The 72,089-nt window shown below is 40.5% G+C and overlaps 1 protein-coding gene across 1 annotated transcript; it reads left to right on the plus strand.

Moving 5' to 3' along the window:
• Positions 1 to 31,182: 31,182 nt before the first annotated feature.
• Positions 31,183 to 53,680, plus strand: lmcd1.L (LIM and cysteine-rich domains 1 L homeolog). The gene is made up of 6 exons (XM_018259020.2): positions 31,183 to 31,285; positions 45,488 to 45,576; positions 47,580 to 47,835; positions 48,545 to 48,853; positions 49,647 to 49,862; positions 50,423 to 53,680. The coding sequence occupies exons 1-6, from the start codon at positions 31,259 to 31,261 to the stop codon at positions 50,582 to 50,584; spliced, it is 1,059 nt and encodes a 352-aa protein (XP_018114509.1). The 5' UTR covers positions 31,183 to 31,258; the 3' UTR covers positions 50,585 to 53,680.
• The last annotated feature ends 18,409 nt before the right edge of the window (positions 53,681 to 72,089 follow it).

Consider the following 72,089-nt stretch of genomic DNA (forward strand, 5'->3'; position numbering starts at 1 on the left):
CCAAACCCTTAAATTTCTAACCCCAACACTGACAAAAATGCTCCCAACACTAATAACGACGACACTGACAGCTAATAAACCCTTACCCTAACCCCACTAGTACTGCAAATAAACTCAATTTAAGGCAATTTGGGTATCCTATAACAATAATTCATGAGGGATAATAGATGTTACTAGTTACAGTATAAAAAACTGCTACCTCGTTGGAAAATACAAAAGGTATGGGGCCCATCTCAGCAAAGAGTGAAATTATACTCAACTTAATCATTATCTCACGGACTACCACATACTCAAAGTACATTGCAATTACCCTGGTGGAGAAAGGTCCTTGTCAATAGGGATGTAGCGAACCGCCGATAATGTGTTCGCGAACGGCGTTCGCGAACACCGGCAAAAATTGCGAACAGTTCGCGAACTTCGAACATCCGAAAATCGTTCGATTCGAACGATCGAAGGATTTTAATCGTTCGATCGAACGATTTTCGTTCGAATCGAACGAAAATCGTTCGATTTTAGCGATTGAATGGTCGAATGGTCGAACGATTTTGACGCGAACGCCTATTGGCGAACGTCGCACGACGTTCGCGAACTTGCGGCGGACGCGAACAGCCGATGTTCGCGCGAACAAGTTCGCCGGCGAACAGTCCGCGACATCCCTACTTGTCAATAGCATTTGTCTATGAAGCTATAGCAGATGACAGAACCAAGCACCCAATCTGTAAAGCATGGGAGAGCAATTAAGAGGCCAACACTAACTGGAAAGAAATTACCCAACGCAAATAAGCACAGCATCTAACATACAGGAAAGCAACTATAAACTCCACACTAAATGGTACTAAAATGATGTTTCCTAACTACCCAGACCTGTGCTAGAGAGGAAAGAAACAGCAATTAGACATAAATGGCTCTACTGCAAGTTCCTGTGGCAATTATTGGGACAGAATTCTGAGAACTGTGAACGCTGTTTGTAAAAACAGTATTGATAAAGATGCCTCTGCTATAGAGTTTCACTATAATGATACAGGATAATGTGTTCTTGCCTATCCCCTGGCTTCTTCTTACTATAGTCGGCCAAAGCAATTATCCCTAGGAAATGTGGAAAGTACAGACGCCCCTACAATTAAAGAGTAATACAATAAGGTGGAGGAAGTAAGACATAACCATCAAACTCTTTAGAAGCCAAGAAATACTGGAAGTCTTGTCCTTCCCACCACAAAAGTCTTTACTCTCCATATCAGAGTACAAAGACCTGCAGCTATTCTTAAAAGTTCATTTCAGGGTGGAATGTAAAAAACATGGTCATTTGCTCCTGTTTTTTTTACTTTGCCCCTACCCTGCACTTGGTAAATGAGGCCTACTGTCTGAGATGGAAACCATGGCTAGTTTTATAGATATATTCAAACACAGCTTAAGTAATGGCTTGTTTGATTGTACTATTACTCTTTACCATCCAGATGTAGTTATTGTAATTTACTTACTTTAACCAAAATAAGTTAAAATCATATTTCATCACTAAACGATATCTTATTAACTGGTTCACCATTCTATCTATCTGTTTTAATTACCCACTGAAATTAGGTCTAAAAATTATATACAAGAGGGTCTTACTCCTTTCTTTAAACAGAGCCCCCTGACTTGGATGGATTCTGTTCTCAAGCTATTCTTGGTCACTAGTACCCTGGCCTTGAGGGCAGAGTCACCTGCTTGGCTGTTGGAGAAGTTCTTTGTTTTTCTGTGCTGTGCAGTGATATCAATATGGTATCCCACCAGTAACTCCCTTTTTGCAAGTCCTTTGTACAGGGATCTGTCTCTTTGTGAGTTCAGAATCCATGGAACTTGTGTCAAATAAACTTTGTCTTTCACCTCAAGTGATCTCAAGTGATCTCCACAAACCCAATTTTCCTGACAGGGTGGAGGTGATTTCATGATGGTTCCCTGAGTAAAGAAAACCATTGATCAAGTTCATGATGTGCCAATAGTTAAGTAGAATGAGCACCCCTGAATAGTCACCCCTGAATAGTGATGAGTGAATTTGCCCCGTTTCACTTTGCCGATAAAGTCCATGACAAATTCCTGAAATGGACAAAATTTGAAACACATTAAAGTCTATGGGCAACCTTTTCGTCATGGCAACTTTTTTGTAGCAAAATATATTGGAGTTTAAGAGTGACTTATTTTGTTGCAGAGACTTTTTTTGTAGCAAAATATATTCGAGTCTATGAGCGACTTTTTTTCTCACTCCAATTGCATTAAAGTCAATGGGCAGAGTTTCATTGCTAATCTATGCACGGTGCAAAAATGTGCTCATCACTACTCCTGAAGAGATCCTAGCCTCATGACATACCTCATGACTACCCCTGGATCGAGTTACAATATGTTACAATATAAATTAATCTCAGACAGCTTATCAGATAGTTATAGGTCTATGATTTTCAGTGTTTAATGTTTAAATCTAATACTAGCTCTAGCCATACAGAGTAGTGATGTGCAAGCCAGCCTGATATCCGCAGGTTTACCCGCGGCTTGGGCATGTTCGGTCCGATCTCTCTGTACCTTTTGTGGGTCGCAACCGTAGACTGCTGGCTTACGCCTTGGGTGGGGTGGGTCGGTGCCGGTCTATCAATAGAGGGGGGAAGCCGGTGCGGGTGGGAGCAGGTCAGGGGAGTGTGGGTTCAGTTTGCATGCGGATCATGCTTTTCTCGTCCTGCAAATCACTAATACAGAGTGTTCCATATGTTAATTAAGCTATGTGCTCTTAGCATTGAATATACTGTATAATGATATCACTCTGGAGGATGAAAACGTCATGTTCTTCTACCATGTTCTTTCTACCATGCAGAATAGTAATCACATTCAAAACTTCCATGCAATATCTACTATAAATAGGTGATCTCCATTATCTTTATTTAGAGGGAATATTATCTGACACCTGATCATATTAAAATGATGATATTATGCAAACAATGTATTTGATGCCCTTGAACAATCTGGCAGTGATCAAAATGCACTGGTGGGCTACATACATGAGCAGCCAAATTATAGAGCAATGGTCCCCAACCAGTGGTTCACGAGCAGCATGTTGCTCACCAACCCCTTGGATGTTTCACTCAGTGACCTCAAAATATTTTTTAATTCCTGGCTTGGAGGCAAGTTTTGGTTGCATAAAAACAGTTTTAATGCCAGAGTCTCCTGTAGGCTGACAGTCCACATAGAGGCTACCAATTGTCAATCACAGCCCTTATTTGGCACAAGGGATTTTTTTTGTGTTGCTCTTCAACTTTTATTTACATTTGAACGTGGCTCATGGTTAAAAAATGTTGGGGACCCCCGTTCTAGGAGATCCACCTGTATTTATAATAGATGGAAACAAGTACAATGTGTTGAATGGGGTTCTGTATTTTTTTAAGCAAAGACTTGCCCAGATTTTTCCTTCTTATGCACAGAAGTCCAATTTTTCTGCTCATTGCTCTAGGTTCCAAGTTTCTGTATACTGACCTTCATGGTAATCAATTTATTACAGCCCACTCATAATTATCAGCTTTGTGTCACTTATAATGCATAGTTTGTGTTGAAAATGAGTCACACATAGAGGTTCTGATTCAGTTCTGTATTAATAACGGATGCAAGAGTTTCATAGTGTTATCAGATATCGTATCCAGGGTCCATTCCTCCATGCCAGTAAGCTGTGACTGTCCCTCTTTGCAGAGTCAAAAATACATACAGTACAGTACACAATCTGCTCATACATTCATCAGAGAGACATCAAACAAAATAAAGTAATATGTAAAATTGCATATTCTGAGCACAATTTACAGCAGTTTACCTCCACCTGCTGTTAATTTTCAGCTGACTGGACACATTTGGAAGTTAGTGAAAAAGGAAATTCTTGTAAGGTTCCTCTGCTCAAAAAGTTAAGTTAGTGAACAGAGAAATGTCATCAGAAGAACACTGGGAGCAACCATGTATGGCCAGCTGATGAGATTATCACTCAAAGGGTGAATAATACTCGTTATAAACTTGGGGCGTGATATGATGCCATGCATATGTGGTGTACAAAGAAAGTACTTTTTATTAATGTGATTTCTTCAGTAATACTGTTCATAGTTAAGAGCCACTGGTACCCAAGATCCAGTGGGAGAGTGAATGTGTTATAGAACCCATAGTCCTTTTAGATTGTAAACTCTTTTGGTCAGGGCCCTCTTTAGCTATTGTATTGATTACTGGTGGCTATGTATGTAATTCTGTATGTTCTTTGCATAAACCCAGTTATTGTACATTGCTGTGGAATACGTTGGCATGTTACATATTACATGTTTAGTAAACCTATAAAACAAGTTAGTGATGGCAAAACAACAAGTAGGTTATGACATAATATTAATGACCTCACAAGTGCACAGCTACAGTTATACCAACCTGCACTGTTTGTGTTAGTCTACTGGTATGTCATAGCCTACTGGTTGTTTTTCCATCACTGCTTTGTTTTATATTCGCCCATCACTAGCTGCCAGTTCACATAGGACTACCCAATAGCCAATCCCAGCACTTATTTTGCACCACTCAGGAACATTTTCCATGTTTGCGTCGCTCCCCAGCTCTTTTTGTGGCTTACGGTTAAAAAAGTTGGGGGCCCAGCGCTCTATAGAAAAGGATGACTATTTAAATATCCTGGGCATAACAGATTATTTTTTGGGGGGAGAGAGTCCATTAATTTATTTAGCAACAGGTCAGACAAATGGCTTTTTAGTCACACCCCCCTGCCACCATCTTTTTTTTTAATCAACAACAGAGTTTAATTAATATAGAGTTGCCATCTTGCCCTACTATGTCTTTTATTCCCAGTTCTTCCGACGTACAAATACACCCGGGCCCTGCAGTGTGTGGGGCTTTGTGCAGTGAGAGTACTTGATGAAGGAGCTTGGCTTAGATCTCACCTTAATAAAGAAGAATTGGAATTTTTGTGCAGAAGCTATTAAGTGGAGTGTGCCTTGTTCTTATATTTTGTTTAATAGCAAGCGGGCTTTGTGCAGTGATCTACTCTACAACCTCAAACTCTGTACAGCACATCCCATTAGAGAGAACAAATAACTGATCAAGAGTAAAACCATGGACCACATATTAAAAACAACACCGCCCTACATTCCATTCAGAGATGTATGAATAAAAAGCCACATTCACACTACATTCCCAATTACAATTTAAAAAAAGGGGGGAGGGTGGGTCTTTAAAATCATAGAATTGTAGGTAATTTTTACATATTCATGTCTAAATATCCAAATGTTCTTTCCTTCTATGTGCTTGTGAGTATTTTGTTAGGATTAGTGTTCCTATAACAGGCAGATATCAGGGACAGATAAATCTTCTCCTCTCCCAAAAGACAGACATCAGAGACAAATGCATATTCTTCCCTCCTAATACACAAATTCAGGGACACATTTCATCACTTTGTAATAATACACAGACATTATTCCCTTTCATTTCCTTAATACCCAGACATCAGGGACAAGCGCTGTTCACACGTTTCTAGCTGATTTATTAGCGTAGGTTCCTGCAATATGAAGGCCGTTAATAATAATAATGAATGAGTTAATAATTCAGCATTCTGCGAGCAGGTTGCTTGGGATTCGGGGGAGAGCTTCTGCTGGGAGTTTATTGGCCCTGTGTTGCAGGGAAATCAAAGTGTTAAGGCTCTTGGCCCCAGGAAACACTGTTCTAAAGTGGTTATTTTGCTTCTCCATCAGGAAGGAGGAAAGTGATTACGGCTGCAGGGAAATTTTCAGCGGCTGATAAATGAGTTTGTTAGTTTCCTCTGATACCAGAACAACACAGTGCATTTCAGAGTCTGGCAGCAGAATGAAGGGTCGCCTTGCCAGGAAACGTAAGCTACACAATTTCTTGAACACTTTTCAGCCACAAAAAATCCATACCAGGCAAACCACTTCTTCCTCTTTAACTTTAGCTTGTGCAGACCAAAAGTATTACCAACATTCTTTCTTAGGAGCTATCTGAACTGTCAACTGTCAAAGTACTTGAGTCAGTGATGGAACCATACACTAGAGGGCTTCAAAAATATTTTGGGACCCTGTATTTACTGGGACGACCGTACTGTATTCCCATATGTAGAACTTAATAAGTCCCAAAAGCCTAAAGGTGGTCAAGTGACATTGCTGCACCAAAGGCAGTTCTTTTGCTAAAACAGTTACAGTGAGTTGCTTGTAGCAAGCACTTTGAAGGCCATTTGGAGCAAAAATTGGGTTGTTTTGTACTGTCTCTGATATGATGGTGCTTCAATAGTTGAAGAGATTATTGTGATTTGTATAAAGATTTAAAAGTTTTACCACAAAGGCTGCTCAATCCAAAAATCAGGCTGCACTCCGGATAAAAAGATAAATCCTTTATTGCAACTGGTGGGGATCTAACATGGTCTGACGTGTTTCGGGAAATATTCCCTTAATCATAGGCTATGAGTATATTGCCCCGGGGGGTGAGTCTGGAGCGGTTATTACCTTTGACTTTAGTGTACCACAAAGGGATTCTTGAACCAAGAAAGTATGAAAGCCCCAGCATTAGACTATTTTTACTGGAGTTTAAAGTCTAGGCCAGGGTTTCCCAACCTTTTTTACTTGTGAGCCCCATTCAAAAATAAAAAGAGTTGGGGAGCAACACAGGCATGCAAAAACTTCCTGGGGTGCCAAATAAGGACTGATTGGCTATTTGGTAGCCCCTATGTGGACTGTCAGTCTACAGGAGGCTCTGTTTGACAGTACACATGATTTTTATGCAACCAAAACTTGCCTCCAAGCCTGGAATTCAAAAATAAACACCTGGTTTGAGGTCACTGGGAGCAACATCCAAGGGGTTGGTGAGCAACATGTGGCTCGCGAGCTACTGGTTGGAGATCACTGGTCTAGGCCAACATGTCCATACAAAATACCCTGTAGGCATTCCTCTAGTGTCTGTTTTGATACTATATTATGGATGTCTTTAGGAATCCCCAAAAATGGAAAACCGTCAAAGAATTTTCATAAACAATTATCATAAATCTCCATCAATCTGACACAGTGTGGGACTGGCCCTCTCAGGGTCCATCAGAGAACTTGACTTCTAGGGCCTATTCTCATACCAATGGCATCTTATGGAAATAATAAAAACTGACGGCAGTTCTCTTTATCAGGGTCCAATAAAGCCTAGGCCCACCAAGAGATCCTTGGGTATCTAGCAAGACCAGTATGATCATGATAAGGCATCAGGATTTTGGCAGTTCATTTGATTATAGGATCCTCTATGTCAGGGTAAGATTATAAGGAATTGTCTTTAACTTAAATTTTTTAAGTTTTCATAGAGAAGTGACCATGAGAACTATGTTGGTTCATTCGTTCAGTATGAAAATGCTGAAGAATGAGTACATTTAACATGGTTATAAATAATGAGTACATGCACTCCTCTCTATAAAACCTCCCAACATGTCCCTTTAAATAGGGAATTGTAGGCAATACACTTTGCAAATCTTTGCTAAAAACTCTTTACTGTGTTTAAACACATACATGCTTTGATCTGTCACTCCTTCATAAATATTTGGAAATAAATCTCATCCCTCTTAAAATGATTTAGTTTTCTTTACCCAACAACTGTCCTTAGTTATATGAGAAAAAAAACCCAGCCCATGGGGGCCCTGACGACCCAGACCCGATCCTCGCCTGCTCTCTACCATCACTCAGCTACATGCCCTTGTCTGTTGCTCCCTCAGCTGCCCTCCATTCCTGATTGTAGAAAAAGTAAGTTAAAGTGTGCATGGGGATGGGAAAGGGACTGGCAGTGGGTGAGCAAGCGGGCGACAGGGGGACCCAGAGGGGATGTGGGGGCCCCTGGGGTGGCAGCCTCAGTGGACATTGCACAACCCAGTCTGAGCCTGCATGTGTCTTCATTTATATGTTCAGTGTCAGACTGGGATGTCAGGGGCCCACCAGAAAACTTTAGTCCGTACGGCCCACTTTCCAAACTATTAATCCTCCTCTCCTCACTCAACCTCTTTATTTTCCTAGTCTTTTATCTCTACATACTATACTCTATTCTTCCATTATTAAGGTCTTTAAAGAAATAGGGAATGACCATGAAAGAAGCCACATGGTAAGAAGCAAGAGGCCCACTGACACCTGATTCCACCGGGAGTTTTCCTGGTATCCTGGTGGATACTGTATATGTTATTTGTGGCTGTTTGATAAAATTGCAAATTTATACCTGGTTGGTAACCAGTGCTGTCCTACCTGCAGCTGGTTGAAAACAGAAAAGCGCTGAATGGTTGCAATAGGTTACTGCCTAGGAGCAGCTGCCCCGTGTTGATGCATGAGCCCCTTGTGTTCGTAGAAGAAAGAATCAACATAATACTCCTGTTTCAAACTGTGAGACTAGAGAGCGCATTGACTAATCTCACTGCAGATCCAAGAGCCTAAGGGTCCCATAAAACCCATCCACTCACCACTTGCACCCATGGGATTTGCTGTGTGCTGCTCTTTGCTCTCAATTAATTATCTGCCCCTATCTTGTATTTCTGAATGATGTGCAAACTAGAAAGGGCTTCCAAGGGGATGACCACACGAGGCCCACGGTCCGCTCCCCTTGAATGCAGTGCTGCAACTCATGCCACCCCTTAACTTAGGGGTAAGTAGGGAGTATTTAGGGGGTAGGGGCTTACTGTGAACTATTTCAGAACTTTGCACACTGTTTTAACCTTCGCAAACGACCCCTTGGGTCTGACTAGGAGGCGGTTGGATAAACTGTTCTAAATTTTACATTGTAAATACTGAAAGGCACTTAATTTGAACACCAGTTATATATATATATATATATATATATATATATATATATATATATATATATATATATATATATATATATATATATATATATATATATATATATATATATATATATTATTTGGCAATTTACTTCTGTGCAATTCAGACATTCCCACTCCTCGGAGCAGCCTTACCTGTTTGCACACAGCACCCTGTTTAGCTTCCCTGGAAAGAAATAATAGCCCCTGAATAAGAAAACTCCTTTCTTAAGTTAATTACCTCAACCTTTCTCTTTCGCTGATTTGGGCTCATCTATATGCGCGCCAGAGCCAGGGCCTCCCATTTGCCTAATCAGTCCTATTCTGTATGATTTGCATGTAATTAGGCACCCACCTGTGAAGTGACAGCACAATTAATTGCAGGCAAAATGTTTGGTAAAAAAGAATCATTTGTAAATTGGACTTGATGGAATGCTTCTGCCGCATATTGTTTTTTTCAATTTACTGTCATTTTTCTCTCTCCGTTTTTTATTACCCTTGGACAAGCGCATGGCACATTTTATCGGCTGGGTGAGATATTTATAAACCTTTTCTGTTGACCAGCTGCCCCCTGGGCATGCCAAGCTCTTATCTCTATACATTATCCATATATCCATGTGTATATTTATGCCCCTGGACCATGTATTTCACACTGTCTCCAGGAACCTGCCATTGATTTCAGAGTTTATGGCTCTTTCCCCTGGTTGATCCCAGAATAAATCAGCGAGGGCTGCTCGAGTGCAGAACCCACATTAAAAAAGCATACATTTTATTGCCCTTTTCATTCACGAATAAATTGGCTAGCTGAGAAATCCATTAGAAAGAGATATAACGCCGATTCCCCGATAGACCCGGGAACTTAAGCACAAATAGCGTCCCATTTATTCTGGCATTTGCAAACATTTGTTTAACGCTTTCCGCGGTGAGAGCGGAATTAGCCAGCAGTCTGCCCATAGATGGAGGTTTATTCCTAATAGGATTTATCATTAACACCTCTGACAGATGTTTTGCCTTCAATTCTGTCTGGGTTTAAAACATTTTCACAGATATCTGTGCTGTTGCTAGGCAACCTATAAAATTAATGAGACAAAGATACTGTGGGCTTACACTGAAGGTATATTAGCCCGACCTAAAGCTCTTGGTCTAACATATAAGGATATGACTATAGGCGACTATATAAAAGCAAACAGATAATTAATGTGATTAAGAGCAGTTTGTCTCCTGCGCAGCTTCTAAATGGGTTAGGGACAAAACACTTGAAATTGACCCTGAATGGTAATCACCTGGACCCTGTTGTCCAGCAGCCGATCATAGAATTATCTTGGAAGTGTGCCACTGAGCTACTTCTGTGTCCTGTGCATATTAGCAAGTGTCAAAAACGAATGCAAATGAATTTGTGTATTAATGCTATCCGTGCTATTCCGTGTACTTGTGTTGAACTGCTCTGATGAATAGTGCCCACGTGTGCCCATTAACTCTAGGGCTCTCTTGAGTTCCCACAGTGGGATTGGTGGTTATGTATAGGGAAGAAGAACACCAACCTCAGGCACACGAGGAAGGGGTTGGTTCCCGAAAGCTTGTGCTTCAACTTCTGCAATAAAATGAGATAAAGGCATTTGCCAGAATAAGTTGGTGTTCTTCTTCCCTATACAATACCTGGATGGTATTATTGGCCTGGAAGCAGTCTGCGATATGAATGCACCCTATAATAAGTAGTGTGCTGCAAGAGAGATCTGTTGTTGAACTTTAATACTGGATACAGACATTGGTGCAGACAACTGCAGAGGAAGAAGACCCAGGGGGGACAGGGGGCCCAAACACGGAGTCTGCTTCCTCTATAATTAAGAAATTAAAGACGAAGAAATCCCCCTCCCCAGCATTTCTTTTGCAGGGAGTAGAGGGCACTGGTGGGTGGGAGGCTGGGTAAGAGCAGCCGTGCAGGGGGTTCGGGTAAGGGCTCTTATACAGGCGTTTTTTGCTGTGCTCCCTGCGTTCCGCTTTCTTCCATTCAGCCGCAGGGAAGTGCAGGAGTAAATGCACTCAATTATTGTCAAGGAGGCTGTACTCACACATACGCATGTAAGCGCCAAACACAGGTGGAATTCAACATGCTGTGTGCCACCTGTATTTGGCGCTTTCATGCGGAACACAAGTGTAGCAAAACCGACCCCATGTGTAAGAGCCCTAAGAGTGGCGTTGTGCTGGTGCTGGCTTGTTACGCCACTGGATACAGACTTGTGCCAAGCAAAATTCCCCTGTAATTTCTTTATTCACACTGTGCACATTGATTTTCTTTTCTTTTTTTGCCTTTTTTCCCTGTTAATGACATTGGCATCAAGCTTCATTTTTATCGAACAAGCTGGCAAAATATTGGCCAGGTAACAACCATAGCTGGAAGTGATAACACCCCAATTATGAAAATGCAACCTGTGCCTGATTCATGGAAATGGGAAAGGTAATTCGTGTGTGGGGTCTATTTTTTTTAGTAAATTGCACACAATTCCCATGGGTGCGACTAATTGCTCAGCAGCCGTTAGGGCGCTTACACATGAGCGTTTTTACCTGCGCTCCCCTGCGTTCCGTTTTTTGGCGTTCAGCCGCAGGGGAGCGCAGGAATAGACGCATTTCCTTATTTCAAATGGGGCTGTACTCACACAGGCGCGTGTAGGCGCCGAACGCAGGAAAAATGCAGCATGTTGCGTCTCAACCTGCGTTCGGCGCCTACACGCACCTGTGTGAGTACAGCCCCATTTGAAATAATGAAATGCGTCTATTCCTGCGCTCCCCTGCGGCTGAACGCCGAAAAACGGAACGCAGGGGAGCGCAGGTAAAAACGCTCGTGAGTAAGAGCCCTAAGACTACTAGAAAATCATGTAAACATGAAATAAACCCAATAGACTGTCTCTGCTTCCAATAAGGATTAATTATATCTTAGTTGGGATCAAGTACAAGGTATTGTTTTATTTTTACAGTTAAAAAGGAAATCATTTTTTTTAAATTTGGATTATTTAATTATAATGTAGTCTATGGGAGACCTTTCCTTAATCGGAACTTTCTGGATAACGGGCTTCCGGATAACGGATCCCATACCTGTACCTTGTACTTGATCCAAACTAAGATATAATGGAAGCAAAACCAGCCTATTGGGTTTATTAAATATTTAAATGATTTTATAGTAGAATTTATGTATGAAGATCCAAACTATGGAAAGATCCATTATCCAGAAAACCTGTAGTCTTATTTTCCTGGTCATTCAAGTGATTTGCCAAAGATACCCGGTGATCATATAAGCCGAGAGTATGACAATTGCCTATAATATAGCGTAAGCAAAAAGGCTTATGACACATGGAATAATCACAACAAGCAGGGTATATTTCTCCATTTAAACTCCAGCCTTTCCAACATCGCAGGGACGCCTTGTTGTCTGGCCTTAAGCAAAGTATACCAGTTGGCACATGCTGTACTGGTACTGTATATTAGAAAAAGATTTAAAATGGCACAGATAAGAGGTATCCTGAGTTACTGGCACTTTGAGACATCCAGCCACTAAGAATATTCTCATAGATACTGAAGAAATTCATTCACACTAACACACGTTACTGCAGCGCCACTTAGTGGCTAAAGTGAAAACAGCCCACTGGCCACTGGGTGATTATTCATTCCCTGGGCTTACTGGGTTGTAGTGTCAGCGCTAAAATATGCTGTCCAATTACCGGAGCCTTGTGTTTTACTACCTGTTTTTTCAGAAACAGCATAAAAAAGTATTTCAAGTATCTATTACTTTGCTGTGAGCTAAGTGGAGCCTAAGCAAATGCAGATGAGTTTGGTGTGTTTGTTACAGCCATTCCAAACATATTCATTATGTAGTTACGGGATATAAAGAGAATATATACTATGGCTGGGCATTATATGCAGCTCAGTTTGGCCTGAAGCAAATGTGTGTTATAAATCTATGTTCACATATTCATAAATCGAAAGACCTCTCCCATTCTTCATGTGAATAACTGAGTGGTGCTACGGGTGCAGGCTTCTGCGTATTAATCCTGATTTATTATTTTATTTCTAAACCTCAGACGCACAGCGAATGCAAAGAGTTTTGTTTTGAATTATACTGACATCAACAGCACACCTTTGAACATATATATATATATTTATATATATAATATTAGGGATGCACTATTTTGGGATTCAGCTGAATCTTGAATCCTTTGTGAAAGGCCAAATACTGAATTGAAATCCTAATTATAAATGTGCAAATCAGAACCATGAGCTGCTCTTAAAAATGTTTTTACTTCCTTGTTTGTGTGACAAAAAGTCACATTAATTAAACTAAAGCTTAATTTAAGAAGTAGCTAGAAATGTTGTACATTATATTTAGGGCTTCTGATCCAGCCCAAGGCAACCACAGCCCTTTAGCAGTAAAGATCTATGTCTCCAAAGATGCCCCAGTAGCTCCCCATCTTCTTTTCTGCTGATTCACTGCACATGCTCTGTGCTGCTGTCACTTACTGAGCTTAGGGACCCACTCACAATATACAGTACACATAGAATAGAAATGTCACAATATAAGGCTGATTAGTAATTAATACAGATAATTATTAATTTAATGATCAGCAAAGTAGCATCAACTTATATTACAGACCAACCTAATTTTCTGCTGGATAATTAGTGACGAGCCCTAAGCTTAGCTTCTCAACAGCTGCTCAGAGCCCACTGAGCATGTGACTCTTTCCAAGTTGGTTTCAAGTTTGAAGTCCTGGATCATTGAGAAGTTGAAACTTAAGGCTGGTGCAATAAGTTCAGTATATAAAATATGGCATTTTTAGTCGTATTCATTTCTAGGCTTTAGTTCTCCTAAAAGGATTCATTTTGGACAGGCTTGAGGATTCGGACGAATCCGAATCCTGCTGTAAAAAGCCAAATTCTGGCCGAATACCAAACCAAATCCTGGATTCAGTGTATCCTGGGTTGGAACTAGGGGTAGGCAGAGTAGGCACATGCCTAGGGTGCAAAGCTGGGGGGGAGCTGCTCTGTCGCCTACCCGTGTCCAGTCCCGTCTCTCCCAGACTGCCGAGTGTAAATTTCACAAAAATTTACAAGAAAGCCGGTATTTTTTTCCAAAAAAGGTGGCAAACCTAGCAGGGCTAACAATACCGTCGGATCGCGACCGCATCTGTTCGTTGATGTGGTCCCACAAATTCAACCACCCATATTCCATACATTACGATCCGATCATTGGGTCCTAGGGAGCCTATGGAGCAGTCGCCATTCTGAAGATTGTGATAAATAAGTATATGGTATGGGATCTTTTATCCGGAAACCCGACTTATGGGAAGGCCATTTCCCATAGACTCCACTTTAGTTATATAGTTAAAATTTTTAAAAACAATTCTTTTTCTCAGTATTAATAAAACAGTACAGGTATGGGATAATTATCCAGAAACCTGTTATCCAGAAAGTTCCAAATTATGGAACTCCATTTAATGCAAATCATCCAATTTTTTTTTTAATTATTTCCTTTTTTTCTCTGTAATAACAACAGTAGCTTGTACTTGATCCAAACTAAGATATAATTGATCGTTATTGGAAGCAAAACCAGCCTATTGGGTTTATTTAATTTTCACATGTTTTTCTAGTAGACTTAAAGGACAACTATACCCCCAAAATGAATACTTAAGCAACAGATTCAAATTGAATGACATATTAAAGAATCTTACCAAACTGGAATATATATTTACATAAATATTGCCCTTTTACATCTCTTGCCTTGAACCACCATTTCGTGACTCTATCTGTGCTGCCTCAGAGATCACCTGACCAGAAATACTACAACACTAACTGTAACAGGAAGAAGTGAGGAAGCAAAAGGCAGAACTTTGTCTGTTCATTGGCTCATGTGACCTTACATGTGGTTTGTATGTGTGCACAGTGAATCTTACGATCTCAGGGGGCTGTCCTTATTTTTTAAAATGGCAATTTTCTATTTATGATTACCCAATGGCACATACTACTAAAAAAGTATATTATTATGATAATGGTTCATTTACATGAAGCAGGGTTTTACACATGAGCTGTTTTACTCAGTATCTTTTAATAGAGACCTACATTGTTTGGGGGGTATAGTTTTCCTTTAAGTAGACTTAAGGTATAGAGATCCAAATTGAGGAAAGATCCATTATCTGGAAAACCCTAGGTCCCAAGCATGCTGGATAGCAGGTGTCATACTACAGTATATCTTAATTCGGTTCAGTGTAGTGTCAGACTTATCAGCCCTAAGAGGGAGCTTTTTTCTCCCGTGCACTTTTTGGAGAAACTGGATTTAAACACCTTGCTTGGTTTGCATTGCTGGTCATTAAATGTTTATATTATATTTACTCCAGGCTAATTAAGGTAGGTTAGTGTGGTGTTGTTGCAATTCACCTTCTTTGTTTAATGATAATAAATACAGTCCATTTGAACCTCCAATCTATATTTAATGTCAAGTTTATTCAGACACTACATGTTAATTATATCTTAATTTGGATCAAGTACAAGGTACTGTTGAATTTTTACAGATCAGAAAAGCCCAGGTGACGAGCATTCTGGATAACAGGCTCCATACTCGTAAACAGCATTGACTATAGATGGTCCTCACTGCAGTTCTTCCAACAGGCTCCGGGTGGCAGGCTGGCTCCGCACTTTAATGATACATAGTCATAAACAACTTTACCAGAGATCAGAGGCTTCTGACAGTTTATGTGTTTTTCAAGGCTGTGTATCTGGCAATTGAATATGAGTCAAAGTAGATACTGTAAATAGATACCATTATTGGGCCGTGCAGAAGAAATACACAAGAACTATACATAGAGGTACATTTTAGAAAGTCACCCACATACTATATACAATGTTTTTAAGGAACAGTCAGCCCCCGCCTCATACAGATTAGTATTAAAATCAGCATGCTGAACAACATTGTATTTTATTAGATCAGCTGTCTCTGTGTTTAGAGTCAAAAGACCAACTCTTTCATCAGGTCATGCGTCGTATTTGTATGTGCGGGACGTCATCATCTGTTGAAAGTTAAAGAGGCAAATCCCTTTAATTAGTTACCCGTGATTAAGGTTTTTAACAAACGGTGATGTGTCTGCACCAATGGGATTGCAGGAGAGATGTAAAGAACACTGTCAATTAACAAAAATATGAGCTCAGTATTGTAACGTTAAAGGAGAACTAAAGCCTAACTAAAGAAGTAGATTGAAATGTTGTACATTATGTTTTGAGCTTCTGTATCAGCCCAAGGCAATCACAGCCCTTTAGCAGTAAAGATCTGCGTCTCCAAAGATGCCCCAGTAGCTCCCCATCTTCTTTTCTGCTGATTCACTGCACATGCTCTGTGCTGCTGTCACTTACTGAGCTTAGCGACCCACTCACAATATACAGTACACATAGAATAGAAATGTCACAATATAAGGCTGATTAGTAATTAATACAGATAATTACTACATGGCAGCACAGAAACCAGTGCAATTAGCATCAGAATTTAATAATCAGCCCTGTAGCATCAGCTTATATTACAGACCAACCTCATTTTCTGCTGGATAATTAGTGACGACCCCTGAGCTTAGCTTCTCAACAGCTGCTCAGAGCCCACTGAGCATGTGAGTGTCACAGACACTTTCCAAGATGGTGACCCCCCTGTGACAAGTTTGAAGTCCTGGATCATTGCTGCTATTGACAAGCTGAAACTTTAGGCTGGTGCAATAAGTTAAGTATATAAAATATGGCATTCTTAGCCATATTAATTTTTAGGGTTTACTTCTCCTTTAAGGATGGTACAATTTGTTGGTTGGTGCTACCTGTGAGAGACCACCATATGGTACCTAGCATTTTCATTTAGACAGAGCCGGGACAAGTAGTGTTGGTGCTCAAAGCAATACAATTTGGTCCTGTGCCCTCCCAGTCTGCTCACTCTCCACTCACACTCTCCCCCCGCAGCTCCACACTCCTCAGCCAGTCAATTGCACCCCACCCTACAAGCTGACATTCACTCCCTCCTCACTAGTTGCTCATTTAGGAAAAAGTACTACTCTTCTACTTTAATCTCCCCAGGAGCCAGTTTTTCACCCACTTCAAACTTCATTTGTCATTGGTACCAGTGAGAACAGAGAAGATTTACTTCACGACAACAAAAGGTGGCAACCCAACTGCTCACGGACATTTCTAAGTGTCACCTAAGGTCTCAAAGCTTAATACAGGGGCCTTATAGGGGAACTGTAACTAAATGAAAATTTTATATAAGTAGCAATGGGCGAATTTATTTGCCAGACGCGATTTCGCGTCGAATTTGCGTGGTTCACCACCAGCGAATAAATTCATGAAACGCCTGTGAAAATCCACTGGCAAAAATTCACAGGCGTCAAAAAAATTTGACGCTGGCGTGAAAAACGAGACGCTGGCGCCGTTTCGCTAATTTCTCGCTGTTTTGCGAATTTTGCTGGAAATTCGCCCATCACTAAATATAAGCTTCAGCATACTGAAATAAGAAAATTTCTAAATACAATCAATTAAAATTCTTTCCGTTTCTGAAATCATCAAGTTTATATTCACTATTCTTCTCTCAGCATCTGTTTCTCCTCATTCTGTCTTCATGCAGCAGTTGGGTGTCAGATGAATGCTCCAATATATATTATAGGGGGGCTCCTTTTGATTAGAAAATGTATTAGAGCTCACTCTATTAAAATCACCAGTCATCACGTCTCTCTACATGCAGGATTTGTGCAAAAGACAGTTATTTTGTTCGTACTGGAATCAGCTTGAGTTATCTCTAATCTCTATAGTTATCTCTAATACATCAGCTAGGAAAGGAAGCCCCCCTATAAGATGTATTGGATCTAACTGTCAATGAATATCTGACACCCAACTCCTGAATGAAGACAGAATGAAGAGAAACAGATGCAGAGAGAGGAACATAAACTTGATTATTTCAGAAACAATGCAGAATTTTTAATTGATTGTATTCAGTAAGTTTATTACTTTAGTATGAGTAAGCTTATATTACTTTATATTAATTTTCGCGATAGTTCCCCCGTAACTTGGCCATAGATGTGCAGATTTTAGTGATCGTATGTCACAAATATGAAACAAATGTTGTGTCAATGGCCAGCTTTATGCATCCTGGTACAGGTATGTGATCCATTATCCAGAAACCTGTTATCCAGAAAGCTCTGAATTTCAGGAAGGCCATCTCTCATAGACTCCATTATAATTGAATGATTAACATTTTTAAATATGATTTCCATTTTCTCTGTTATAATAACACAGTACTTGTGCTCATTCCCAACTAATACATTCTAGAGGCAAAACAATCCTATTGGGTTTAATTGATATTTAGATCATTTTCTAGTAGACTTAAGGTATGATGATCCAAATTATGGTAAAATCCCTTATCCAGAAAACCCCAGGTCCTGAACATTTTGGATAACAGGTACCTGTATTAGGTGGAATCCAAAGAAGGTTAGCAATGTGTCCTTCTCCTTATATAAACTAGGTACAGTAACTGCTCACACTACCCCTGGATCACTTAGGAAACCTCCCTTCCTTAGTATATAGGTTATAGACTAAATACTTCCTGAGAAGTAGGGGAAGTTAACCCTTTGGGTCCCTGCACTGCTTTTAAAAGCTGAAACTGTCTGAATGTTTAGAGAGCACTTCTGAAACTAAAGGGTACATTTATCAAAGAGTGAAGTTAATAGTGAAGTTCCGCCACTAGAGTGAAATTCCGCCACTTCCCATTCATTTCTATGGGGTTTTTAAAGGCGTATTTATCAAAGGGTGAAATTTCAAATACGCCTTTCAAAATCCCATAGAAATGAATGGAGAGCTGCGGAATTTCACTCTGGTGGCGGAACTTAACTCTTTGATAAATTTACCCCTATGTTGCAAGCCAGCTGATTAACAGACCTGGAGGAAAACTGTCTCCTGTTACAATGGTTTAAAAGTCTGAACCTGAGAAACTAAATGGATAAGCAAATACTGCTTTCATTCAGGAGCCATTCCATTTACACACAACTATAAATTCGTTGAAATGTTTTAATGAATGTCTATTGGAAAGTTGCTTAGAATTATATTTTCTTTCATTGTGCAGGGGGGAAAAAGAAAATCTGTTTTCTATGATGTGCAATTCTCACGTTACAGCGAGCGCGCTCCTTTTACCGACTCTATCTCTGATTGAGGTTTCAAACCCAAGTAATTACATTCCTCCAGTATTAATTAGTTCCAGAATTTGTAGCTACAACCCAGGATTCTGAAGAGCGGCTGCCACTACAAAGGACTTTGCATGTATGGAGGAAGCATCACTTGATGTATCAGTCGTTCCTTTTGATAGAGAATAAATAGTAAAACAGAGAGGAAGAGCGTGCACTTCTTCATGGGGGCGGCTGGGAGTTTTATAGCTGCTTGCATTTTTGGGCTTTCCAACCTTCTGCTTTTTATATTAGGAAATGTGTTGTTTACCCGTACCCCTCCATTTCAGCACAGCATGTATAGGAGGCAATATTTACAATGTTCTGTGCTCTATACACTCAGTGAATGTGGAACAGCCTCAGGTGAATGAGTAGAACACAGCTTGCCAAGGCCAGGCAGATAAAGGGAGTGGAATGTTTTGTTTGGATATTTATCTGTATTCTCTGAATTCCTCGACTATAATTAGAGCACAGGACTGCCAACCCCGGCCCAACGTCATTGCCAAATGTCTCTGTGTACAAGGAAAATCAGGGATAGCATTTTTATTGCTGCTACAATTTCATATAACAACTCCATCTACTTCTGTCTGTTGCAGGGTGGGTAATATGTGTTTATTTCACATTCACCTAATTCAACCTTTTGCTCATTTTCTTGTCTAGTGACTGATCCAGAGGAAGGTGAAATACCCGACCTGAAACTCTCTCAAATTTACTGTAAGGGTCATAGCAGACGAGAAGATTCCATCCCCTGCAGTAGCGACGTATAATTGTGGGCAAAATAAGGAGAGAAGGCGCACACCCTTAAGTTAAACTACGGGGTGTTAATCCATAGGTGACTCCCCATAAGGGTCTCCATAACGAATTGCAAATATAAAAATAATGGATAGCACACCCGATTTGAAAAGCAATTAAATGTATTACAAAAAGAAAAAAATAAGCAAAAATAGTATACAAAAATCAAATAAAAATAATAAGGTGAGCCCAACGCGTTTCGATCTTCCTCAGAGGCACAAAATAAACAAAAAATTGTATAATTGTGGGCGACTGACCTTCTGTATATATGTCCCAGCGACAATAATGTAAATCGCCAGTTGGAAAACATACTTAGTTTTTCTGACTTCGGAAAAACGATTTACGACTTGGGGAAAATGATTTACATTACTGTTGATGGGAACTAATTTTCAGGAGATAAGTGGCCCATATGATTGATTTATCATGGGCGAATAATCTCTTCAACTGCCAGTACCTATTAGTGTGGTATAGATAGACCTGTTCTAAGCAGCTTTTCAGTTGGTCTTCATTTTTTATGTTTGATGGTTTTTGATTATTAGCCTCTCTCTTCTGCCTCTTTCTGGTATGCAACTGTATATATTTATAGTTTCCAGCTACCTCCCAAAAATAAATCAATTCTGAGGTTTAAATGTTATTGTTATATGTGTTGCTTATATGTCTATATTGGGCCTTCTGCTATCCATATTCAGTTCTGTCTTCCAAACTGCAGCTCGGTTGCTAGGGTAATTAAGCCATAGCAACCAGGCAGCTGTTGAAATGTTAAGCCTGACAGCTGCCCAATGAAAAATGTAATGCATTCAAAAACCACAAAAAAAGGAAATGAGTATAGAGAGCAGTTAAAGAAATAGAATGGCAAAATGTAGACAGCAGATAAAGATAGGTATAATATACAGTGTAGATAAAGAAGGAAACTAACAGAGGGGTTTGAATGATATAAAAATAGACTGGCATAGTGTAGAGGGCAAATTAGTATAGGAACTACCAATAGAGGGATGGAGGGCTGGCACTATGGCCAGGAGAGATACATTTGGAGATTTGCACAATGTAGGGGACAGGTACAGATAAAGTGGTATAAGATAGAAGAGGGTATATACATAAGGGACTGGCAAAGTGTACAAAGCAGATGCAGAAAAGGACGGGCAGATATAGAAACTGACAGATTTTGAATTTTACATCAATTTGTTTTACATACATTTTTTGGTTGTTTATTTACCATTTTTTTAAGTACAGTTTAACATGTCTCTGCATACACAGATAATTGTTTATACTCCTCTGTAACCCTGCCTTCACAGTGTCTAATGAGCTTTGTATGAATGACTGTACAAAATGCTTCAATATGCCTTGTTCCCTTAACAACAAAAAATAAAAATGTAAGTTACAAAAAAAGAAAGGAACTGACAGAAGTTAGAGGGCAGATCCAGAAAGGGAATAGCAGAGTGCAGAGGGCATATACAGTATACAAGGGACTGGTAGAGTGCAGAGGGGAGATACACAAGAGACTGGTAGAGTGTAGAGGGGAGATACACAAGGGACTAGTAGAGTGCACAGGGTAGATACACAAGGGACTGGTAGAGTGTAGAGGGTAGATACACAAGGGACTGGTAGAGTGTAGAGGGTAGATACACAAGAGACTGGCAGAGTGCAGAGGGTAGATACACAAGGGACTGGCAGAGTGTAGAGGGGAGATACACAAGGGACTGGCAAAGTGCAGAGGGTAGATACACAAGGGACTGGCAGAGTGTAGAGGGGAGATACACAAGGGACTGGCAAAGTGTAGAGTGTAAATACACAAGAGACTGGCAGAGTGCAGTGGGGAGATACACAAGGGACTGGCAGAATGTAGAGGGGAGATACACAAGGGACTAGTAGAGTGCACAGGGTAGATACACAAGGGACTGGTAGAGTGTAGAGGGTAGATACACAAGGGACTGGTAGAGTGTAGAGGGTAGATACACAAGGGACTGGTAGAGTGCAGAGTGTAAATACACAAGAGACTGGCAGAGTGCAGAGGGTAGATACACAAGGGACTGGCAAAGTGCAGAGGGTAGATACACAAGGGACTGGTAGAGTGTAGAGGGGAGATACACAAGGGACTGGTAGAATGCACAGGGTAGATACACAAGGGACTGGTAGAGTGTAGAGGGGAGATACACAAGGGACTGGTAGAGTGCAGAGTGTAAATACACAAGAGACTGGCAGAGTGCAGAGTGTAAATACACAAGAGACTGGCAGAGTGCAGAGGGTAGATACACAAGGGACTGGTAGAGTGCAGAGTGTAAATACACAAGAGACTGGCAGAGTGCAGAGTGTAAATACACAAGAGACTGGCAGAGTGCAGAGGGTAGATACACAAGGGACTGGTAGAGTGCAGAGTGTAAATACACAAGAGACTGGCAGAGTGCAGAGTGTAAATACACAAGAGACAGGCAGAGTGCAGAGGGTAGATACACAAGGGACTGGCAAAATGTAGAGGGTAGATACACAAGGGACTGGTAGAGTGCACAGGGTAGATACACAAGGGACTGGTAGAGTGTAGAGGGTAGATACACAAGGGACTGGTAGAGTGTAGAGGGTAGATACACAAGGGACTGGTAGAGTGTAGAGGGTAGATACACAAGGGACTGGTAGAGTGTAGATACACAAGGGACTGGTAGAGTGCAGAGGGTAGATACAGAAAGTGATTGGTAGAGTGTAGAGGGCAGATAAGGAAAGGAAGTGATATAATAGAGGGCAGACAGGAAAGGACTGGCAGACGGGCAAAGGAGAGATACACCAGGAGACTGGCACGAGGTAGAGGACAGAGACAGTGACAATAAACACAATAGACAGAATAGAGCAGATAGAGAAAAGGGCTGGCAGAAGACAATGAGAGACACGCACTGATAATCAATGAGCACAATGAGACAAATTAGTAACCCACAGATTGCTCTCTGATGCACCACTGAGCTGCCTCCGGGACTTTACTCATAAATCTACAGCACAGTCGGTGGATCACTGCCCGGCAGTTAACAAAAGCACCACCCCACATCAATCTACAGACAATACAAGTCTATCAGGCAATACATATCTCATTATACAGAGCACTGTACAAGAGTGGGAACCCCACACACAGTCATGTCTGCAGGCAGTTAGTCAGACTCACACTGCATATAAAGTGCACATTCCAAGCCTCATATAAGTGCAAACCCTGGGCAAGCTGTGCAGAGCAGCACCATTACAGAGACATAGTCAGTGCCAGAAACAGGACTCATTTATCAGAAGGAATGAATTTGCTTTGCTAAGCCATGTGAACAAAGAGGTCAAAAATCTGAGGTCAGACATTTTTTAAAACATCTATTTCACCAATTAGGAGCTCTCATTAGGTAATTAGGGGCCTGTATCTCCCACAGGTTTGACATTACGGGGCACATTTACTTAGTTCGAGTGAAGGAATAGAATAAAAAAACTTCGAATTTCGAATGATTTTTTTGGCTACTTCGACCATCGAATTGGCTACTTCGACCTTCATCTACGACTTCGACTCGAACGATTCGAACTAAAAATCGTTAGACTATTCGACCATTCGATAGTCGAATACTGTATCTTTAAAAAAAATCCGACCCCCTACTTTGGCAAGTAAAACCTACCGAGGTGCAATGTTAGCCTATGGGGAAGGTCCCCATAGACTTTCTAAGCTTTTTTTGGTCGTAGAAAAATCGTTCAATCAATGGATTAAAATCCTTGGAATCGTTCGAGCATTTTTCGTTTGATCGAACTAATTGTGGTAAATCCTTTGACTTCGATATTCGAAGTCGAAGGATTTACCTTCGGCAGTCGAATATCGAGGGTTAATTATATACAGTATATATATATATGGGACATGAGACAGGTAATGAATACAGCATCCAATAGGAATCAGCCCTCTAAATGCTGGAGGACCAGCACATGTATGGACAGTAATAAAAGTTATTATAGAGGCCCAGTTACAGCCGGGTCAGCAAGTGCAGTGCTGAGAGTGACTCAGAGGCAAACAGATCAGTTGGCAGTTACAAAAAGACTGACAGTTTAGTCACTGCAGTAACAGTGAGAGGGTGGAAGTAAGGGTGTTAACATAAATACAAAATGAATGAACCCCAGAGCTGCAGAATAGTCGTGATAAGAATTAAACAGCTCCCAAATAATCGGTAAGCTTCAAATGTCTGTATGCAAATGCAGACGTGTTTATTCACCAGATGATCGGATCAACATGTTGCACACATACATGCACACGGATATGTTTATCCACAGTTATACACAGAAAGCTGACAGTTACAAGCAGGACCTCCCCATGGGGAAACAATACAAAGAGAAGCCGTCAGCCGTCTCCAAGTGTGAAGTTTTATTTAAAAAATGTAAAATGTGCAAATGTAAAAATGTTGGAATGAGATTAAATGTGTCTGGCAACCCCAGGTCTCGGTGGCTGTATAACATCCGTGTTGTTGCAGACTGCATTGGTTTGTGTGCAGCCATGTATCCATCCATAACTGTTGCTAATTAGCCATGCAGGGCGTTGATTCAGTGTGGGAAGGGGTTTAAAGGGGTAACAATGGCAGGGTTCACTACTATTTACTACACTAGTCCCTAAACAGTATAAAAAAGATTTTTGCTGTTGTTGAGCCTGGGGCTCATTTAAAAGTTATGCACATGGCAGAATGATTTGCACAGTAAACAAATTTGTCCTCTGTTTGTTTATATTTAAAACCACACGACAGTGAAGTGCTCAATCTCTGTGTTTCATCCCTTGGGATCAGGTGCCAAGCAGTATGTTACCCAACCTGCCGCGGGTCAGGAAAATCATATACACAGTCCAGATAGATTACTGCTGCACACTCACAAAGTGAATCAACTTTAAGGGCAGAGACACAAGGTCAGATTTGGGGAGATTAGTCGCCCAGTGACAAATCTCCTCTTCTTCGGGGCGACTAATCTCAAACTGCCTTTCCGCCGGCTAGAATGAAAATCGCCAGTGGGATGGCACTCGGAGCACTTTGTTTTCCGAAGCCGCCCGAAGTTGCCTCACGAGGACATCTTTTTTGCCATTTTTTATTCTAGCCGGCGGGAAGGCAGGGGAAGGCAGTTTGGGGAGATTAGCTGTGTAATTTTTATTGGTTCAAACGCAGTAGACAAAGAAAGGCAACGTTCATCAAGACTTGATAAAGGGCCTTGTGAGTCCCGAAACGTTGCCTTTCTTTGTCTACTTATTTTGAGCCAATAAAAATTACACTGCTTAAAATTTGATTCACTTTGTCAGTGTGCAGCAGTAATCTGGACTGTGTTTATATTTAAAAAAAAAACTGGACGACTTTGCTGTAAACATTCAAATTATGCAACTTTGGTTGTCAAAGCTATTTTCACTCACACAGACCTTGAACAGTGGCCGCACTCGCACAAACACTCATCTCATTTTCAAGCCATTTGTGATTATTTGTGCACAATGCACATTTCACCACAATTTGGGCACAGCAGTGCAACATTGAAGCATTTAGAAAAAAACACAGCAATAGTACCATTTGCAAATAAACATTCACTACCCAAACTTTATAAATGAGGCCCTTAGGCTACACTTTCCAAAGAGCTTCCCTTCTAGGCTATTCCCATTCTGATGTGCCCGGATGTAGATCCCAGACTGCATGTTTTCTACACCCTGCTGGTTACCAGGGGCAGCAAAAATGGCACTACTGGTAATTTTAAGAGACAATTTTTTTGTTTTCAAACTGAAAATTCAGCTCTTCTAGCACAGAAAATGCAATTGCGCTTCTCTGAGCTAGCATTGCAGACCCCCTCCGGTACCAAAAAGTGAGCTGGGGGGGAGAGGGTGGGTAGCAGCAGAAAGCTGTCTAAGGGTGGCAGAAGGGCCAGCATAGTCACTGGCACCAGTGATGGCATTGGCACGTGCTGAACTGGACACGGCATAGAGAGCTTGAGTACACATGTGCCTGGATCTACACACATGCACCTTGCCTGCCTTCTATCTTCTCACAGTCTCTGGAGCACCATGGACCCACAGCAAATAAAGATTAAAGGTATTCAGAAGATTTGAAAAAAAAGCTGGATGAGCCCCTGATCACACTGGATCCCTAGACTATAGGCTATATAAGATTATGCATTAATCCTCCGTCCTCCTAAGCAGGCCATACGCATAAGGGGAATGTGGTTGCCAAACCAATGGATTTTTGTTTAATCTGGCCATCTATACAAAGCAGGGATCATACCTTGTGTCTGTGGGGACTGGTCGGGCAAGGATCACATCGTTGTGCCAATGCAGTCTTTGCCCGATGGGATTTTAAAACCAAGATAGATATCTGACTCAGTCTAGAGACCCAAGCTTTTATCGGCACAGTCATGTCCAACTTTAGTCCATTACAGTTGCCATTGGACTAGTGATGGGCGAATCTGTCCCGTTTCACTTCGCCGAATAATTAGTGAAATTCGTGAAAAATGAATTGAAGTCAATGGGCGTCAAAACTATTATATAATGCAGAAATTCACAGCGAATCCATGCCTGGCGAATAGATTCGCCCATCACTACAGACGATGAAAAACTTTTTTTTACAATTATGCTCAAAGTTTGTCGATATAGGTGTCACTTGGGTGCAGTGAGGGTTCCTCTTACATTGTGATACTGCGTTGGTGCCAAAGAAAAGGCTTTGGGGCACGGGACTCTAACCAGTACTAAATAGAGTATGTGTTAGTGCTACTGCTGGAGTCCCGTTTAGGGTTGGCTTGCTGATCTGTTACATACCAACAGACAAATGTAAAATAACCATGGATATGACTGGCTAATGAAAGCCAAGAAGCCATTACATATACATAAACAGCATGAGCCGCATGCATGCAGGTTAGGCCAGCTCCATGCACACTGAGCAATATAAACGCTATATTCTTACAGGGGCTGCCAGGTGAATACCCCATTATCACTAATCCAGGATGAAGTGCCTGCCGTGTATAAGTCTCTGTTCCTCTCTCTGCATGGAAGCTGGCACTACATTCTCAATGCTCACTTGTATTCTGCCCCATCTCTTACTAGTTTCTGGTAGACTTGGCTCTGTCCCCTGTGGCTGTAACAGGAGGAGAAGGGTGGGGAAATGTGGCGACAGGCTGAAAGCAGAGAAAGTCAGGGCAGGAGACTGCTGTGCTGTGGACAAAGGGACCAGTGTGTTATTTAACCCTTTTTGGCAAGCGAGTAAAGGTCCCAGGCATATATTTTTAATCTCTTACACCTGGTTGTCCCGTTCTGGGGATGGAGAACAAAATTTATATGAAAAAAAATCTTTTACAGGCAAAACAAGTTGCAGCAAGTGTGTAGTGGGACCAATGTGACACAAAGAACAGGACAATATGTGCAGTAACATGTTATATATATATAGGGTTGCCATCTGGCAGGTGTTATTAATAGGGGAAAAAAGATAAATAAATAGGAAGGCCGGTATTTTTTTCCAGAAAAGTTGGCAACCCTAGTCATATACTTGGCTTGGAGTGGAGACCTACTGTCATTTCTTAGTTAGGTGAGTGTGTCTCTTTAAGGATCACTGCATGCCAGGTTATCACTGAATGAATAGATGATACTGTATATACATTGAAGGGGTTGTTCACCTTTGAATTAAATGTTTTAGTATGATTTTAGAGATTTATATTCTGAGATAAATTGCAATTGGTTTTCATAATTTAATATTTATATTTTTTGAGTTATTTAGCTGTTTATTCAGCAGCTCTCCAGTTTGCAAGTTCTGCAATCTGGTTGCTAGGGGTCCAAATTATGCTAGAAACCATGCACAAATAAAAGACTGGAATTAGTGATGGTCTAATTTATTCGGCAGGTGCGAATTCTCTGCGAATTTGCGTGTTTTGCTGCCGGCAAATGAATCTCAAAAATCTGCGTTTCGTGGGAAATTCGCAACATTCGTGGCGAATCGATACGGGACAAATTTGCCCATCACTAACCGGAATATGAATAGGAGAATATAAAAAGGAGACTGTTTGAATAGACAGATATGTAGTAAAAAAAAACAATGACAATAAATTTATACAATAACTTTACAAAGAGAACAAATCCGGCTCTGAAACTTTGCTTAATCTTAATTAACACGACAAAAGTGCCGGTATAGATTCCAGCTAATTAGTTTAAAAGCTGACTAAAGGTGGCCATAGACACACAGATCGGATCGTACGAATCGAGGATTCGTACGATTTTCGGATCGTGTGTGGCGTGTGCCGACATCTTTCGCCCGGCGGAGATCGGTCGTTTGGTCGATCGGTCAGGTTTGATTTTGACCCGACCGATCCCGCTGGAGCTCATGGCACATCGTAATCTGATCGTTCGGCGATACGGCCGAACAATCACATTACCCCCGATATAGCCATGCCTGTTAATGGCATATCGGGGAAAGATCCGTTCGTTTGGCAACATCGCCAAACGAGCGGATCTTTGCATCTATGGCCACCTTAAACCCTGCTCACCGTAGACATCGGTTGGTCCGGGTGCACAATGCCCCGGACCCCACTCTTGAATATGAACACCGGGTTCTTCAAGTCCGCTGTACAAATAGTTAGACAGTAAAAGCTGAGCTACGAATCTTACCCTGCAGGAATGGTGACCCGGGTGCAGCCAGCCCCGAGTCCAAAGGTCAGGTAGAGGTCTCTGAGGAAGTGTATTGTCACGAAACGCGTCAGACCTCAGACGCTATAGTTGTTTGATTGACTGTATGTCTTAATAAAGAGTTTACCTTTTTTTAAAACATTTGGAGACGAGCGATTCGTGTTGGTGTCCCAGGAGTGCGCGGCCTGCAAATCTTCTACCTGACAATTTATAGCCTTACAGAGCATTTGTTTTTTAGAAGGGGTCAGTGACCCCCATTCGAAAGTTGGAAAGAGCCAGAAGAAGAAGTAAGATAATTCAAAAGATATAAAAAAGAAAACGTTAAGGCCAATTGAAAAGTTGCTTAGAATTGGCCATTCTATAACATACTAAAAATGAACTTAAAGGTGAACCACTCATTTAAATTTCCCTTCCTTCCTATTGATCAACATCATTCTGCAGCACTCCAAGTGACACACTCATGTCTCCTGCACCCTGCTGGCCAGATCAGTGCTACAGATGCAACAATGCATTAGCTATACTCATTGAGACTGTAATGTTATTCTCTCATTCTTCTGATAATATAAATACAGACAGGGGTTTACAGCTTCCATTTGCAGATATTTTCTATGCCAGGTCATGTTACAAAAGGTGCAAATTACAACAGCCACAAGGGGAATAAGTAAACCTGTCCTCAGAGACTGTTGGGTACAGCAATGAAATCACAGCTCAGCAGCAAGTCTGATAGAACCTAAGGATAATGATATTTCTGCCCTTAGTAAAAGGGATTTCAGGTAAGCAGTAATGGGAGAATTTGTCCCTATTTGCTTCGCGGGAAAATTTATAAATTTCTTGGCAAATTCACGAAACAGCGAAAAATTCACATTGAAGTGAATGGGCGTCAAAATTATTTTGATGCGTGTCAATTTCGACGCCCGCGACAATTGTTATACATTTTGAAGCGTGACAATGTTTATGTGCGCAATTATTCTGATGCGCGCCCAAATCTTTTTGACGCGGCAGATTTTGTGAATTTATTCGCCTGCCAGCGCAATGCGGAAATTTGCCTCTAATTAGTGCCTGGCAAATTTATTCGCCCATCTCTACAGGTAAGGGATCTGTTATCCAGAAATCTCCAAATTATGTAAAAGCCGTTTCTCCATTTTATCCAAATAATCCGAATTTTTAAAAAAATGATTTCCTTTTTCTCTGTAATAATGAAACAGTACCTTGTACTTTATCTAAATGAAGATAGGCAATGGGTAGATAGATGATTTTATTTCATTTTTAAATTAGTTTTAAGTAGATTTAAAGTATGAAGATCCAAATTAGGGAAAGATCCATTATCCAGAAAACCCCAGGTCCCAAGAATTCTGGATAACAGGTTTCATGCCTGTATAATGTACAGCAGCAAGGGCTACTTTGAGTTAAAAACAAGAACTCAGTCGGTGTAGAGAATTAACTTTGTAACACCTGAGTGATGTGTAGGGGGTGAGTATATTACTTTCTGCTACATTGTATCAAGAGACAGAACCAGCAGTGCAAAAGATTTCCATTGGAAAGCTGCTAAGAAGGGTTTACATCAATTTTAAACGGCATGTAAAGTCTAAAATAGAATAAGACTAGAAATGCTGTATTTTGTATACTAAATATAAACATGAACTTACTGCACCACAAGCCTAATCAAACAAATAATTTATGCTTTCAATGTTGGCTACAGGGGGTCACCATCTTGTGACTTTGTTAAACATCTTTGCAAGACTAAGACTGTGCACATGCTCAGTGTGGTCTGGGCTGCTTAGGGATCGTCATAAACCAAGCTCCTTGAGTTCTGCATGGCTGGGAAGTAAGGCGGGGGCTCCCCCTGCTGTTCATAAGTATGATTGTTTCCCTGCTTAGCAGTTAGGGACCGTCTGACAATTCCTACCCACAGCAGTAAATGAAGGGAGAATTTCACTGCATACAGTCCGGTTTCTTATAAAAACGATACACATTTTTTAATTAAAGTATATTGGAGATAGGTTTCTTTTTCATTAAAGAAAGTAAAAATTGGATTTTGTTTTTTTGCCTTTACATGCCCTTTAACGTCTAGGTATGTATACTTAGTGGCACAGAGATGAAGCCACGTTCTTCAAATTCGTTTAACTGTTGTGATACAATGTATTGAGCTTTTGGCTTTAGGGCTGTGCAGGGCATTAGCAGTAGTGATGGGTGAATTTGTCCCGCTTCGCCATGAAATTCGCGAATTTCCTGACAATTCCGACACCGGCAATTGTCGGCAATTTCACAAATTTATTTGCCTATTGCGAAACGCGTGAATTCGAGTCTGGCGAATAATCTCTCCCATCACTAATTAGCAGAACACAATAACCTGCTTAAAGCCCTGGAAATGAACTGTAGCCAGACGCATTGCTTCCTGCACAGGTAGCTGGGGATAAAAATGCCAGAGGGATACCCAAAGGCGCCTGCAGTTCCAATTCCTTTAAAGGAAGAAGAGTGAGTGGTCCAGGAAGCAGTGCAGCCCTTGGGTCCAGCTGATGGAGGCAGACAGGGTGAATCAGGCATTCCTGGGCTGCTGCTTTCAGTCTCGCTGGCTGAGCTCACTTATAAAGCCTGGGTGTTCCCTAGTTAACTGAAGAAAAACATGCAGCCCCAGGTCCAATTGGTTGTAAAGTTTTTCTGTGGCCAGGGATTGGTTGGCAAGCAGTTACAGGGAGTTTCAGCTTTCAGTTAAAGGCTCATGAATCAGACTGTCTCTCGCTCATTGTGAATTAGAGAAGCACTAGGTAGGGAACATACCTCCAGGCGCAGGCTTTCTGGGAGATGGAGCTCAGTTCTGGCATCCAGAAGGTGAGTACCGAGACCCTGCTTGTATTGATTCATGTTCTCCCCCTCCTGTACAACCTACACAGAGACTCCGCTATTGGCTGCTAGTGCTCTTTTTGAAATAACTTATGTGAACAAGTACAGGCTTGGCAGGAGGAATCATTAATATTATTGCCTATTAGGGGAAAACAGTGTCTATTACAGGAATTGTCCAACCTGTGACCTTCCGGGTGTTGGAAAATGGTTAAAAAATCTAAGTACAATAGGCTCAGGGGATGCTGGGAGTTGTAGTTTATCAATATAATATGCAAAACATACACATGCCCACCTTTATCTTGCTCCTCTGGAATTGAAAAAATAAAAATGAATGACTAGCAGGATAAATTAGGCAAGGGGCTTTATCAGTCCAGTGGTTAGAGGAGCAGACCCTCAGCTGCTGGGGACCTAAAGCTACAGAGGGGGTCCAGAATAATTTGCATTTTCTATATATTAATGCAACAGAGATCATCTTCTCTAAGTCGGGAAAATTAGGGGATGGTCTTTAAAGGGGGTGGTTCACCTTGACGTTTACTTTTAGTTTGTTTAGAATAGCCAGTTCTAAGGGCCCTTTTGATTGGTCTTCATTATTTATGTTTTAAAGTTTTTTTTATATATATATTTGCCTTGTTCTTCTGCAACTTTCAAATGGGAGTGACCCCATCTAAAAAATAAATGCTCTTTAAGGCTACACATGTATTGTAATTGCTGCTGTTTATTACTCATCTGTCTATTCAGGTCATCTCCTATTCATATTCCAGTCTCCTATTCAAATCGGTGAAGGGTTGCTAGGGAAAGTTGGGCCATAGCAACCAGATTGCTGATATTGCAAACTAGAGAGCTGCTGAATTAAAAAACGACATAACTCGAAAATTACAAATACAAAGTGAAAACCAATTGCAAATTAGTTTCCGAATATCACTCTCTATATCTAAAAGTTAACTCAAAGATGAACAACCCCTTTAAAATGATTTCATTGTGTGGACCAATAAGATCTCTCCATGCTGCTGCTGGTATCCATTAGGCAGATAAATACAGCCCCTTGGAAAACTTTAGTCGCAACATCCATTCTTGTTGCATTGGGGGGCTCACAAGCTGCACAGGTATTTGAGACAATGGGGGTAATGAAATAAAAGTTGTAAACTTTCCATCAGGTCTAGTAACCCATAGCAACCAATCAGCAGGTAGCTGATACCTTCAAAGCAATCATCTGATTGGTTGCTATGGGTTAGTAGACCTGACACAAGCTTTGCAATATTTATTGCCTTAGCCCAAATGAATGGCAGTGGAAACCTGCAGAAAAAAAAGAATACTCTGCTCATAATAGCTTCCACTTTTGGATCTGGTATGTGTGCGAGATAATGGGAGAATGTAACAGGCCATAGAAACAAATGTACTTTTTTTGGGGGAAGGGGGGGAGGAATGATTTTGTTGATTCACAGATTTATAAAAACATTTCAAATATATTATTTTTTTATTTAAATCCGGTCATGAATAGATCTGGAATTACACTTTATTTGCTGACTATTAACATAAAAGCCTTTTAAGACAATATCTCTATAACTAGATGATGCATTAACCAAAGTTGCTCTCTAATGTAATACTCGGCATATTATGCACAGGCGGCACCTTGACCCTCGCTCTGTTTATATTGGCTCCTGTGAAAATCCACTTATAATCATTTACTTTCAAATGAGTTATTGATAGGAACAATCCAAACAGAAGAGGTCTAAATGCAGATGATACTGTAGCTTCTGTAAGAGAAATATCGGGTTGACTATGTTCCTATCTTAAAATCCTTGCATTTTCATTTAGTAGTTATGATCTTTCACTGTAATAACCTGCAGTTCTACACGGTAGCAAAGCAAGAGTCAATGCTTGTGTATGGGACCTTTTATCTAGAATTCTCGGGACCTTGGGTTTTTCAGGTAAAGGATCTTTTCATAAATTGGATCTTCATACCTTAAGTCTAGTAGAAAATCATGTAAACGTTAAATAACCCCAATAGGCTGGTTTTGCCTCCAATAAGGATTAATTATATCTTAGTACAAGCTACTGTTTTATTATTACAGAGGAAAAAGGGAAATCATTTGGATCAAATGGAGCCTATGGGAAACGGCCTTTCCATAATTCTGAGCTTTGTGGATATTGGGTTTCCGGGTACTGGATCCCATGCCTGTACTCTGGGCAGGAAGAATTATGTGCAAAGTGATCCTATTCCATTACTTTGGATGCTGGGTCAAAATTAGACATATTAATAATCTCTCTCTCTCTCTCTCTCTCTCTCTCTCTCACTCTCTCTCTCTCTCTCTCTCTCTCTTTTTATACATATATATATATATATATATATATATATATAGATATATATATATATATATATCATTATATAGCCTAAGAACTAAATATATTACTTATTCATGCATATGTTTATATAGTAATGTCCCAGAATTTATTAAAACTCATCTATTTTAAAATACATTAGGGGGCCGATTCACTAACTTCGAGTGAAGGATTCGAAGTAAAAAAACTTCGAATTTCGAAGTTTTTTTTGGGCTACTTCGACCATTGAATGGGCTACTTCGACCATTGACTACAACTTCGAATTGAAGGATTCGTAGTAAAAAGAGTTCGACTATTCGACCATTCGATAGTCGAAGTACTGTCTCTTTAAAAAATACTTCGAAGGTCCCCGTAGGCTTGCCTAACTTTTTTTGATCGAAGGATATTCCTTCGATCGTTGGATTAAAATCCTTTGACTTTTAATTTTAGATCGTTCGATCGAACTATCTGCGCTAAATTCTTCAACTTCGATATTCGAAGTCGAAGGATTTTAATTCCTAGTCGAATATCGAGGGTTAATTAACCCTCGATATTCGACCCTTAGTGAATCGGCCCCTATATGTCACCATGGAGTTCCATGAACTGTATGAAAGTACTTGACCTGCAGTCTCCAGCCTTTACATGAGTCAATATCCTGATATATAATACCCGTTATTCGGAAACCCGTTATATAGAGAGCTCAGAATTATGGGAAGGCCATCTTCAATAGACTCCATTTTAATGAAAATAATGGATTTCCTTTTTTCTCTGTAATAATAAAACAGTTCTTTGTACTTGATCCTGACTAAGATATAAGTAATCTTTATTGAAGGCAAAACAATCCTATTGGGTTTAGTTGATGGTTAAGTGATTTTTAATCATGAATTAGCTCTTTAGAATATAGAAAGATCTCTTATCCTGAGCATTCTGGATAACAGGTCCCACATTGCAGTGGAGGTATATTATTCCCTACATAAGTTCCTTGCTTCGCTTGTACTACACATTGAGAGTTTTGTATTATAAGAAATAGTATATCCTAATGGCCGAGTTCCATGGAAGCACTTGGCCTCTGACCTTCTATCCTTATATGGTCACAGGGTACCATGGTGACTTTGTACGTTTATCATTGGAGGTAATTTCCAATTTCTCATAAAAATCAGGGTAAGGGAGGAGGCCAGTCCAAACACGGCCACCCCCACTCCTACAAATAAACACAGATAGCCAAGGCTCCCTATTCCCAATAACATATGCTGATGTGTTTCAATAAACATTTCTAAGGCTTCCTATAAACAGGGTGTATGTCTCCTTGGAATGACATTCTGCAAGTACATAGATTTCTATGAAGCAATAGCATCCATGCTGGAACATGTGGCCACCAGGTTGTAGGGTGCAAAATATCAGCACGCCACTAAATTCCCTCGGCTCCATTGTTGTGTTTCTTTGTATATTTAGAGTTTTGTGTTCCATCTCTTTGTTTTTACATCCATGTCTTTTCCACTCACACGAACAAGTTAAATATGTGGACAAACAGGATCGACAGGGAGGTGTCTGACTGTGCTTAGAGGAGAGCACACCCAGAATGGCTAATTACTGCCAGCAATCCCGGCTTCTCATTCCGAACCTATGGGCTCCAGGGCAGAGAATGGGATCTTTGGGGAAATGCAGATAAAAGCAGCTGGGGAATATTGTGGTGTGTAACCAAGGTATCTGTACTATACACATCACCGTTATCCAGAAAGCTCCGAATTAAAGAAAGGCCATCTCCCATTGACTCCATTTTATCCAAATAATCAACATTTTTAAACATAATTTTCTTTTTCTCAGGAATAATAAATCAGTACATTGTACTTGCGCCCAACTAAGATATAATTAATCCTTATTGGAAGTAAAACCAGACTATTAAGTTTTATTTAATGTTTATACGATTTTCTAGTAGACTTAAGCTGTGAAGATCCAAATTACAGAAAGATCCGTTGTCTGTAAACCCCAGGTCCCAAGCATTCTGGATAACAGATCCCATACCTGAACGCTGAATTTTCTACTGGAGTAAGCCTACCCCACATGCACAGCTCCCAGCACCCTGGAAGTATTGGTGGCACCCACATCAGCACCTACAGCCCAGAGGTGCATTTGAGCAACAGCTGGGGAGCCACAGGGTCGTTGCTGCTGCACAGTTTAAATTCTGCAAGTTACAACAGGCTGTTATATGTGTAATATGTGAATATCTTTCACAAGTAGCAAAATGCTCCCCAAATAAAGCAAAGAAAAAAATAAGTTGTCACTTGATTAACAGGTGCAACAATAAGCAGCCTGGAGTGAGGAGCCACATACACTGGAGTCATAGTGAAGGTTAAGGTACAATCCGTTTTAGGGCTGTTTTTGCCACTGGTTCCGAATTATAATCTGTTACCTTCAGAATCTCACTGTAAGCATAGACCCTACATTTCTTGCCTATAATAAAAGTAGGAAGGTGTACCCCAGACCTGGAATTTGACAGCAACCAATAAGAAAGTTGCACTACTACTTGTTGGTTCGAAAGGAAAAATCGAATTTATTGTACAGGTATGGGACCTCTTATCCAGAATGCTCGGGACCTGGGGTTTTCCGGATAATGGATCTTTCCGTAATTTCGGTCTTCATGCCTTAAGTCTACTAGAAATTCATTTAAACATTAAATAAACCCAATAGGCTGGTTTTGCTTCCAATAAGGATTAATTATATCTTAGTTGGGATCAAGTACAAACTACTGTTTTATTATTACATAGAAAAAGGAAATCATTTTTAAAAATGTGGATTATTTGTATAAAATGGAGTCTATGGGAGACGGCCATTCCGTAATTCGGAACTTTCTGGATATCGGGTTTCCGGATAAGGGATCCTATACCTGTATAGGTTTTAGGGGGGTAATCATAAAAGTAGCAACCTTTGCACTGGGTCTCGTAACTAGTAGCAACCAATCAGGTAATGCCTTCCTTTCAAACCAACAACAGAAGTGCAACTTGCTAACTGGTTGCTGTGAAATACTAGATCTGGGGTACACTTTCCTACTTTTATTATATTCAAAAAAATGCAGGGTCTTTGCTTACAGTGGGATACTGAAGGTAACAGAGGCTAATGCGGAACCAGTGGCAAGTGAAACTGTCCCATTTCACAAATCTGGGAAAATATGCAAAATAGTGACTTTTTGTAAAAATTAATTTGAGGCAATAGCCATTTTTTCCCAGTGCAAACAAATTGGATTTTTTTTGCCAAAACAAAATGCATGGAGAAATTCTAACATTGATGCTTGACAAAGGGGGTGTGTCCATGAAAAGTTGCATTTTCCGCACGTTAAAACAAGCAGCGTGCTCCCTGCAACTTGAATGCCTTGTGTGCCGATATCTTTTTCCAGTACTGCTTGTGAGGTTTCCGGAATATTGTGCACCAGGCTGCCCTAAAGAAGGGTGTGTGATTGTTCATTCCTTTGCGTTAAATTCTAACATTGCCTTTGGCATTTTTCCAGAATTTTTTTTTTCCAATAAAACAAAAACCAAATTCTAACACAGTCTGCCCATGTACCAATAGATCTACTTACACTGAACGTCAGGCGCCTGTGTGACTTATTCCATGTGACTCCATTCAGTTAATTTATAAGGATTCTATGCTGGGAATTATCTCATACCTTTATCAAACCTTACAACTATCCGTTTTTTCGCGGGACAGTCCTGATTTTGGCAGCTCAGCCTGCACAATTCACATTGTTAGTGAATTATCCCGACTCTTTGATCTCCTGCACTGAATAGTCAGGCCAAGATAAAAATTTTCTGAAATGTAATTAAATAAGAGGCTTTTGGCAGGTCCTTCTATAAGCAATATACAAATATAATTGACCGAGCACCCACTAACGAATTCTGGAGTAAGAGTGCGGGTACTTTTTTGGACTTCTATATATAATATGAAATAAATTGTTCAGAAAAGCATACACTGCAAAAAAAATCACTTCCCACTGTACCACGTCTCTGTAATAAAGAATTAGCAGGGATCTTGTGCCGTGGGCTTTAAATCTGTTAAACTGATTCTCCCTTGTGATGATAAAGTCTAACACCAGGGAATTACTGATATTTCAGCACAATCTGTATCAAAGGGGATAGAGAACTTTGCAAAATTCCCGCTTTTCCATAATCACTAGAATGCAGGTAAAACAATCCCGGCCCATTCAACATGCAAAGCTATGGCTGCAATCAGAAAAGGGCCGACTTGTAGCAGTGTGTGAGTTGGTCCACCCTGCAGTGTTATTGTCACACAATTGATTCCAGATGCTGAATTTAACGCTTAGCCCTTCTTTTCTTCCTTGTTATAATGACTAATAGGGGTCTTATTATAGAAAGTGCTGTGGGGCCCTAGTTATTAAGTAGCCCTGATTTATAAGGCACTCCCATTGACACACGTGCGGATACAAAATAGATCTCAGCTGCTGTACAGGATCTTGGGAAAGTGAACTTTATAATGGACCTACTTATTACCAGTTCTGCCCCACAGTGCTTTGATATACTACTCTGAAAGGTAGACATTGTTATTGAGGTCTCATACCCCCGAGCATTGCAGAAAGGCTGAGGCCCATATCTAAGTGTTTAATTCAGTGATCTCAAACCTAAAACCTTAGGCTGGTGTTGATCTACATCATCTAGAACAATGTTCTCCAACCAGTGGCTCATGAGCAACATGTTGCTCATCAACCTTTTGGATGTTGCTCCTAGTGGCCACAAATCTAATTTTTGAATTCCAGGGTTGGAGGAAAGTTTTAGTTGCCTTAAACTAGATGTACTTCCTAACAGACATTCCTGTAGGCTACCGGTCCACATACATGCTACCAAATAGTCAACCACGGTCCATATTTGGCACCCCCAGAACTATATTCAACCTTTTGTTGCTCCCCAACTCTTTTAACTTTCCCCAATCCCTGGGCTCTCATTGTTGCCTCCCGCCTTCTTACATCTTTATGCCTCTTATGCCCCAATCCTTTCCACAATCTCCATGCCCTCCCCACTCATTGTCATAGCCTACAAGATACACAGTCATCTTTCTGTATTTACAAAGAAGTAAAAGTATGGGGTACACTCTTTATCTTGGGGGCTTCATGTAACTGGGTTTTTCTCTAGGTACAATTTTTAATGGACTTAATGGATCATCCTAGGAGGATCACCTATTAACAAAGAGGGTAATGCATGAGCAGGAGACCTTCTCTCAAACAACGCTGGTCCACAAAAGTGACTGGGGATAACTGGCTCCCACAGACAAATAATAAGGAATAGGTCTATGTTTATTGCATCAGGACAAGGTTGGACCGGGCCAGTGGGACACCGGGAAGAAACATGGTGGGCCCCAGTCCAGGCCTGTTCCCCCAATTGGCCATCCCCTGTTATGCAGAAGGAAGGAGATCAGTGATAACCAATGTGTCAAGTTATGGTGCATTGCACTAAGGCAGAGGGGAGTTTGGGCACCAAGAGGATGGGCCCTGGTGTTGCAGCACCGTTGGGCCCCCAATGCTCCAGTTCGACACTGCCCCAAGATGTGTAGCACAAAACATCAACCTCGTACCCTAGTGAGGAAGGGGTTCTTTTCAAGTCCCAATCATGTCCCATTACACATATCATTATGGCAGTTTACCCTGAAGAGTTATACAACCTGAATTCCTTGAACTATATCACTGTATTTAGAGGCAATGTGTAAAAGAAAAAGGAAGAGTCCTTCTGGAAACTAGAGGACCTCAGGCAACAGGCAAAAGGCATCTTCAGCAAGAGACAGACATGTTACATTAAAAAAAACACACAGAAATACAGAGAAAAAAATCAAGCGGACACTATGGACCACAATGAAAAATAGAAAATATATAGAAACGTGAAGGCAGTTTAAAAAAAACAGCAAATATGCTGTGGGGGTATCTAGTTTCAGTGGAATCCAAAAATACTGAGATGGCTATGTAATTGCAGTCTGCCTCTCTTCTCTGCATTCTGGTTTCACTCAGCACAGATATTTTGTATCGTGAGACATCACACAAAGCTGTCTTCCCCTTTAGTCCGACTATGCTCAAAACTGCAGAGCTGGTCTCATGAGGGGTTGAGTTAATCTGCAGTTTGGTCCAGCAGAGCAGTTACATCTTGCAGACTGCGGCTCTAAGTCCAGGGGTGTAATTATAGAGAATGTAGATCCAACGCTGGTAGGGCAGAAGTGAAGGGCCTGATAATTTTATATTTGGGGTGGAGGTTGGACCTGAAACCTTGCATTCTTTGGGTCTTTGGTTTGGACCAAGTATCGTGTGAGCAAGTTAATATGACTCTTTATATTTAAATAATTGTATATAACTAGGATTTTATAGTATTAATTATTAGTAACATGAACAGTTAACTAGATGTAAGAAGTTTAGTTTCTCATGCCTAATATCCATTTTATTCGAGATAATCAGAAAAGGTTGGGCATTATTTTGGCAGTTATGTGCATTCAAGTCATTTTTATTTACCTAAGATGGAAGAGGAGAGAGCGGTTTTTGGGCGTTTGGCAAGACGTTATTATATTAAACTGTAGCACATGTTGATTTCAGATGTCAAGGGGGAAGAAGTGAAAATTGAACATGATCTAAAGGTTCAGATGATACTTTCATGGAAAGAGTTCATGCAGAACGCTGACCTGTGCACATTGTTTGGCTTCTTGCGAGCACCGCCCTTGTGCTGTGCCTCAAACTCTCGACTGTCTCAGTCTAAAGACCAAAAGTTGGTATTGAAAAATAACGAGATATAAACTGTGCTTAAAGCAACGAGAGCAAGAGCTGTGCTTAGGTTCGGTATTTACTATGATTAGCTCTACAGGGTAGGCTCCTCCTTCCTACTGTCTCTCTTATCACATGGCATTAAGCTCTTGTACTTATAGATAATTACTGTTTTTACTATGTTACTTGTCCTCCATATGTGTTTGTCTATATATTGTACGGCACTGGGTGTCCTTGCAGCACTTTATAATTAAGTTATACATACTGTACATAAATGTAAAAAGTTATTTTTCTCAAAAAGCTTTCAAGCAAAAAATGTGCTTATAAACGGCACAGTTAGGATCTTATATGTTTCCTTCTGTTGTGAGCACTACTTATTGCTGTGTTTCATGGGCTATTGTACACATAAATGCTCTGATTGAATTTGTGTTTAATAAAGTTGTATACCAATGCCCAATTAGTTTTATATCATCCTACAATGTAGGGTGATGTTATTTATAAAGGATGTAAGAAAATTTGGAGGGTTTTCTTTTTTCTTTACCAGAGGAATGCCACAAACCACCCAAGCTAACTCTCACGGGCAAAGAATAATGAAGATTTGAGCTGAGATCAGGGTCAGAACTAGGGGTAGACAGACGAGGTACGTACCTAGGTAGCAGTGGTGGGAGGGTGCCAGGCATGTACCTCTTCAATCTTCCTACCCCTACTGTGGGACCCTGTGCCCCCACTCCCTACGGGAGCATGGGTTGGACTGGTAGATTGCTGGGTGTCGTAGGCAACCCTAGGCCCTGCAGCAGCTCATGAAAAAAATCCATGCATTGAAACAACCCCCTGTTCAGTGTTCATCAAGCTTTTTCAGATCAAATCCCCCTTGAAGGTCCAACCTTTGGTCAAGGACACTCTTAGATTTTTTTAAGTGAATATTAGTGTATCATCCAGTTTGCCATAGTTCCAAGAATATCTAATTTTTTAGAATAGCCATTTGCTCTCCTAAATATACCAGTTTCAAGCTGGGTGTATCAGGATGAACAAATGTTCACCCTAACTGGACTTCAGACTGAGCCCATCTCTCAGGGCTGGAAATTGGGGTAGGTAGTGGAGGCATCTGCCTTTGGCGTAACAGTGGGCAGAGCTGAGACCCTAGGTTCATACCTCTGCTTAGGAGCAGATGAGGGTTGGTTGTGAGACGAGTAATCCCAGTGTGAATAGTTGGTTCTCCAATGGAAAGCCTTCTGTTGGTATCTTCAAAAAGTGTCACTCTCCTCCTTGACTGCCTCCTATTGAAAGGGAGTTCCATTGTGGAATTGGAGGCAGCAAGGGTGGTTCCCTGCAGACAGAGAAACTGCTAATTTTGACATTATCTTAAAAACAAAGTACTGTAGTTTCTGAAATAATACTTTGCTCTCATTTTGTGAACATGGTCTGCATTGAGCAAATACACATAATAGGGATCGATTTGTGACTGATACACATCCGGTAGAGTTGTTACGTGTGGCCCAAGAGACTTGACTTCAGGCTCTCAGGAACTTTATATGAGGTCAGAGGGAAGCAGCTGTCTAGGTCTATGTCACATAGTTAGCTTTGATCTTTGAAGCTATTGTTTATTTTTAAAGGGCCGTGAGCTATGTCAGATGGAACTGAGCTCTTAGTACTAATCTGCTGTTGTGTATGATAGTGGTGCTGATATGCTGGACAGCCCTCACTCAGCACAGAATCAACACACTTGGTGAGACCACCAAGCACTTGACTCGTGTATCTATAAAAAGACATGCTTTGTTATATTAAAGGGTATAAACATGTTATACATGCCCTCCTGCTCAGATCAACAGAAACACACTAATCATATTTAGGTTCAGGTCAAGAGACATCTTGGCCACAGTGCCACTGCATTGGCCATACAATGAATAGTGTTACCCCTGGGTTTACAGATATTAGTAGCACCTGAGGTCCGACACCCATCATTTAGCATTCTGTATCTTGGTTTTGCTATACACAGTGCCATGGCGTAGCCTTGGATGCACAATAATTAGCCTCATTACTATATCTAGTATAGTCCCATGTTTTCACAGTGTTCCTTCCCAAGGGAAACATGTAACACTACCTGTAAGTTCCTGGCTGTAGGGATAACATATTCATACTGCATGTGAAGGATAATCAAGATTTGAACTTCTACCCCCACATTGCTCTAAACTCATCCCCAAACTAAAGGCTTTAAGTAAGGATGTCTTCCAAATAATATTGACAGGCAGGAGAACCTGTTATCATTGCACCATCCCAGGATGAAAGGTCATTGGTGTCCACTTCTGTTCATACCTACAAGGATTTCTTTATCCAACAGGCCTCACTCTCCACACTAACTTGTGTGGTAATATTAGATGTTGCTGCACCCTTGACGCCTCGCTCATTTCAATAAATGAAGAAAATAGGAGCTGCACACACCAATTAACTTTCTGGTGGCTTTATCCATTTATTGAGCCATAACCAATTCAACATCAGTCTCCTATAAAACCTGTTTGAAGGAGATAAACTGTATGAAGGGGGTTCTCTCCAACATTTGTAGCCCAAACAAGAATTGCAAGAATATTCACAATGATAATCCTGATTACCAATGTGCTGTATTGCATCAGGCAGTTATCTCATATACAGAAGTAACTGGGCCAATTACAATGACTTGAGGAGGGAGAACATACTGTACGGCTGTTTAGTTATTCAGTGCCAGAAAACCCGTGCTTAATGTTTCCATCTCCAGCTGCTAGACGAAGAACACAGAGCCAGCTTTACATTTATTAGGTGGGATTCTCTTTAGAGGGGTATTCAGTGGGCCTCTGACCCTGGAGGGCTGGAGAAATGTTTTGTTGACTAATGTTGCTGGACTACAGCTCCAAGCATGCTTTAACCCCCTCAAATGCTGGAGCTTATGGTTCAACAAAATTTAAGTAAAGCAGCATCAGTTTGTGCAAGGGTTTCTCCCACAAACTGAAATAGACAGAACTCTTCCATTTGATTCTGACACTGATTCAACATAAATACAGGTATGGGGCCTGTTATCCAGAATACTTGGGGCCTGGGGTTTTCCAGATAATGGATATTTCCATAAATTGTCCTTCTATACTTTATCTACTAGAAAATCTTGTAAACATTAAATAAACCCAATAGGCTGGTTTTGCCACCAATAAGGATTAATTATATCTTAGTTGGGATCAAGTACGAGCTACAGTTTTATTACTACTGAGAAATGTGGATTATTTGGATTAAATGAAGTCTAGGGAAGATAGCCTTCTGGATAATGGGTTTCTGGATAACTGAAGCATACCTGTATACTGTACTATTCTTGCAATGATGACCAATTGTTTTCATCTAGTAGGGCAGCTATTCACTGTACTACATGTTTGGCGCAATAGACATCTCTTGGGGGGGGGGCTACACCCCTAGTTGAACCAACCAAAATCTCTATTCTAATTCATAAATCTAGGAAAAGCCTGAGGTGTGGGATGAGTGAAATATATTCAGGCTAGGAAGTCTATTTAAGAATCAGAAAGAAGGAGAGAGAAGTTCACCATGCCCAATATTCTCTGGTTGTCACAAGGGTCTCAGTTGTTCTGCCAAAGCCTATTTTTGTCTAGTGTCATAGAAATGACAGGCACGTGGAAAGCATGATAGAACATATCTCAGCTGTAGACTAAACCCTTCGGGAGGCCTAACTGTGCATTGTACTCAAGTGAACTCCCTCAGGGCCAGAATATCTTCCATACAACACAATGAATTCTCAACATGGCACCTCAGTTCCAATGGGAGACAGGTGAGGTGGATTAGCACATGCTTATGCCACGCTGTGGGCACGTGATAACTGTTCACAGTTTTAAAATAGACTGGCGGTGACATAAGTCCTTCCAGAATGGAGTTTATTCATAGTGCAGGATTCTTAGTTGGTTTAACTCAGTTTTACTGTTTTGAGGGGAAAATTACAGAAGGTCATTTTGATAGCGGGCTTCTTGAAAAATGGAGCGTTGAAGTTTCTGACAGTAAGCAGAAGCCGACAGTGAGTCACCTCTGTATAAGCAATTACAGAGTAAAACTTATACAGGTATGGGATCCATTATCCAGAAATCCATTATCCAGAAAGCTCTGAATTACAGAAAGGCCATCTCCCATAGACATCATTATAATCAAATAACTCAAATTATTTTTAAATTATTTCCTTTTCCTCTGTAATAATAAAACAGTATCTCTTGCTTGATCCCAACTAAGATATAATGATTCCATATTGGAAGCAAAACCAGCCTATTGTGTTTATTTAATGCTTACATGATTTTCTGGTAGACTTAAGGAATGAAGATCCAAATTACAGAAAGATCTGTTATCCGGAAAACCCCAGGTCCCGAGCATTCAGCAGCATTTTTCCCCATATTGAAGCCCCAGTCTTCCTTTTGTGCCAGGGGTCCCTATTTTGATACAGGTATGGGATCCGTTATCCAGAGAGCTCTGAATTACAGAAAGGCTATCTCCCATATACTCCATTTTTTCCAACTATTCCAAATTTTTAAAAATAATTTTCTTTTTCTCTGGAATAATAAAACAGTAGCTTGTACTTGATCCGAAAAATGAGATGTAATTACTCCTTATTGGAAACAAAACCAGCCTATTGGGTTTATTTAATGTTTATATGATATTCTAGTAGACTTAAGATATGAAGATCTAAATTACAGAAAGATCCATTGTCCAGAAAACTCAAGGTCCCAAGCATTCTGGATAACAGGTCCCATACCTGTACAATTATTTTATGCATGTTTCTGCGATTCAAGTATTCTACGGTTGGGAATCATTGGATGCTGTCAATTTATTTTTGTCCCATCAGATTGGGCTCCTCTACCTTTCTGCATTGCAGTAGTGCCCATTCTTCTCTGGTCCTGTTTCCCCTTCTACATGCCAAAATGCAGAGACCTGCAGCCCATAACACCCTAGGGTTCACAAAGCTACAAAGCAACCTAAAGGCAGTTATATTGTACCTCGCTAACTGGTCAATGACTTTACCTACCTATGAGCAAAAATAGATCATGTGTTCTTGTTAAAAAGGCATCATTATAACCAGATTTCTAGCATTTCTAAGCTGTGTGTTCTTTCTCTTCCAGATGTCGGTGGGACAACACCCACCAGGAAAAGGGGCTCCATGTAAGAGGTGCAAGGGAAGCTGCTCAGGGTACCAGCCTCACTCTTGGAGGTAAGGTTTTGGCACTTTAGATGTCTGAAGCTTCTCTTCAAAATTGACAGATCTCTGCTGAATTTCACTTGTGTGATTTAGGGCAGTTGTATTTATAAATGTAATAATAAGTGATTGTTTATAAACCACATATGTATAATGGGCTGGTTTATTTTAAAAATAAATATGTCCCATAAAGGAATCGATGGAGCCACGGCAATCTCTTGGCCTACAGTAAGGCAGCCCTGGCTCTCATGTATCCTTTTTGTGCCATTTGAATTAACTTTTGTGCTCATCTGCTCTTCCTTTTGGATTCTGCAACATTATAATAGTTAATTCAAAGGTGAGCTGCCCCCTTAATTTAAAAGTTCAAATAAACCAGAAGGAGCACGACGGCACTGCCAAAGCCTAACTGACCAAATGTAATTACTGAAGCAAGCTAACAAAGAATAATAGCAGGAGTAATACACTGAAAACAATCTAAGAATATGCTAAAAGATGACAAATTAATGGAGCAATCCATTTTCTACTTCAGCGGGTTCCTTCTGCATTATTAATGATGACACTCAGTAGCAATACTGGAGCCAAAGCCTAGCGCGGGTGAATATAAATACTCCTGATGTGAATCTGCACAGCATCTGGATACAGAGTATCAATCATACAGCGCAATAATGAAGCAATTTATGAACCATATCCAGCGCATAAGTAACGGTAGAAAGCAAGAAAAATGTATTGACTGGTTATCTATCCCAGTCTTTTAATCCGTAGGTTTCCAGAGCCAGCTGTCTGGGTATCCTACTGCTCCGCCGAGCACGGGTGCAATGCAAATGATAATTCTACAGACATAAAAACTAATGAGCAACAGGAGAATCGGGGCTGAGAAGTCTACAGATATAACTAACTGAAGCACAGAAACAGCTCAGTATATTTCAAGGGCTCCAATGAGGGCAATAGATCAAGAGAAGGGGGAATTTATAGTCAATGTCAGCGTGTGACCTGAGCCGGGTTATTTGGGATAAGTGTAAAAGCTTTGGACACATTTTGAGCCTAAAGGCTTAGACTATCTAAGCCAGAGAACATCTCTCCACTGATCACACATTGGCACATGCCAAGAGCGATAGAGTAGGTGGTTCTTTTAGCAATCTTTGGAGAGAAACAAAAGGTCATAATTTATATTTATTCCTCACTGTCTAAAGCTTCTATAATCCCTGGCCCGCGGGGATCCTGACCCAAATGAAGGTCATAGCCTTACTGATATCATATTTGTTTTTAATGAGTAAGTTGAGCAACCTCACTGTCTTTATCAAAAAGATATGCTTGGACTATTGTCAGATCCATGACAGTAGTCCCTGCAATAATATATGAGCTGACAGTTCTATATTTGTATTGTATCCTCATCTTAAGAATCAAGAGACACAGATAAACCTGTACAAGTGTAGACCAAGGTGCAGAATGTAAAATAACTTATTTGGCTTAGCTGACTGCTCTACATTCATATATAATTATAGGTTCTCCATTGGAAAGCCTTCTACTGGTGACCTCCCCCCCAAAAAAATATCAATTAGGACATGACAATGCATGGAGGCTGGGGTTATAATATAATGGTGAGCATTTGATGAATAAGTAATGTCCAACCTGCATCTCTGGATTTATGGCTGTGATTCCATGAGGAGCAGTTACAGTATAACTTATCTTTAGGAAATGCTATGAATATTGCACAAGGCACGTGAATACCCTCAGTTATAAGAAGGCTTCTCACCATTTCGTCCTGAAAATTAAAGTATTAGTTAAAGTTAAAATGTTCTTGGAGTCAGAAGCCATGCTGTGGCAGAAGAAAGCAGTGAAAATTTCTTGCCAACAATTACAGCCATTTCAAGTCAGGCTAGATAGATTTAAGCTATGGAAACTGTAGGGACTAATTGCATTAAAGCTAGAAAAATAATAAAATGGAAAAATAGGCCTTTGTTAAAAACTGATCTCATAATGAAACAGGCAGAGCCTCTAACACACAGTTTTCATTGCAGAAAACAATGTGGGAGCTGCCAGTGCCCCCGTGAAGAGCATTCTTTGCCCTCCGACTTAGAAGAGGACTGCCGAATAGGACAGCTGCTTTCAGACTCTCGCTACTCAGGGCTGACCGCACGGATGAAAGGGGTAGAAGGTGCACGTGTCTACAAAAGAAACCGCATGATCATCACCAACCCTATAACCTCTGGAAAGGATCCCACCTTCCTTACTGTCACTTATGATTGGGCACCCCCTGGACTTAACCAGAAACTGGTAAATAAATCAATGAAAATATATCAGAGACACTTTCTATATACTATACACACATAACTGGGGAACCAACCTCTTAAAGGTGTACATATAGCATGTGCAGGCTGTATCTTCCCTCTAGGGTACCAAAAAAGATTGATGAGGGTCTTAGAAAGATATAGCACATAATGTTTAGGCTGAATGGTAATTTACTCTTCTTGACACCCTTAAAATAAACTAATGGAAGGAAATATCCAAGGGTCCTGACCCTCTTTTTAGATTCCTTAACTTAGATTGTTGCCAATGCTCTGTCCTAGTAGGTATGCTGTCTACCCTGGCTTTTTGGCCTGTTCCTTTCTCTATCTCAACTTGTTTACATGGGTGCTCTTGGGAATAAGGATTTGATGAGCACTAGTAGGGACAAAGTTGTGTTGCAGGCAACCCAAAGTCCTTTCCATGGTACTGAAAGACAAAACCAAAAAGTGGTGGTTAACCTGGCTCTATAACTTGTCTTAGGGGAAATCTACATGGCTGGTGTTTAGCTTTAAATAAATGGGTGGCAATCAGAGACCCAGACTAAACATGCTTTAAATGTTGATTGCTCTGTCTCTGTCTTATTTTGTACCTATATTATTTAACTGATGGACACTGTCATTGCAAGTGAACTCCACCATCTTAAAACAAAGTTGTCTAAATTATTCAAATGACATTTGAACATAATTTTTTATTGCAGGCCATGCAGTACATGGAACTAATTCCTAAGAATATGCAGCCAGTCGCAGGTACAGAAGGAGCACATTATCGCCGCTTGCAGCTCTTGAGGCAGTTACCCCCCTATGATCATAACCCAGATTTTTGCCAAGGGCTATCGGAAAGGGAGAGAACTGCAATGGAAGACTTTGTGAAAAGGTACAAGGAGCAGGCGCTCGGAGTTGCTGAAGTGGCTCTGCCTTGTAGTGCAAAGCAAGAAACGGAAAAAGATGGCAGCAAAAGTAAAGAAGCAAATGGAACTACTAAGGAAGCCCTTGAGAAGAAAGATTATGTAAGTAAATAAAGATATATGGTGTAAATATAAAACTGTGATGTTGCAAGCCTGTTTGCAGTTGGTCTCCTTTATTATTATTATTTTATTATTTTAAACTTTTTGTTGTTGAATATGAATATGTTATTATATCTATAGCTTGAGCAGAAAGAAAACTGAAAGGTAACAAGGATCACAAAAAACATAAAAACCCTAGCAACCAAGTTGCAATTTAAAATTTTAGTCTGAGTCTTGGAGTGACCCAACTGTTGCCCAAAACCTCTTGACATTGGCTCTAGTGTGTGAATATATGTGGGATTTTAACTGTCAGCTCCTCTGAAACTGGGGGCTGTTAGGGACTGCATGGTCTCAAATGTCTATAGCTACAATTTTAAGGTAGATTTTCCCCTTTAAACGGCAGTTATTAGCAGTATAGAGCTGTCTGTTAGGAATGTTCATTTGCAGTGCCCACGCCCCGCAGCTGTCTTTATTGTAGTTAATTGGATGGCAGGAGGGTGCATAGAGAAACCTGAGAGTTTGATAAAAAGCACAGAACAAAGAGTGTCGAGTACACGTTATTAAGTACCATAGAGCCGGCTGCAACCACATATTATGATATATAGATTTAAAACAGTACATTAATGCTAAAAATGAAGCACAAAATGTGCCTCCTGTAGAGTCAGTTGGCTGAAGCACTGGGCTGGGAGACCCTTTAAACACTGACGAGGGAGCCCCTTTCCATGTGCAGCTGTAATGAATACACTCCATTCCACTGCAGAAGGGAATTAAAGCTTTTTCCTTTCTTCCCCCGTAGTTCTGTGAGATTTGCCAGCAGCCTCTGTCAATAGATGCCCCTGCAGTTTATGCTGAACGTGCTGGCTTTGACAAGCAGTGGCACCCTGCCTGCTTTGTGTGCTGCCAATGCAGGGAGCCCCTGGTGAACCTGATCTATTTCTGGAAGAACAACTCTCTCTGGTGCGGACGCCATTATTGTGATAGCGAGAGGCCTCGGTGTGCAGGATGTGACCAGGTGAGGACTACAAAATAGAGATGTTGCTTGAAGATATTTTAGTCTTTTCTGTTTAGATATCTTTCTAGGACTTACCTTAACTGCGGTCCTGGATGGCACAGGCTTTCCAAAGTAGTGGATATGCCTTCACAAGAATTGCACTATATTGCCTTTCCATCATTCTGTGCCATCATTGGAGATCTCCACCTTAAAGTGCACCTGCCAATTGCATGGTCATGTAGCAGGACCAATAACAGTTTCATTGTATGTGATGGTTATTCTTGTTCCAGGTGTAATGAGGTCTTGCACAAACCCAAATAATGAGATTAATAATGAGATTCTTCTCAATTTTTTCTATTGCATCTTGCATGATACATTCCACAGAATGTTTCTTGAGGTTGGCTATTTATTATTTGACAATGAATTTACTTGTGAAAAATGTGCTCACAGTGTGAAAGTTTCCCTCAAAGTTAATGTTTATTCCAATGTGTGGCCATTGTATTCAATGGATCTTGGTAGCTTTATAAGAACCCCACCAAGACAATTTCCAATTTAATAACGGTAATTCTTTGGTTCTGCAGATCATTTTCTCAGAGGATTATGAGCAGATAGACAGCAGTTTCTGGCACCAACATCATTTCTCTTGTATTGGTTGTGATCAGACACTCGCTGGGAAGTCTTACGTGTTGGAAAAATCTCAGCCTCTGTGTGACCCGTGCAGCCAATCCAGAGGAGCACACTGACCAAACATCATGGAGGATTTAAATCCAAGTTCCTGGGTTTTGGCATAAAGGATTCATCTCTAGTTCATTATAAATGATGTGCAAAGTAGCCCGCACCTAAGTCTTGTGCCATTCTAGAGATGGACTTAACTCCCTCTACTCATCGTTAGAATTAACTTAACTGTGGTGCATTATTAGGCTTCCGCAAGGGTATCAGTGGCATAGGAAATAGGCAAGTACCACTGAGCTTCTACTGTAAGTGAAGATTTCCCGAAAGGCATTTTTACCCAGCAGTACTCAGTAGTTGGGTATTCTTGCCCAGTAACAGCCCATTTTTGTATGGATTACTGGAATACTAACATATATTTATTTTTGTACATTTTTATTCCGTTAAATATTTTTACATTGTTTTAGTTTCCGCTATATTTTGCTGATGCAACTTACATATGTCTAGCATCTCTAACAACCCTAACATCAAAAATCAAGAAAATGTATCATATGGTAATGGTAACCAAGTGTCAATTCAAATGAATTCTGTTCTGCTTTTGAATAATATATTGATAATGACAAGTTTTAGAGTAAAAGTCCTTTATATCGCCCCAATAATAAAGATTATTTAGTAAGTTACCTCTCTTTCACACAGGATAAAACCTATGAGTTTTTGCTCAAGAGCACATTGACCCAAAATAATCAAGAACTCATTCCATTTGACCTACTAGTAGAGTGAAGGAGCTGACCTAAATTTCCCATAATCACAATGCATACCCCACCTCATACCCTATATTACTTCAGTGATATAGGGTATGGGGTGTTTTAAAATTGGACCTTTTGTCCAATTACAGCATTCTCGTTCTAAATGATTTTTATTGTTTTTCCAAGTTAAATAAGCAGAAACTTTGACAAAAGATGAAGGCTGAACAGTGAAGCTCATTCAGTTATAAAACCAATTACAGCATTGTGTGCTACCAAAAAGGCCACCATCAGAAGCGTATTTAGGACACAGTGCTAGATGGACATTATGGATTCCATGTGACTTAATGGACAGTCAACAGCACAGTTTTTAATGACCCTGTAATAATTTAATTATTTAATTTAATATTCCTTGTATAACTGTATATTAGCTGTTCCCTTGAGGAAGGCTGCAGGCTGGAGAGTTAAAACTGATGGGGAACAGGTGAATTGGAAAGGAAGAAGAGACCTAAGCAGGCAGGACAAATGGGATGGAGATGAGCAAGTAGAGTTACAAAACGTAAGAAGCTCAGACATACAGAAGGTGAGGAAATACAAGTTTAGTGTCACATGCTGTTTTCTCTATTTAAACTAGAGGAGAAAAAGCCACATGTGACATTTGCCTAAGAATTAAAAGTGATAGAAAGAATAGGAGAGAAGAAGAAATCACAGAAGAAAGCACAAAAGAAAGAATAACATTATAAATGGAGAAGGGAAGAAAATGGCAAAGAGAGGACAAGGTTGTATGTTGGATCTTGTGTTAAGGTTTCTGGTTGATTCCCTGTTATTCAGGAATTAGCACAAGATGTTGGTGCCATTTCAAAGCATACATTTACAACAGTTAGCACCACCAACTGGCAGAATGTACCTAGAGTGTTCCATCAGAGGAGAAGGGGCCTATTTATCATTCTGTGTAAAAATTGGGATGGAAGATTATCAGTGATGTTGCTCTTACCAACCAGTCAGATATCTGCTTTTGTTTTTCAACTGTTGAAATCTAATTGCTGATTGGTTGCTTTGGGCAACATCACCAATAATGTTTTACTCCACTTTTTACACAGCATGATATATAGGCCCCTAGTAGTTATGGGCGAAATTCGAGAAATGGCGAAAAATGGACGAAACGCGAATTTTGCCGCCGACGACAATTCTGACGCCGCCGACTTTTCTGACGCAGGCGACAATTTCAATGCCCATTAAAGTCAATAGACCAGTAGAATTGTTGCCAGCATCAAAATTGTTGCTGGCGTCAATATATTTTGATATATTTTCACAGCAATTTCCCAAATTTATTCACGGGCACCGAAACACGGTGATTCGCTGAGAATACGCACCTGGCTTATAAATTCAGCCATCAATAGCCCCAAGCCTTTCCACAGATAAGCTGGTACATTGGTACATTGGTGTAGCCAATCCACAGATAGGCTGGTACATTGCAGTCCTTGATGTTACTTTTACACATATCCAGTGGAGCTGATGGTTCCATAAGAGTTCAAAGGGCCTTAATAGGAGGGATCTTGATTTCTAGGCCTCCCTACAATTGAAAAATATAGTTATATAGTTCCTGTCCATGGGCTTCATGGCTGATTGTGCCAGTTGCTTCCTCTGTCTCTCAAGAACTTGCAGACACACAACCCTTATGGATCATACTCCAAAAATGATCCATTGATTTTTTATGAACTTATGAAGAAGAAGACAAGGTATGTCAGGAAAGACTTACAGTAGGGGGTGAGTCGATATTGAAAAATGTTGGATTCAGTAGACAAAATGCCAACAGTGCTTTAAAGGGCTGCTAACCAACTAATTTAATCATTGTCTTCTGTAACACATGAATCACCCACATGAAATAAAGTTATACAGTGAATACAAGATGACTAGGAATAGCATATTAGCCCACGACACCCCTTTGAAGCATTTGAATCAGGCCTCTAGTCCTGAACATCTCTTGTAATATGGACTGTTCTTCACAAAAGTTATCCACTTTATAAATTCCTTCCAAGAGAAGCACATTGGTCCGTGCCAATCTATTTGAAGAGCAGAAAGGTTTCTACTTTCTTTGCAAGCTGACACTTCACTTATTTTTCATTAATGATCTTTTAGACATGAATCACCTGGGAGACGACAACACAGCATCAATTTGCTCAGTGCAAAGAAAAGAAATGTATTTGCTCTGTACACGACAAGCCTTAAAAATGTGTTAGCTCTGGGACCTGTGCTTTCATTGACGTCTCTTAAATCCTATATATCTATCTGGACAAACAAACAAAAAAGTAATTGAAAGGTGCTTGTTTTGTTTTCTCTCCTATATTAAAGATCAATTTTGTGAGATTAATTTAACTGACAAGACATTGGATAAAATGATGCTTCAATAAAAATGCTTTTAACCAATTTTATTGTCAGAGCAAACTTTCTGAAACAGGGTTGTCTTCAATTGCTGTGGGCCCAGCAGGAACATATTTTATTATTTTATTATTTATTAATAATATTCATATAAAGTAGAAGCTTCCAATCTTCTGTGGGCCCAGACTCTACTGGGAATGATAGCATCAGGCATGTCAGAAGCATGTAAAAAAAATACTGTTTAAAGTGGATCTCCCCCCAAAATAAGTCCAAGCTAATTTCCAATAAACATTATGTATGAGATGGAAGGAATCAACCATCACCTAGTGTAAAGATGTTTACTTAAGGCCTAGAAAAGAGGTTGAGCTTCCAAAGACTATGTCATTGTTGTTCATGTTCTCTGGAAGTAAAGACATGGTTCTTTATTTTTGGGATTCAATCGTTAGAGGGGTGACTATTGTTGGAAAACCTGAGTCAGGAGGTCTAAGTAGGAAGATTAAGCCCTAAGAAAACAAAGGCGTTTGTGAAGTTATGAACAAGGAGCTTCATGAATGAGTTGAAAATAGTACAGGTGGCCTATATAATGATCTAGGAATGTTAGATAGTAAGACAGTGTGAGCTAGTAAGAGAGATGTTTCTGTTGTGCTCCCCAAGTGGCACTTGCCAAGTTGTAGGGACTCAAGGGGGTAGGAATATTAGTGTGATCTGTTGTAGCACAATTTAAGGCATTTGGTGCACTGGGAGCAGAAAGCTGCGGTGTAAGTAATACCCACTGTGAACCCAGTGCATAATGTGATGTCTATTTGGTGTACAAATGAAATACTCTCTCTTTTGGTCTAGCTTCTGTACATCTACTGTTCCTTGGTAAGAACCAGTGGTGCCCATGTTTATGTATGTAGTGGGATCCCCAAACTCTTACATTGAAATGTAAAAGAGCAACACAAGCATGAAAAAGGTCCCTTGAGATGCCAAATAATGGCTGTTATTGACTATTTGGTAGCCCCTGTATGGACTAGCAGCCCACAGGTGACTCTGTTTGGCAGTACACATGGTCTCCATGCTTCCAAAACATTCTTCCAAGCTAAGAATTTTAAATTAAGCACCTGCTTGGAGGCCAATGGGTGCAACATTCAAGGTACTGGTGAGCAACATGTTGCTCATGAGATACTGCTTGGGGATCCTGGTATAAAGTTTCTGTGGTTCAGCTTGGAAACCCTTCCTACATTACTTCTGCAATGGTACAGATCAGTTAAGGAGCCACATCTATCAGTGCTCTACCCTTGAGTGTAGCTGGGAAAGGTACCCCAAGTATCTGTAGCAATGTCAATGGTTTTGAAATTATTTGTAAATATAATTTTTATTAAAAGCAGTGTCTTTCTCCTGAAACAATGTAGCAAAAGCCAGATGATTATCAGATCTGATGGTTGAGAACTGACTTCTGCTTCACCGTTTTGAGAGTCGGAATCAGAGAACAGAAAGGGATAAACAAATACTGCTTTCCATTGCAATTGCATGTACAGGCAGCAAAACGAGGACACAGATGAGGCACAGATGAGCACTTCCCAGCTTACTCTGACCATTACATTAATCTGAGGCTGAGTAAAAGGAGACATGCTTGGCTGGAACCCATGAATAATGTTTGTAGATACAGCAATATTTGGTCTGCAAATCCAAACAGAGTCTGTAACCACAGTACAGAGTGTCATTAATCCAGTAAACAAGATCAAGGCAGCCTTACAGAATTCAAAAGCTTGGATAATCAACACTTTGTTAGAAGAAATTAGATGTAAAAGACATTGATAATTGTTTAAAAATGCGTGAAAAATCTCAAATTAAGAAAGCCATTAAAAATGCATCTGATGACTGGTTAATCAGCCATTTATTCTGCACAAGGCATAAGCAACAAAGCTTCATACCTAGAAACTGAGAATAAATGGCCCCTCTGTGATTTTAAGGTGCTCTTTAACTCCTCCTAGCTATGGCACCTGGAACCAGTTGTCTTCGATGTGTGGTTCCTTAGCATTAATTCAGACACAGCTGGAGAGCTGACTGGCAGCTCATTCAGAACTGTGTTGGTCCTTAGTGTGTGATCCAATAACCAGTGCAATGACCCACATATGGCAGAACAATTATACCAGGTTATCCTTTAAAGTCCTTGTTATAGTGTAATATTTTTATAGCAGAAGCTATACCTAATTAACAGAGCTCAAATTAAGTAGAATACAACACAAAGTAGAGCCTTACCGACAGGTCGAACCCTTCCAAATGCTGCTGTGCCCAAAGTGAATGACATACAGGCAAGAAAGAATCACCCTGGTTCCCTTTTTAACTGGGGAACTACACTCGGCAAGTATAAGCTGGGTAGTGTTAACCCTACTACTTCTCCTAAATTGGGGCTCAGAACTGTTCTTACTCGGTGAACTAATCTGCCTAGTGTTCCATGGATGTTCTGTGACACAGTCTGACTATCACTCACTAAATTGTCATTAATAAGGGCTGAGCACTAACTATTTCACAACCCTTCAGTGTCAAAAGCAAAAAGGAACCAGCAGAATGCTGTGTTAAATTGCAAAAGTGAACCAAAAATGTATTAAGACCACATCATACAAACAGGCAACGTTTCGGGCCTACCAGGACCTTTATCAACCCTTCAGTGTCAAACAGTGGGCCCCAATCCTTTTGGGCCCTGACACCTCTTAGCCACCAGTGCACAATTTTGGAATACTTCAAATAAAATTTAAGATGGCATGTAAATCCATTTTTAATTCTCTCCCCTGGAGATGTGGTAAAGTATGTAGATAAGTAGTGTATCGGGCAGGGGGCAGAAGTGGCTGGGTGGTTTGCCCTGCCTTGAGACAGGTACCCCGTGGGACCCTGGATACCCCAGTCCGACTTTGGATCAGAGTAAATTGGTCTAGCTGAAACACTGGTATACATGCCCTAGGCAAACTGGCTGGCCACGTTGCCCCCACCGCACACACATGGACATGAACAGGTGCTTTGGGGGAGCGGAACTTACTCTGCACTTTCAATGAGGGGACATTGGCCATGACTAGGGGTAGGTGATAGAGAAGGCACATGCCTGGTGCCCACCCAAGCTTTTTGGCCTTGGCACATGCCTCTTCTGCCTACCCCTAGTTCTGTTCCTGTCAATGAGCACTGGCTCTCAAATTGAATATCAATAAAGTTGGCTCATGCTAACATAGTAAATTGAGTTGAAAAAAGACATAAGTCCATTAAGTTAAACCTTTTAAGTCTATATATAAGCTGCTATATACAACCTAGTTGATCCAGAGGAAGGCAAAAAAAAAACATTTGAAGCCTCTCCAATTTGCCTCAGTTGGGGAACAAAATTCCTTCCTGACTCCAAAATGGCAATTGGACCAGTCCCTGGATCAACTTGTACTATGAGCTATCTTCCATAACCCTGTTTTCCCTCATTCGCTAAATACCATCCAACCCCTTCTTAAAGCTATCTAATGTATCAGCCTGTACCACTGATTCAGGGAGACAATTCCACATCTTCACAGCTCTCACTTCCGAATATTTCAGCGGAACCTCTTTTCTTCTAATCAGAATGGGTGCTCACATGTCAGCTGTAAAAATTGACCTACTGGTGCATAAAGCATTAGAGAGATTATTATATGGTCTCCTTATATATTTATACATAGTTATCACATCACCCCTTAAACGCCTCTTCTCCAGCGTGAAGAACCCCAACCTGTCCAGTGTTTCCTCATAGCTAAGATTTTCAATACCTTTCACCAGCTTAGTTGCCCTTCTCTGCACCCTCTCTAATACAATAATGTTACTTTTGAGCACTGGAGACCAAAACTACACAGCATATTCCTCCTAGCAGCACTCTGTAAAGTAGAAGAATAACTCCCTCTTACTTACAATACACTCCCCTAAGTGATTAATGAGCAAGACCTTAGTTTAGAAAGCAGTCGTTTGTGGGGCACGGTATCAAATGCTTTGGCAAAATCCAAATACATCACATATTCTGCCCCCCCACTGTCCAGCATCTTACTTACCTCATCATAAAATGCAATCAAATTTGTCTGACATGATCTATCCTTCATAAAGCCATGTTGATTTCTGCTTATAATGCCAAAAGTTTTGAATGTGATCCCTTAACAAGCCTTCAAATAATTTCCCTACCACAAATGTCAAACGTATTGACTCAAGACAGGCTGTAAGTTTCCTGGCACCCACTTCTTTTATATTCAGACATGTTACAGGCGTGTTTGCAGCTGACAGCCTTCTAAAAATTCAGTCTTCCGGCCTCTCCCAGGGGCAACTGTACAAAGCCAAAGCCTGAAAGGAACCGAGCCATTCTATGCATTGTTTAACAGATCGCTGCTTTTGTCATGGGAACACATACAGCTGTGTGAACACTCAAAACAAACAAAAGTGTGGGATTGTCGGGAAAGTGAATAATAGGATTGCGCAACATAAATAAGATATTCTGTATACAAGCTATAGTTCTCCTTATACTGTTCTTCAAAGTGCTCCAGTCTCACTATGACTTGTCCTTATCCATGGTTTGTGTAACTGTCCTGTTTCCCCATACAAATATTATACAGGTATGGAGTGCTTGGTTCCACACACCCAATGTCTTCTGCCTCTCCTGTGATATTGTACAATCTGGAAAACCATTTCCGGTTTTTGCTTCAGGAGACATTGTGTACTAAACGTATCATACATGACAATCTACATGGGCATGATCATTATGACAATATTGAGTTTTAAGGACTCCTTTTTACTTCAAACAGCTTGTTAAGTGATAGAAATCACTAAAAACTGCATTTTAACCACAGTTGAAACAAAATAGTCACTTACAAATTTAGGATGTTTCCAGAAACACAAATCACCTGGGACAACACCAACCATGTGCACCCTCTCCCAGACTCTCTGTGGAAAACAGACTCCGAATCACTCCAATTGAAATGAACTCCCAATGCCAATGTTTTCAGCCAGTGATAAGCCAATAATCCCTAATGCAAGTACCTCCGCCATTGGTTGGCCCCCTCAGCAAGGTGATGAGCAGGGGGCTCATCATGGACCCCCTGTTTGTCACCATGAGGCGTAATAAATCCCCTGCTCCCTCAGCTAGTTGCCTCTGAAGTTGCAAAAGATCCCAAAATCTTGGGAGGCAGGCAAAAAGGTATGTACCGAGCAGGGCAGCCATCAGGGGGGGACAGGGGGGAGAGTTGTAGGGGGCCCCGAGGGTAAGGGGGGCCCCAGCCACGCCACACGTACATGATTATCCGGGCCCCCCTGCTTTCTGAGAGCTGCCGACTTCGGGAAGGCATAGACGTTTAAGGGGCCCTGGCCACCAATTTTCTTATAATGTGGGGGGAGGGGGCCTGGCCACCAATTTTTTTTTCTCATGTGGGCTCCTAGCCACCAATATTTTTTTATGGGGGGGCCCTGACCACTAATATCTTTTTGTTTTTTATTAACATGTGGGAACTTTAGCCACTAATATTTTTTTTTTTTACTGTGTGGTGGGGGCCGGACCTGTGGGGTGGGGAGGACGGACCTGTAGGTGGGGCTTGCGGTGGGCGCAGCCCAGAGGGCCCAGGAAATGTTGTCGTATGGGGCCCTGTGATTTCTGATGGCGGTCCTGGTACCGAGCTTCCCTGACTCTTCTGCCTTCCACTAGTTCTGTCCCTGCTTCCAACAAGCATGATGAGGCATATCATCCAACCAACCAGGGTGCACTTGGAATAGCAGGGGGCTGCTGAAATAGACAGTGCAGTTACAAGTTATCAGTAATTAGTAAGTCAGCACCTATTCCTACCTGCACTCTCTTTTTATTGTCTGCCTGCTCTGTATTTCTCCTTGAGCCAGATGATGCACCAGGTGTCTCTACAAAAAGTACCACAATCCCAAGGGCAATGGATAATGTTGCTTAAGTGCTTCAGACAATAAAAAAGATAGGAAAGGTAAGTAATAAAATCAAGCAGTGGCATAGATGACTCCAAGTTCTACAAACAACTGCCATGTAGTTATGTTTCCACTGTGTCGTGGTTGGGTATTGAGTTATGTGTTATGTGAGTTATGTGTGGGTATACAAAGTTTTCTGCACACTCCATAATTAGTTAGGCATTAGGCATGTAAAGTCTAAAATAGAATAAGGCTAGAAATGCTGTATTTTGTATACTAAATATAAACATGAACTTACTGCACCACAAGCCTAATCAAACAAATAATTTATGCTTTCAAAGTTGGCTACTGGGGGTCACCATCTTGTAACTTTGTAAGACTAAGACTGTGCACATGCTCAGTGTGGTCTGGGCTGCTTAAGGATCATCATAAACAAAGCTGCTTGAGTTCTGCATGGCTGGGAAGTAAGGCGGGGGCTCCCCCTGCTGTTCATAAGTATGATTGTTTCCCTGCTCAGCAGTTAGGGACCATCTGACAATTCCTAGCCACAGTAGTAAATGAAGGGAGAATTTCACTGCATACAGTCAGGTTTCTTATAAAAATGGTTCACATTTTTTAATTAAAGCATATTGGAGATAGGTTTCTTTTTCATTAAAGAAAGTAAAAATTGGATTTTATTTTTTTGCCGTTACATGCCCCTTAATGAGAACATTGTTCCTAAGGCAGTTGCACAGTCTGCTTACCACTTGAACAAGTCATGTTGCTATACCATTGCACAGAGGTCTTTGCTGGGTCTTCTATCACTGATGTCCAGCATGAATTCTCTTCCTGATACCTCCTAAGACTGTCCATAAAAATTAAAGTGAGCTGGCTAGAAGCTGTGAGCAATAACTGGCAGACACAAACACAGATCTAGCATGTCTCTAGTGCTAAGAAACTGGGTCAAATGGAACTGGAAGAACTGAGACAAACCAGCCACTGTGTTCTCCCTTTGGCTTCAGAAGACTAGAGGAACCATATGTAAAAAAAAAAAAGTGACACAATACAATCATAAACTGTCATATGTTCCCATTACATGCATTTAAAAATATTTTATGGGTAATATCAATGATGCTTCTCCTTGTTCTATCCTTATCCATGTGCACCAGACTGAGATGACTTTCCATTATCTAGGTAAGAACAGCAAGTTACATTTGATATCCAGACAAAGGTTGAATCATCACAGTTGGCATTAGCTGGTCCTGCCGGTACCTTAGGATAAGCACAATGTGTTTCTTGAATGATATCAGCAAAAAGCACCTATAACACCATCAACAGTATGGAAAATTCTAAAGCCTGATCTATCTGTCCTACCCATTACTTGCCCAACACGAAAGCTCTGTGTTTATTTGTATATTCCCTTCAAGCTTACACACAAGATTTATGCTACATGACAAATAAATTATATACCTTAGAAATATTTATACTGCTCTGTGATAAAACTCTAAGCAAATTATTTTATGACAACTCTACTGGTCCAGACAGGCTTGTGTTTACTTACCACTCAGTCATGTCAGTTTTCTGGCAAATAAATCCACATCAGCATGTAAAATAAACAGGCATTTAATCAAATACTGAACATTAGGGCTCATTTTTGAAAGTAAGGTCAAAGAGTAAAATCTTGTTTAAAGGGGAACTAAAGCTTGACAAAGATGTAGGCTATAAATGCTGCACATAGAGTTTCTGTACTAGCCCAAAGCAACCACAGCCCTTTAGCAGGGAAGATCTGTGCCTTTGAAGATGCCCCAGTAGCTCCCCATTTTCTTTTCTGCTGATTCACTGCACATGCTCTTTGCTGCTGCCACTTACTGAGCTTAGCGATCGGCTCACAATATACTGTATATTAATTCAGACATTACAGGAAGTGCATTCTGCATCAGAATTCAATACCCTGCCCAGTAGCTTCACCTTCTATCACAGACAACCCAAATTTTCTTCTTGATGATTTCCAACAACGATCTTAGTGTCATTAGCCATTGAAGGGGGTCTCCTCTCCCAAAGACTCTTCCCCTTCCTCTCTGCAGTGTCTACACACAGTGCTAAAGCTTCCTATGGACTGACGGCCACAATGGTCCCACTAGGCTGCCACTAACCTAGTCCTTAGATGGTCTTTCCCTGTCTGGTGCACAATCGCCTGGGGCAGTGCCCCAAATCTATACTTCTTTTCGAGACACAGACTGTCCTTGCTAGCTAGCCCTATCTAACACTCACTCCTAGAGTGACCTATTAACATCTATCTATTCCTAGCAAGGATCAGGTACCCACCTCATCTGGCTCAACAACGCCTGTCTGTCCTGTGGATACTGTTAGGCCAAAGAGGAAGTGCACAACTCCTACACTTCCTTATATAGGCTCCTGTAGGGGAATTCACCTACAGACCAACCTTATGGCTGGCTTATGACTGCTGGCTGCTCTGAATATTGCCAGAATTATTTACATTTATAAAAATAAAATATATTTTACCTCCTTATACCCCTGCTCAGCCACAGGCAAGGTACAAATTGCATGGACACAAAAAGGAGTGCTAGAATTAACTGCCTTGGGGAAGTGTTACTTCTATGTTTCCCTTAGTTTACTGGCCTTAAACTCTAAACTCACTTAGACTTAATAAATTGCATGCTATTGCCCAGTAAAAGGGATTTTTACTGTGTACCAAATCCTACGGTTTCCAAATTACTAAAAACAATACCCAGTCTGCCACTTTGCATTCCCCAGCTGGAGCAATCCAATCGAGAGTTTATTAAGCCAATTTTTGGCCGGCGCCATCAAACCTCCCTGTACCGCTTGAAGCAGATTTAATTCCGATGTAGATCCTGGGCCAAATGATTGAATTGAGAGATGATTGAATTGAGAGATGAAGGGCAAATTTGAAGATATATTAAATTATAGTATTTGACAACTTCAGACATGAAATGAGAAAGCAGTGTTATTTCCTAAACAATTCTATAGCAGCAGCTTTCATATGTCAGAATACATGAAAGGAAAAAAAATATCCCAATCTGAATTGTTTTCATTTGATTTCCCATGGAGCTTTCAGCGAAAATTCTTGCACGCTGCAAACAGCGTTACCCTCAGGCTCAATATTTATACTTAGAATATGACTTGATCCCTTCTCTGTAGCCTCCACATATAAATGTACAGTTATTAATGAAGGATATGGAACGTCCTGGGTGGAAAATGCGCTGCAGAGGATTTCAAGATTTGTGCGGTTGCCCTCAGCCCCGAAAAAACACTTTGTCTGAAGTCTGGAATTTTTGTTACATGACCCAAATATTTCATTGAGAATTAGAAATCTGCTTCCCTCGTGCTGAAACTGTGCTGGAAGGAAGGAACGGTGACGTTGAAATCTTTATACACTCTTCTGTGATTGGGCCCCTGAATGACATTCACAAACAAATACTGTATGTTAAACATTTCATTGCAGAATTCACAAATAAACCTTATTGGGAATGAGTTCATTCATTTTCCAATACATAGTCATGACAATAAAATGACCACAGACATGGTAATGGTGTAATATTGAAGTGGTGTTAGAAGAGAATTTTATTGGCCACAATCTACTCGAGCCCCAAGATCTTTGGGTGACATCATAATTTTTTTTTGTATCAGCCTCTCCACATTTGGGCAGCACTGATATAATTGAAGGAGAAGGAAAGGTAGAATTATTAGTGGTGTCAAATTGTTAGCATCCACCTCGTGATTCTAATGGCCTAACTCCTAGCCTAGGCTGGCACCCTTTACACACAATACACTTTACTGTATATTTTATTCTGCATCCCCAAGCACAATCAGAGAGAAATTAATTGTGGGAATGGAAAAGAACATAGTCTGAGCAGGGGCAGAGCAGATGGTGGGGGAGTAAGGCAATTGTGCTGGTAGAATTTCACGATTGAGTGAGAGGGGTTGGATAGGAGGGCAGCAGGGCCGGGCCAGGCACCCTAGGCAACCCAGCCAGAGATGCAAGGACCTGGACTAGGGGTATTCAGGCAAGAAGTATGTGCCCATAGCCCCTCAGGATCGACACCTAGGCAAGTGCCTCTTCCGACTACTCCTAGATCCAGCCCTAGTGGGCAGCTATAGCAAAACAGCAAAGTGCTAGCCAATGAAGCCTTTGCCTGTAGCAATTTTATATAACAAAAGCTTAAAGGGCATGTAAAGTCCAAAATCGAATAAGGCTAGAAATGCTGTATTTTGTATACTAAATATAAACATGAACTTACTGCACCACAAGCCTAATCAAACAAATAATTTATGCTTTCAAAGTTGGCCACAGGGGGTCACCATCTTGTAACGTTGCTAAACATCTTTGCAAGGCTAAGACTGTGCACATGCTCAGTGTGGTCTGGGCTGCTTAGGGATTGTCATAAACAAAGCTGCTTGAGTTCTGCATGGCTGGGAAGTAAGGCGGGGGCTCCCCCTGCTGTACATAAGTATGATTGTTTCCCTGCTCAGCAGTTAGGGACCATCTGACAATTCCTATCCACAGCAGTAAATGAAGGGAGAATTTCACTGCATACAGTCAGGTTCCTTATAAAAACAGTACACATTTTTTAATTAAAGTATATTGGAGATAGGTTTCTTTTTCATTAAAGAAAGTAAAAATGGGATTTTATTTTTTTTGCCTTTACATGCCCTTTAAATGAATTTTTGAAACCAGAAAATCTGGGCCTAATTTGAACTCCCATGCACAGGGCCAAATCAGGCTGATCTGATCGTTGGCCAATGAATGGATCATACTCATGGCCCTAAGGAGGCGTCAGCGCTCTCCTCGTCCAATAGGATTTTCAAGTCGGCCAGACTTACATTGAGCTGATTTTCAGAAAGATATTGCTTGGGCAGGACCATTGGTGGACCCCATACATGTACTAATAAGCTGGGTCATGGGACATGGCTTGCATTGAATGAGAAGAACATGGGTCACTACCATCAGCACATGTATGTTGTAATCAGCCAACCACAAAAGGATGAAATATATTGAACTGCTCTTTGCATTTACCCCTTTCAGTAAATTTCTTACACACAACTCTTATAAACCCATTTAAGCATAAGTAAGAAAACAAACATTTCTCTCTCCATTAGAGGCAGCCAGCCCTTACCCCCTTGTGTTGATTCACTGCCAAGCTTTCTCCTCTACAAACAGCAGCAAATGCTGAAAAGGGGCCCAGGCCCAAGAGACTTGTGAAATAGGATAAAATATCAGCTGTGAACTTTACTATCAGACGTTAAATGCAAGATTCCTTTCCCGGCCTCAAGGCTCGTTCCGGGGAGGCCTTTGGATTTCCTTTCCATCTGCCCTGTTTTCTCTGTATGCAGATCAGGGGTCATACTCTGTAATATTCCTAAGCTCAGGAAATAAAGGAACAATGAGAAAAATAACATTGGCTTTCTTATGTAGCCAGCTCAAGTTCCTATGGTCTGCAAAATACATTATACAGTAGCTTACTTATTCTGCCTGTCTCAAGACAGCTTAGCACTTCTGCTGCAAAACTCTCACTCATACTATGACTTCCTCTTTGTACAATATCATTCCCTGGGTGACAACAATTATCCCCAAGCATTTACATCAGGCATGGGGTTCAGCTGGACCTTCAGATGCTGTTGAACTCCAACCCAAGAAATCTGCTGGATATACTGTAGATATTTCGATGAGGGAATTATTTTGCCATGAGGATGTTCCCAAACTGTGGGGCCACTCTTGATAAGCTTCAAGACCTAGGGTCAGTTTGATTGCGATTTTGGGCCTTAGTTGAGACACATAAGGGTCATAATTTCTTTTGGTGAGTTTTTTTAGGGGGAAAGCTGCTAAAAATCTGAATCCGAAAATATTCCAGCTAAAACATGTCAAGGTCATGTAAAAGTAAATGACAGATCTGAAGATGTTTCTTGTCACCCTGATCTGCTCTGGTTTTCGTTCGCTAATTCGAAAAAAATTGAGGTTATCAAGCAACAATTCGAAATAGTTGCACGAGATTTTGTCACAACTTTTTCCCACACCGACTTTTTCCATCTGATTTTTTTTTTAATTAGATAAATTCTTGGATGGGAGTTAGGTCCACTTTGTTTTAATTAAAAAATGGGAAACATTTGAGTCTTATTTTCTCCTTTATATATTATTGAATCTATAAATGGAACTAATATAACAATGTTTTGTACATAGATGTAAGCTCCATATAAAGGAACCACCAACCAAATTATGACCAAAAAGAAAGACTTCAGACCAACTTACTACCTTTGTGCAAAAAAAGGGGGTTGTGGGAGCACTGCTAGGTAAAATATATATTTAAATACAATGGAAGTGCTACTGTTCTGGTCAAATTAACTAAATTAAATTAAATCTTCTTGCATAGATACTATGAGACAGAGGACCAGGAAATTTACATTGATCCACATTGATCCACCACCCCCTCTTTTTTTTTTGCAACTGACTACCTTCAGCATTCTTTTGCTATAGGTTACATCAAATAGTGAAGGTAAAAGACTAGTAACTAGTAATTACTTTTAATTGCACTTATATGTGAGGAAATGAGAAAATTGAATTGATTGAATCAACACCAATGTGAGTTAATGAGGTCCCACATCTTCTACAGATGTCAGGGTCCATTGGAGACATCCAGGGTCTTCTCTAGGAACCATTACCTATAAAATATACTAAATTACATTTAGTTTGATACTGCTCTATTATAAAATAAGATATATAGATATAAGATATATATATATATATATATCGCTATTGTCTATTTTGTAGCCATGACAAGTAGCTGCTACTAGTAGTTCTGTGTGTCTTTGACCATAGTAGAAGTTCAACAATGCTGCAGAATTCTCTGCCCAATGGTGTATGGCATCACTTAGGGTAGGTTCTGAGTAGGCTTGCCAAAAGCACTTCACAATGGGTAAGGCTGCTTATTTTTATTTATTTATTTATTTATTTTTTTTAACCTTGAGCCAATGCTATTGAATGTTAAACAACTCAAATAACTATTCACCTGCAAGAATTGTCTTTGTCCAAAAACAATTTACATCTCATATTGTTCCTATTATAGACCAGTTGCCAAAAGTTTTCTCATACCTTCCTCTGCTTTATGACCATTCAAATCCATGTTCTACTTACTTCCACGTTTGACTGTGCAGACCAAGGCTGAGTTTGGCTCCAGTAAGCATCTACTGACCAGCATTTTATATATATATATATATTATAAACTGGACTTTTGTGCACATAATTAGATATTAGTGCATTTAAAAAGTCATGGTGTATGTTGAATCGCAGAACAGTTCTATTTTTGAATTAAGGATGCTTAAATAAATAAAGCACTAGCACTGTAAGACCTGCATTTATTATGGCAAAGTGACTCTCTCGTAAATAACATATTTAATATTCCATAGCATTTTTTATAAATCAACCTTTCAAACATCCACTGTCGATCAAATTAATTGAAATATACACTTTATATTTGCATATTTATGGCCCATTGGAGCTGTTGGTGATTTACAACACAGCGAGGAAATTCATATAATTTATATACCTGACTTGTACTATTTAACAGCACATACTTCATTGTCTGTTCAATAAATGTTATTGAATAACTGCCCAGCATGGCATATCATTGGTTATGTCTGTGACATGTATTGTGGTCCAGAAAACACTGCATTGAGCAGAACCTCAGACCCAAGTGGTGACAATTGCACTCATGGTAAGTGGAAATAAGAGACAACACAAACACTTATAGGTTCACTTTACATCAGTGTTTATGACTCATTTCTGAGGTTTTTTCAAACACAGTAAAAAGATTTGGCCTGACTTAAAAGAGCCTGAATGTTGTGGTCTAACAGCATAACCCAACATATTCTCTCAAAAACAATCAAAGTCTCATCTCAGAGCTAGTGATTCGCGAATCTGTTCCATTCCTCTTCGCTGAAAAATTCGGGAAACTTGTGGCAACTTTTTTTGTCTCTGCGACTTTTTTGTCCAAATGCATTAAAGTCCATGGGCAATATTCTTATGGCAAGTTTTTTGTCTCTGTGACTTTTGTCACGCTGAATTTTTACATGGCAAATTTTTGCTGCAGTTGACAAAAAAAATTGCAGACGGTGGAATGTGGAATTTCATTGTGAATCCATGGCTGGAGGAAAAAATCGCTCATCAATACTCAGAAGGATTCGAAGGTAAAAAACTTCGAATTTCGAAGTTTTTTTTGGGCTACTTCGACCATCGAATGGGCTACTTCGACCTTCGACTACGACTTCAAATCAAAGGATTCATAGTAAAAATCGTTAGACTATTCGACCATTCGATAGTCGAAGTACTGTCTCTTTAAAAAAAACTTTGACCCCCTAGTTTGCCATCTAAAAGCTACCGAAGTCAATGTTAGCCTATGGGGAAGGTCCCCATAGGCTTGGCTAACTTTTTTTGATCAAAGGATATTCCTTCGATCGTTGGATTAAAATCCTTCGAATCGTTTGATTCGAAGGATTTTATCGTTCGATCGCAGGAATTATCCTTCGATCGTTCGAACGAACTATCTGCGCTAAATCCTTCGACTTCGATATTTGAAGTCGAAGGATTTTAATTCCTAGTCGAAAAGGGTTAATTAACCCTCAATATTCGACCCTTAGTGAATCGGCCCCTTATTGTATGAAGGAACAGACCAAATGTTTGACAGCAAAGGGGAGCATAAAACCTAATAAGTCTGTAAACAATGGATGGATGTGTTCATTGTCCAAACCATTCACTGAGAAGGAGGAGTAGAGACTAGTGATGGGCGCAGTGTCGGACTGGCCCGGCGGGATACCGGGAAAATACTGGTGGGCCCCAACCCTAGTGGGCCCCGCCGGGCCAGTCCCCCTCTCCCAAACAGTTTTTAAGAAAATAATAAAAAAAATTTCAGCGCATCCGCCGTTTCCGTTTGCGCATGCGCGATGCGCCGCCTGGGCTATTGTGCCGAGCGCGATTCGCCTAACAAGTAGGTAGCGGGGGCCAGAGGGGGGCCCTGGACACTAGTCCCGGTGGGCCCCTGTGACCCCCAGTCCGACCCTGGATGGGCGAATAAATTCGTCAGGCGCAAATTCACTGTGAATTTTCCCATTTCGCCACCATCGAAAAAATTTGCGAAACTGCCTTGAAAATTCGCAGTGAAAAAGTTGCCACGTCGAAAAAATTTGGGCAAACATCAGAACAGTCGCACACATAAACACTGACACGCCTCAAAATAATTTTGACGCCCATTGACTTCAATGCGTTTCGCAAATTTTTCACAGTTTTGCGAATTTCGCAGGAAATTCGAGAATTTTTCGGCGAATCGAAACGGGACAAATTATACTAGAGACATTATGGCATAAACTAGGGATGCACATGTTAGGGATTCAGCTTTTTAAGCAGGATTCAGATTCGGCCCAATCCAAGTGCCCGGCCGAACCCAATCAAAATTCTTATCATGTGACTTTTCATAAAACTAACAAGGACATTTTTTGTTTATTTTTAATTCCCATGTGTGGTTCTTTTTATCCCTTGCTTGCACTAATTTGCATATGCAAATTAGGGTTGGATTCAGTTTCGAATTCAGCCACATCCTTCATGAAAGATTCAGGATTTGTCCAAAACCCAAAATAGTGGATTCAGTGCATCACTAATATAAACTGAATTCACAGCTTGTCCAAGCAGAAATCCATAGGATCCTTTTAAGTAGAACCTCTAGACAATTGTTATGGCCTCCCTTCAATATAGGTCTTCAGACCTCAAAATTCCCATTGTTTTATACTCTCAATGCATTGTTCAAACAATCTTTAGAATAAAGGATGTGGATGCCATAATATCAACTATCTTTCAGAAAAGAGATGATACTGTACATGTAATAGTTGATAAGTTTTCAGGAGTTCTCTCTACTAATAGAGTATGCATCCACTATTGTATCTATAGCATTGGATGAATGCAGAGGATGTTATTGATGGCCTGTTTAGTGTTCCGTCTGCATGAGGTGGAAGATGTGATGACCTTGTTTCAAGCCAGGCTTGCAGCAGTGATTTGGGTTGAAACAAGTAAGTGTGTCGGCACGAGTGTGGAGGGTGAGAGGGAGTTGCTGTTAGTAAGGGCATTTGGAACTCATTCGGCTGCTTTCAGCATGATATCATTAACATTTGAACATTAAAACAACAACAATGAAAACAAGAATCTCACAAAGCCATTTATGGAGATGTGTCTGAAAGGGCATTTGCCCTAAAATTATTATTGTAAGTGGACATTTAATTGATGAATCCAAAACAATGATATTTTAAACCAGCGCTGGCAGCCACTTTAAATCTTTCGCATTCATTCACTTCCAGGCTTAATGGAAGGAACATGCTTTGGAATGAAGTCAGCTTTGGTTTTTTTAGGGGGGGGGGAGATGATGCAGGGGGAAAGGAGACAGGATGAAAGGCAGAGAAATGAAATGGAACACTGGGAAGAAAAATATAATAATTTGATATGAGCCCTAATGTTCATTGGAGAACATTTTAAAGAAATGCTGGCGATTTTTCAAAACGGCAGATCGAGTGCACAATATGGGGCCTATTTATTAAACCTCGTTTTTTTCTGTTCTAGTGATTAAAGGGGAAAGCTTTAAATTTTAGAGAATTATTATACCCCAACAGGGGGGGAGGGAAGCTGACCAGGTGCCCTAGGCAACCTGTTTGGCCACCTTGCTCTCCATTGTGCTCTCAATGTGCGCAGTAACGTGACAGGCAGAAAAGAGACATCCCGGGGTAGGCAGCAGGCCCTTCAACAGGCACCCCCACAACACCCCCCCATTGTTGCACCCTAGGCAGGTGCTTCTTCTGCCTGCCTCTAGTTCCAGCTCTGTACCCCAAAGCTGGTAAAAATCGGAATCCAAAAATACTCCATCTAAAAACTGTCGAGGTCATGTAGTTAATGGCAGATGTCCCTTTTACAATTTGAAGAGATTGTTATCTGCACTGGGTTTTGTCCAATAATCAAAAAAAATTGGGGCTTTTCGGGCCACAACTTGAAAAAATCGAGCAATTTGGGCGTCATATGCAACAAAGTTGTACAATACGAATTTTCGTTTGATTTTGTTGCGACTTTTTTGAGCTGATTATTTGATAAATGAATTAAATTTGTGGATGGGAATTAGGTTGACTTTGTTTTAATAAAAAATAAGATAAATTTGAGTTTTAGTAAATACACTCCTATATGTAAATGCTTTTAGGGTATGTTTCCTTTAAGGTGTTACTGGTCGTTATTATACAGTCCATTTGATTGAGATATTTTACCTTCTAGATAACAAGTATAGTATTATAGCAACAAATAGGAAACCATATAATAAGGCCCTCTTCTATGCAAAGGGATTTCTGGGATGAGAATAATTTCAGTTCAGTATCTCGGTATGCTTGCCAGTGATGTTCAAATTGAAATAAATTCGGAAATGCCAGGAAAAGCAGCCATTCTGCAATTGTAGAACTCCTTTTGAAGAAACATTTAGCGGCCCACTGTTTATCTTCAAAGTATTCATTGCTGAACTTTTGGAATGTGGGGGGGAATGGCCAGGAAATATAACAACGTCTCATGATTGCAAGAAAATATGTCTCTGAGTGTGCAGGAAAAGTGCCTGAGTGCCAGCTTGAGACATGTAGCTATAAATACAGTAAGGTACAAACAGTGACTATGCAAAGCCAAGAGGAGAGGCAGAGCTAATCCATGCAGGATCATCCTGGTGCTGTATTGGATTAGTACAGTGTACAGCAAGTTACAAATGACAAGGGCAGTGAGTAATAAGTGTGTTGCAAATGCAAACCCCTAAATACCAGGCACTGACTCATATACTGATTAGAGAAATGTGCTATGAAGAGATACAACAGCTTCCTCTGATTCCTCAATAGGGATGTAGCGAACGTCGGAAAAAAAGTTCGCGAACATATTCGCGAACTTGCGCAAAAACGCGAGCGGTTCGCGAACGGTTCCCGAACCCCATAGACTTCAATGGGAAGGCGAACTTTAACATCTAGAAAAGACATTTCTGGCCAGAAAAATGATTTTAAAGTTGTTTAAAGGGTGCAACGACCTGGACAGTGGCATGCCAGAGGGGGATCAAGGGCAAAAATGTATCTGAAAAATCTGCCTGTGTGTGCTTGGAAGAGATAGTGTAGGGGGAGAGCTGTTAGTGATTTCAGGGACAGATGATAGTAAGTTTGCTGGCTAGTAATCTGCTTGATACTGCTCTGTATTGGAGGGACAGAAGTCTGCAGGGATTTGAGGGACATTTTAGCTTAGGTAGCTTTGCTGGCTAGTAATCTACTGTTCTCTTTAAACAACTGCCATACGTTGACCTTGTAGGCATTGTTTGCCCAGTTTTTTTGGACGCAGCCACTGAAGCACAGTTGCCAGAAAAAATATGCCATATAAATGCTGAAAATAGTCATTTTTCGCCATACGTTGACCTTGTAGACATTGTTTGCCCAGTTTTTTTGGACGCAGCCACTGAAGCACAGTTGCCAGAAAAATTATGCCATATAAATGCTGAAAATATAAATTTTTTTG

The sequence above is a fragment of the Xenopus laevis genome, chromosome 4L (assembly GCF_017654675.1).
Source record: "Xenopus laevis strain J_2021 chromosome 4L, Xenopus_laevis_v10.1, whole genome shotgun sequence".
NCBI lineage: Eukaryota > Metazoa > Chordata > Amphibia > Anura > Pipidae > Xenopus > Xenopus laevis.

What these genes read in the sequence shown, in the direction of transcription:
- lmcd1.L (XM_018259020.2), top strand. Translation starts at nt 31,259, where the DNA reads ATGGAGCTCAGTTCTGGCATCCAGAAG. An exon ending in TCAGTTCTGGCATCCAGAAG is followed by an intron (nt 31,286 to 45,487) that starts GTGAGTACCGAG and finishes TTTCTCTTCCAG; the next exon opens with ATGTCGGTGGGACAACACCC. An exon ending in CTGGACTTAACCAGAAACTG is followed by an intron (nt 47,836 to 48,544) that starts GTAAATAAATCA and finishes TTTTTATTGCAG; the next exon opens with GCCATGCAGTACATGGAACT.